The sequence below is a fragment of the Thamnophis elegans genome, chromosome 5, assembly GCF_009769535.1.
Source record: "Thamnophis elegans isolate rThaEle1 chromosome 5, rThaEle1.pri, whole genome shotgun sequence".
Taxonomy (NCBI): domain Eukaryota; kingdom Metazoa; phylum Chordata; class Lepidosauria; order Squamata; family Colubridae; genus Thamnophis; species Thamnophis elegans.
In genome coordinates this window covers 81,528,777-81,593,477 of record NC_045545.1, presented here as the reverse complement: position 1 = coordinate 81,593,477, position 64,701 = coordinate 81,528,777, and the positions used below count along the sequence as shown (strand labels likewise).

The 64,701-nt window shown below is 40.6% G+C and overlaps 1 protein-coding gene across 1 annotated transcript; it reads left to right on the top strand.

Moving 5' to 3' along the window:
- Nucleotides 1-3,964: 3,964 nt before the first annotated feature.
- ZNF217 (zinc finger protein 217) lies at nt 3,965-41,019 on the top strand. The gene is made up of 6 exons (XM_032218285.1): nt 3,965-4,067; nt 25,967-27,732; nt 31,565-31,690; nt 33,107-34,591; nt 35,026-35,152; nt 38,972-41,019. Exons 2-5 carry the CDS (start codon nt 26,298-26,300, stop codon nt 35,133-35,135), a joined length of 3,156 nt encoding a protein of 1,051 aa, XP_032074176.1. The 5' UTR covers nt 3,965-4,067; nt 25,967-26,297; the 3' UTR covers nt 35,136-35,152; nt 38,972-41,019.
- Nucleotides 41,020-64,701: the final 23,682 nt, after the last annotated feature.

The window sequence follows — 64,701 nt, the reverse complement described above, 5'->3', positions numbered from 1 at the left end:
GCTTGCTTAAAACCTTAGCTAAAAAAAAAGGTCATAAAACCAGACACAACTCACTTAAAACCTGCATCGCTTACAGAGGTGGGTTCCTACCAGTTCGCACCAGTTCGGTAGAACCGGTTCGTCAAATCTACCGAACCGGTTAGAAGAAGTTCCACCAGTGGACCCGGAAAGCGGGCCACACCTACAGAAGAGGTTCCAAAAGTTTTTGAAACCCACCACTGACACACATACACATAGAGAAAGAGAAAGAAAGGAAGAAAGAAAGAAATAAACAAAGAAAAAAGAAAGAAAAAGTGAGAGAGAGATGAAAGAAAAAAAGGAAAAAGGGACAGAGAAACAAAACGAAGGAGAGAGAGGGAGAGAGAGAAAGAAAACACATGGCCGGCAAGCCACTCCTACCAGGTCACATGGCCAGCAAGCCACTCCCACAAAGGAGGCCACACCCAGAGTAGGTTCGAAATTTTTTTGAAACCTACCACTCTCTCTCTCTCTCTCTCTCTCTCACACACACACACACACAGAAAGAGAAAGAAAGGAAGAAAGAAAGAAAAAAAGAAAAAGTGAGAGAGAGATGAAAGAAAAAAAAGGAAAAAGGGACAGAGAAACAAAAGAAAGGAAAGAGAAAGGAAGAAAGAAAAAAGAAAAAAGAAAGAAAAAGAGTGAGAGAGAGAGATGAAAGAAAAAAAGGAAAAAGGGACAGAGAAACAAAAGAAAGGAAAGAGAAAGGAAGAAAGAAATAAAAAAGAAAAAAAGAAAGAAAAAGAGTGAGAGAGATGAAAGAAAAAAAGGAAAAAGGGACAGAGAGACAAAAGGAAGGAAAGAGAGAGAGAGAAAGAAAGAAAGAAAACACCTGGCCGGCAAGCCACTCCCACCAGGTCACATGGCCAGCAAGCCACTCCCACAAAGGAGGCCACACCCACAGAGTAGGTTCGAACATTTTTTGAAACCCACCACTGATCGCTTAGCAATGAAAATTCTGGTCCCAGGTGTGGTTGTAAGTCAAGGACTAACTGTAAGCATGATGAAGTTAGGCTGTTGAATTCGAACTGAAAACCCTGGTTTAAAATGCCAGTGCTTCAATAACTATATATATTCATGATTGGGCCAGTCATAGTTTCTCTCAGCCCAATCCATTTCACAGGATTATTGTTGAAGGGAAATTAGGAGGATGAACTTGTGTTGGGTATATGTCCACTGTCTTATTTGTAAAACACTAAGGTATAAAAATAAGTAAATTGAAAAGACCAGTTTAATCTAGTAGTTACAGCGCCAGGAAAGTGAGTTCTAGTTCCACTTTAGGAATAAAAGCCAGCTGGGTGACTTTGGGCCAATCATTATCTCAGTTCAACCTACCTCACAGGGCTGTTGTGGGGAAAACAGGAGAAAGAATATTAAGCATGTTCACTTTCTCATTTATAAAAAATAAAATAAAGGCAGGATAAAAAAGCAAAAATTGCTAATAGGACCTCTGGGTTAAAGACCTAATGCTATTTGCATTTATGAACAAATTGCTCCCATTTGTACATTAAGTATCAGTGATTTCAGTGTTACATGGTCATCTCTTATTGAAATTATTTTGCTCATCACTCTTTTCTATTTTCATTTTTAATTAAATAAAGGTAAAAGAAAATAGTAAAGTAAAAGAAAAAGAAAGCCTATGTGGTTGATAGGGGTAAAAGACAACTTGATGGTACATAATCAAAACAAAAGTATGTTCATTAAACAAACCTATATTGTCATTCAAAAGCAGGGCCTACTAATTTTATCTTTGGTAAATGGGTACAAGATTAATAGCTCAGAGATCTGTAAAAGTCATGAGATTTTTGCATAAGCTATCTTAATGTTCAGCATATGAAATAAACTAGAACAGCCATTAATGTAACTCTGAGATAGGAAAAATCTAACCAATTACAGATTAATCTTATTCCACTCTTCAGTTAAGTCTACAGAAAGTTTTGCATTATTCTAATTGTTCACAGATCAGTATCTCTATACAGAGTTAGAGGTCCTAAGTGTCAGTTTTCGGCACTTGTGGATTTAAATTCTACCTCAAGTCTTTTCAGATACCTTAAACTAAACCTTTGCCAGTAGAACTGTATTTATTTTGCAGTTTCACAGGAGTGTTGCAAGGCTGATCTGCATAACGCAACTGATCTGAACCAATTTAGCGTTGGCTTATACGTGAGAATGCCCAAATCCCGTCTCTAGCAAATTCCCTATCCATTGTTAAGGATGCCCTTAGCTAAGTTTATCATTATCTCTCCCAGCCTCTTCAAAGGACAATCCCACGGACACCACGGGGAGCAAAGCTGGCGACAAACCAGATGTGCACGTGGGGAAAAGCCCCATCCGTATGCAATGTATGACTAGACACCTCCCACCCACCCAGTATCTCCCCAGCCGGAGTCTTTTCTCAAGCTGAAAGCCCGGGCTCCCCCCGCCCCCCCGAAACGCTGCCCTCCTTATCCCTTTCCACCTCTTCTTTCCTTTCTCCACGTGGTGCAGCAAACGAGGGAGAAACAGCCCTGGCAGCGTCTTGACCCAGGAACGGTTCCCCCTTCTAAACTTCCTCCTCCCGCAAGATGCGTCTCTTGAGTTGCAAACCCCATTGCAAACTTCGGCACTCTTGGTGCCAGCCCCCCTCCCGCCACTCAACACCGGCCATCCGAGATGCGCGGGGATGGACGTAGCCACCACGCGCGCCCAAGAAGGATGGGCCAAGATCTTTTAGCGCCACGGGGCTCGTTCCGTTTCCCGCCTTCTGACCGCGGCTGGGGAGCAGGGAGGCAGCCGGGGAGGAGTCCGGCTGGGCAGGGAAGGCGTGAGGGTAAAGGAGGACAGACTGGGCAGCTTCTCCTTGGTGGGGAGCCCGCGCCCAGGAGACTCCCTGAGAGCCTCCCCTCGCCCTAACGACAGGTTACCCTCTCCAATGGCGCAGGGCTTCCTGGGTGTCTGAAGCCCTAAAGCAAAAGGCGGTGGGTGGGTGGGCGGGCAAATGGAAGACCCTTCCCCAGTCTGAAAAGAGAGCTATGTGGGAAGATCATGGAGTGGGGGGACACCTTCTTTTCCCTCCCCCGTTGCAGGGTAACTCGAGATTCAGCGCTTCCCCTTATAAAACAAAGGACGGGGACGCAGCAGCCTGAGCAATTGGGGTGTGGGCTTCCTTCCAGGACGGGGTGCGCGGCGAGTGTTAATCCCCCTGAGCAGGAGTGGGTGAAGCTGCCGAAGAGGAACGGCTCCACGAAGGATGCAACCCCTGGTGGAAAATAAGTCCTGTGTTGTAGCGGGACTTCCTCTTGAGGAGGGGGGATTTGATTTTTTTTTTATTCGCCCGTGTTCTTTCCAAGGCGGCTTAAAAAAAGACTGTGAATGCCATGCCAAGATAAACATGACATGTTTATAATTCATATTTAAATATATAAATTATTATAATTAATATAACTACAAATAGTGTGTGTATAGTGTGTGTGTGTGTGTTAAAAAAATAGGTCCCCGCCCCAAGTCGTTTACAGAGTATGCGTTCCTGTGTATTCACATTACTTTTATAAACCACCTTGAACAACTGCTTCACAGACCGTTTATACCTACAGGATCCGTCCATTTATGTAAAACAAAATGCAAAAAAAAGTCTCCACCTTCACCCCCCCTCCCAAATAAGGGGGGGGGGTCAGGATTGTACAAACATAGCCAAATTTTGCTTTCTAATTTTGCCAAGGATGTTGCCCAGCTGGGTTGTAATCATGGTATGGTAGAGCAGCTCAGATTCTCTGCATTGTCTTCCTTTTTCCTTTCCTGCTAAGCCCCTCTTCCTTTGGCATCTGGAGAATGAAACCAAAAGGATCAGGTGTGTATCCCGTTTGTGTGTGTGCGTGTGTGCGTGTCTTTGCGTGTCTCAGGAACCAGCCTCAAAAACTCCCAATAGCCTCCTCCCTCTTTCCCTCCCTCCTTCCGAATCCCTCCTTCCTCTCTTCTTTCTCATTCAAACGCAGCAACTCCTGTTGTGTCAGTTTTATCTTCCACTACCACCAGCCACTACCACAGCCACTTGGCAGCGGAGAATCATAAAGGTAAAGGCATTTAATATTCTAAAATAATTACCCTTAAAAATAAACTCTCCGTATGACCCTGCATTTCTTCTTTTTTCTTTCCACCTTCCTGCAAAGCGAGGGAGGTAGAAAGATAGATGGGGAAGACAAACATTTAGCTCCTCTTGCTTCCTCTAAACTTCTTAGTGTTTGGTGATTTAAAAATAATAATAATAATACGATTTTGCCTCGCTTGCTTCTGCCTCTCAATTCTCTCTTCCCCCTTCTCTGCCAATCTCCCAATCGGTGTTGGTGAAACTTCCATTACATTTCTATATAGGTATTTTGTTTTCAATATTCAATATGCTTAATCTCGAATGGGGGAGGGGAGGGAAGAAGGGAAAGGGAGGACCTCTTTGTGACTCAGGGATGTTCCTGGAAGCAAGATTTGTAATGTGTTTGGCACAGATGGGGGGGGGGGGTTGCGGGGGGCAGATTTGCTAATGAGAAGTTTATTGATCCATTTTGTCAGTTTCGTTTTCAGGGCTTCCTGGGCGGAATTGAATCTGCTCTCGAGGTGTTTTTTTTTATTATTGACGATTATAGAGATCATTTGGGGGGGGGGGCAATCTTCCCTGCTTACACTTTCAAAAATAAAATAAAACTAGTTGACTCCAATAACAATAACTCCGCTGGGAGAAGAGGAAAATAACAAATTCACAAAGGCTGACAGAATGATTTCACTTCCATATGTTGATACCTCTCCCTACAGGGAGGGTTGCATTAATTTCTTAACTGATTGCGTCTTCACTTGGGGTGCGCTTGCTTTTTTGTTTATTTGACTTGCAGAAATTGGTCGCCAAAAGCAGCCTTTCGATATGCAATCCCATAAGCCCCTGCTCCCTTACCCCCCCCCCCCATGAATCCCCTTGTGAGTATAGTATCTGTATTGAAGTTTAAGAGTTTTTGAAGTAAGAGCTATAGGAAAATTGCCGGTCTAGTTTGTTTGCATCTAAATTTGCAGATAATTTGGGTTTTTCTTCTGTAGAAGCTCTGTTGCCCAAAGGAGTTGGGGGGGGGGGTGAGGAAATTAGTTTTCTATTTTTTTTTTAAAATGCCCTTTCTGAATTGACCTTGGAACCTTTAAAATTTACAGCATTTCCAATAGGGAAGGTGTTATTTGAGCAGGAGGAATACAGTACAGAGGGAAAAGCAAAAAGAAAAAAGGAACTTAAGCCTGTAGACAAAGTAATTCTTTTTACAGAAGAATGTGAAAAGGGAAGTTTCTATAATGTGAAGGAGCAGAAGGAAATAACACACTTTCGAAAATGTGAAGGGGGTGGGTGGGAGGACTCCTATCATTCTTCACAGTATTAGGCCTTGAAAAGCTGACTTGATACAATTAGGGAGGCTACGAAGTAAAAGGCCTCCCAGCCAACTACATATCAAGCATTAACTTGCTGACCACTGTTTACATTCTGTTGGCAGGTGAGAGCTTGATTTTTGTATCTGCAAAAGTACTGTGAGCATCCTGATTACAACTAGAGTTTGAAAATATATTTGCCCAAATTCTGTTACACGTACTTCAGGGGTCGTCTTGTCTCTTGAATGTTTCAAAACCCATTTCAAATAAGGGAAGATTGCTCATAATTAGATGTTCTCTTGGGCAAGAAGAAATGGCTGAGATAAGTAGGTTAAACTGCTTTCTTTGAAGGTGGGGGAGGGAAAGTGGGTGGAGTTTGATTTCCCTCTTCTATTTTTATGTGAATTGATGAGTCAGTATTTAAGATCTGCAGTTGGAATGCCAGCTTGTAATGGATCATCAGTAACTTCTTAAATGTGTCTTCATTCTCCAGATAATTCAATATGACTCCTATTAATTACTAATAATACTTATCTGCTTGTGAATGGGAAGTGAGAATTATCCTGGTTTTTCTTGAAATTGAATTGGGCTCCTGAAGCTTTATTTCAAGTTATGTTAATGCATTACAAAAACTGCTGTTAAGGATCTATTCCTATAGCCTTTTGATTGAGCTGACTATTTAGTGTCTTTGCCAAATCCGAGAGTTGTTTTCAGTTTCATTGTCTGTACATGCATGTATTTATACAAGGGGTTTGTGTGTGTGTGTGTTTTGGTGGAAGATGGAAGAAGGAAAATACGGTTGTTGGCTTGTATAGAATAATTAATGTCTCCATATTGCTATTTAAGAACAGTTTTTTTTTTGTATGAGGTTGATTCAATTATGTCTTCATCTCTTTGGAACTGGTTGAATGACTTGACATGAGATTAGGTGCAACAAAAGAGAAGGCCGAGGGAACAACAGCTGCCTTCCAGTTCTGAGGCACTATTGCGCTTAGCAGGAAGGCATTTTATCTTTTAGTGTTGTGTTGTCAGGTTTAAATGTTAAATATTTATATTCCCGTGAAAGGTTGTTAGACTCCACTTATATTTTTTTTTAAAAAGGCAAAACAAAACACTCCTGTATTTAGAGCCTTTTAAAAAATTTGGTGCCATAAATTTCATCCTTTTTTTAAAAAAGGTATACCTCATGTTCAAATATCAAATCTTGCTAAGTCTTAAGTTTACTGCTATTTTATCTGAAAAGAGCCACCACTAGTTTGTACTTGCTTGGCTGCTGTATGGTAGGAACTTTTTAAGGTGTGGCTTTAATGGCAGCTGACGATTCTTGCTTAGAAACAAATCTTATTTTTGGGTATATGCTTCTTTGAAAATTCTCTTTGAGCTAAATAGCGATATAGAATAGTCTCTTTGAAAAAAAGATTCTTAATTTGAGTTCCTTTTTTAAAAAAAAACCCACATGTCATTTTAAAGGAATTAAAGACATATCCCTACCCCACCCCCTAAATTCAGTCTCTAGTCTACATACTATAAGAATTCTTTCCTTCAAAGGTTTGATGTAAACAATTTTGTAATAACTCGTAAATGCTGGAGATTGTATTTTTTGTGGGTATATGCACGTTTTTAAACAATTAATTCTTTATGTTAATCCATGTTATAGTGTTATCTCTGGGGGGGGGAGGTCTATTTTAATTAAATATTATTTGCAAAGTTGTGATCTAAAAGGTGAAATTTCAAAGAAAGGCTAGTATTCATGTAGATTTTAAGGAGATGGCTACTAGCTTCTTTAATGGAAATTGCATTAGATTCCAGATGGAGAGCTATGGATGGGTTGAAATATCTCCTTTGTTTTGGTGAGGAATGGAAAGGCATGGGGGTGGGGATATATGGGCTTGAAAAAGGAGATTTACTTCATTACTTCTCTTACACTGGTTTGTTTCATGTTGGATTCTTTATCAAACTTTTGCAAACCATTTTGCATTACTTCAAGGTTGTTGTTAGATCCTGCATCCATCTGTAGAATGGCATTGTTTCAGGATTAATCTCTTTCTGACAAGTATAAGATCAAAGTGAGAGGCATACTTTATTTCTTTATCCTAATATTGTTACTTGAAAGTAAGTGCTTTGGCTTTTGGTGTGCCATACTCTCAAATAGTATGTTCAGGAACAGTGAAAATTCAAGTTATTAATTTCCCGCCCAAGGAGAGGAGGGGGGAAGAATAGAAAAGAGGATTGCAGGCCTTATTTGGCTTTCAATATTATGATAGCTATGTAAAACAGAGTCAATGTCAGTAAACTTTATAGGTTGAGGAAGTAGTAACATGACTTCATTTTAAAAAAATCTGGAAGAAGAAAAGAACCTGCTTTTGTAAACTTATAGAAGAATATAATGCATGCCACAAAATCTAAACCCATATTGCTAATTCTTACAGGAGAGAATGGCTTCTCCCTCCCTTTTCAATTTATAGTTGAAAATGACTAGTTTTACTATCTTTAGGCAAGTTTGAAAAAGAAGCTTGACCTTTGAATTTAGTTGCTTCCACAAAGATTCAGGAAGATTAAATAACTGAAGCTGTTGGATGACCAGTTATTTATCTCATGTCATCCTTTGGTGTTTGAGCTTTTATTTAAATGTAGAAAATAGCACAGTTTTTCCCACAGCAGGGCTGTCATTATGGGATTCAGACCTTCCTTTATTCTCTTTTTGCCTGATTAGAACATCAGGAGTCCAATACAGTTGGTCCTTCCTGTCTTCTGCTTCACATAATTACATTTGCTATGCCTTTGGCACCAAAGATAATTATTCATAATGAATACTTTTTAGCATTTTTAATGACACTTGAATCTTGTGCAAGCCTCCAGCAATTGAGAATCAGGAATAAAATAATATTTGGGGGGTGGGAAGGGTGATGATGTTTCAGAGATTTATGAATGCTGCTTTGAATTGGGAAAGTAAACATGTTGTTGCTTTATTTTTGTTATTATGTGCTTATAGAAGTTTTATATTTTAAAAATGGGATGTGCAGTCAGTACAACTGTGTGTAAAAGCTTCACTATTGTAAATTGAGGTTTTCTTGTTCAAAGTTAGTGAGCTAGCAACACTTCTATTTTTATCTTCTTTCTAATATAAGGCCACATGTGGTTGTACTCCAAGTTAGTATTACAGTTGATAAGCAGTTGGCAGAATTCTTGCTTTATGCTTTGTTTTCAGTAAAGTTAGAGGATCTCATTTTGTCCAAAAATTAAGAGTTCCAAGAACATAAACTTTTAGTTGTTCAGCTGGTGAAGGGTTCACATCAACCATATTAATAGTTTTAAGTTAGCATCATCAGATGAAGCCAGAAAAATATTCTTGTTTGGGTTGAGGTAAATTGTAAGTGGAATTAATTATTTTCCACTATGGACTTAAATACACATGCTCATAGTGTTGTTCCACTCCTTAAAAAGCAATTACAGCATATTAGATAAATCATCTCCTCCTTCACTTTAACCCAGATAATTTTATAGCCTACTGGACTATAAATTGTCAACATTCAAAGTAAGAAGCCAAAATTAAAAGTAATATAATTTGAAATCAAGGCCTATTAATGCAACATTCTTCTATAGCAATTAATACTACTGAATATGTTGTAAGTTTGGAATAATTGTCTTTTATTTATACATGGGATGAATAACCTATTTTTTTGTTCAGAAGCACAAAATGGTGTACATAATATTCCCCACAACAACAATGCTGTGAAGTGGACTCAGTTGAAAAAGAGTGACTAAGCCAAAATCAACCAATGATCTATGGTTGAAGTTGGAATATAACTTGGGTCTCCTATGCCACATTGAAACTTTATCTCAAGCACTATATAGTGCTATTATAGAATTATTTTTATAGTTTGATTTTAAATAAACTGTTCTAGTAGTTCGTGAATAATGAGGTGTAGGCATAAAAATTAGCACTAAAAAAATCAGCATGGATTGCCGTCTATTAAAAAAATGGAATTTTGTTCCAGAGATTATTGCTCATACAACCTAATTTAGGAGAGGAGTTGGATATCAGCCAACAACTGCTTTATTGCTTCTCCCTAACCCTAGATATGTAGGACTCATGAATTGTTATGTTATGCTGAACTATCGACTTTCAAATGCAAATGAGTCCTTTTATGACTTTGCTTTTTTTGTTGAATATGTATGTTGTGTAGGTGTCATGAAGGGAGCTAGAAAAGGTTTGGAACACAACCAAAGTGATTGCAATATATTTTCACATGATCCTCAAATGCAGCCTTAATCTCACTTAAGGATTATGGGAGATGAAGTCCATACCTCTAGAGAACACTATTTGGAAAGAACTGTTTAAATATATTTGGATTTACAGCAGCTATAAAAGTGAAGGAAAACAGGGGAAATTGCCTTTTAACCTTGTTTTCAAGGATAATTGAAAATATTGTGTTCTTGATTGCTTAATGAAGTATATTTTATATACTACTTAAACCCAGATGACTGTAATTACACTATTTAAAAGAAAATATTTGGTATTCAAATGGGGCATATAAGTATTCTGCAAGGTAGAGAGAGAAAAAACTTAAAAGTAGATTATTTCCTCAAAAATATGTACTATTGCTCTGTTGTATGCTTGGGTGAACTGGAGTCACTTTAAATGTCGTTTAATCTACATGAAATTTTAGCTATAGCTTTAGTATTTACTTAGATAATGGTTGAAAATTTCGTGGAACTCTTAACTCAAACTGCAGATATCAATGCAAGCTATATTTTCATTCAGAGTATGAATTCTGTTGGGAAGAATTTTTTATTTGTGAATCTACAATGTTAGGTTTCTTCACTTTAAAAGTTGGACTATGTAGCCATATCACTACGCATGGATTTTGGATTCTCTTATTGTAGAAATTCCTACCAGCTTTTGAGCGGAGGATCCTGGAGGAGCTTTGTTCCATATGAGTAGCTGTGGTTTTTGGCTTGACTAGTTTTTAAGTAAATCTCTTGAGATTTTTTTTAAATAAAAGATTTACTAAGTTTAAAAGTATCAGCTAATATATTCAGGCAACTTTAAAAACATATAAAACAGGTGATGCATTTCCTGAATTTGATATCCTAATTCCAACAACAAATTTCCTTTTTGACTTTTAGTAAAACTATTCTGTTGTCTGCCAGACCTAGTTTAAATCAGAGAGAGAGCTGTATGATATATTTGAATGAATTAATTGATAATTGAATTTGGGGGCTTATCATTCAAAGGAATGCACTGCTTAGGGAAATTCTAATGTAGGAAAAATCCAAAACCTTTTAGCTGATAAGCTTGTATTTCACAGGCTTAGATTTGGCCTAACATTCACACTTCGGATATGCTATTTCAAGTTTCATCTTGAAAATCATTAATTTAATCCATCTGAATATGTATATTGGCTATTATATTCAATACTACAGTATTGCTTATCCTAGTTTTTCCTAGCTGCATTTATTTTAATTTATATACCCAACTTAATGGACATGTCTGTCTATCATTTACCTCTCTTTTACCTAAGATAAGATCCTAGCACATAACTCATTATTGGCTAAATAGTTGCAGAATTAATACAGGCTGTCCTGTTGCATTACTATGCACACTTTGGAAAATGATTGAAATTGCCAGCTTCTGGATATCCTAAAATCTTTAGGATACTAAGATCTGCATAGTATAAGTTACAAAAAAGAAAATTGACTTGAGTATTTTAATACAAATCCTTTGTATGTATTTAAACTTTTTTTAGTTGCAATCCAAATGGATGATCATTAAATTAGATTATACATTAAGTTGATTTACCATTGAAGTTTCAGAAGAATTTGAACTCAAAATTACCAAGTTTTTTTTAAAAGTCAGAATATAGTTGGGCATATGACTCAGCATTCAAAATTTGAATCTGTCTTCATTCCATTTCTTCTTTTCCTCCTTCCATTTTGTATATCAGTATTGCCAAGTGATAAATTTGAAACAAATTTAAATGGGTATTCTAATCAGGCTACTAAAATCTCTTATCTTTGAGTTGAAATAGATAAACAGTGTGTCTTTCATGTCTTCACAGACATTGTGGAAAACTAATCTATATATCAAAGGCAAATATTTAAAAAATGGCAAAAAGGAAGTTGCTTCTGCCTCATGACAGGATCACCAGGTGTATTCTGGAACATTCTCTGCTACTTAAAGTGCATTTTAGTATTTTGATCAGAGCTAGTAAACCTTCCACCATGAAGAACTTCCAATGTTTATGTTCTCCTAACTTTGGGATACATTTTATTGTAATTTTAGATTTCTTTTGAATGTTTGTTGGGACCATAAATATATACTAACTATTCTGTGGCAGGCAGGGCTGGTATTCACTTACTTTCCCTACCAGTTCACAAATGTGAGGGTGCATGCGTCCATGCATGCGCTCTGGCTTCCATGCATGCACTTTGATTGGGCGCGCTGCTTGCACGCATGTGCACAGCTTGAAAACGTGCTTAAATTGGACGGCATAGAGCCGGGGCGGGTGGACAGGCCCACCCTCGATTTCCACTACCAGTTTGGACAAACTGGTCTAAACCGGCTGAATACCACCTCTGGTGGCAGGTATTTGCAAGTGACTGATGTATATGAACCACGTAGAAGGGAAAAGCAATAATATCCAGAGATATCAGTAGCTCAGATTTAGTAGGATTTGGGAATTTTCTTCCCAGTTACAGGTCCCTAAATATATCAGGCTAATTTTACAACAGTTGCAAAAATACTCACTATGTAGGCTGTCCTATAAGAATTTGATATTGGTGGATGAGATTATGCATGTGATTGTATTCATTTGTATGAGTCAAGTATTCCGCATGGGACTCATTTGTGACACCTCTACAAAATTAGTGTATTTGTTGTAAACTTTCAACTTGAGCACACATTGTCTGATGCATCTGTTGGCAGAGATAAGATTATATCCTTTGAGGGTAGGAAAGGGAGGATATTGTAAACCATGGGACCAAAATATATGTGTGTGTGTGTGTGTATCTATAGATCTATATATATTTATCTATCTATCTATCTATCTATCTATCTATCTATCTATCTATCTATCTATCTATCTATCTATCTATCTATCTATCATCTATCTATACATACATACATACATGTATATGTTGTTCAAGAATAACAATATAGTTACAATATTTAAATATATCTAATTTGAGAACAAAAGGTGACCAATTCATAGTGAAGTCTGAATGGAAAATTTTCTGAATATTCAAAGAAAGCTCCTGTTTAAAAATAGTTTTTGGAAAAAAAATGTATCATCAACTGTAATTTGAACTTGATTGAAACGAAGAGGACTGGTTCCTTATTAAGTATCAAATTAGTAAAAGTACGAGGACAGAATTAATCAAGAATGACAGTTGTTTCACATCCTTTTGAGAACTTGGTACAAATATTATAAACTTGTATACCCATTTTTCTCAGTAGTATGTGGCTCACATTGATTTTAAATATCGTGCTTATAGTGGTAAATTTATATTGTAGCTTAGTCATAAGACTAGTTTTTCTGCAAATTGTTCTGAAGCTAGAATGAGCTATGCAACTTTTGAGAAAGAAATAGTTAATAAGACTTAAAAATTACCTCATTGGAATTCTACCTGTCCAATATTTTTGACTGATTAAATGTTAACCTTTTAAAATATATATGGCATATTGACAGTACCATTATGAATTTATGGAAATAGAGCAATTTCAAAATAAGCACTACAGAAAGAATAGATTACAACTAAAAAGTGAACAGCAATTCACCCAACTAGAGCCCCTTTGGTATAGGCCTAGAAATCAGCTGTGTTTTGGGGTGGTTTTGGAACTATTACCCTCTCAGCCCAACCCACCTCTCAGGGTTGTTGTGGGGAAAATATGAGGAGGAAAGCTGTTATGTACACTGCCTTCAGTGACTTATAAAGTAATAAAGATGGAACAAAAATCAAATAAAGTGGGAGAAAATATATAGTCTTATTACAATTATTTTAACTATTTTGTATTAATATATACTTAATATTTTAATTATATATACATGGACATAAATTCTATCTGACATTAGATTATGGAAACAATATACTATATATTATAAAAGGAAATCATTTTATGATTTTACACAGTGGCTCACTGACTAAGACACTGAGCTTGTCGATCAGAAAGTTTGGCAGTTCGAATCCCTAGCGCCACGTGATGGAGTGCGCTCCCGTTACTTGTTCCAACTTCTGCCAACCTAGCAGTTCGAAAGCATGTAAAAAATGCAAGTAGAAAAATAGGGACCACTTTTGGTGGGAAGATAACACTGTCCCATGCTCCTTAGGTGTTTAGTCATGCCAGCCACATGACCACGGAGATGTCTTCAGACAGCGCTGGTTCTTTGCATTTGAAACGAAGATGAGCAGTGCCTTATAGAGTCAGGAACAACTAGCACATATGTTTGAGGGGAACTTTTACCTTTAATATTTTAATTATATAGGCATAGACATACATGCTATCTGACATTAGATTATGAAAACAATATACTTATATTTATATTATAAAAAGAAAGCATTGTTTTTAATAATAGCTACATAGGACAATTTGTTCTACATATGTTACTAAAAATAATTATTTGAAAAAATCAAAATGCAACTGAAACAGCTTGAAAGTTATGTCAGTGGTGTTCTTTAAAGATTTTTTTTTGCAAATATTTTTAGGTATTGTTACTTACATACAGAAATCTAATGGCGCTAAAATTCCAAGTAAAGGAATTAGGACGAGGTGTCTAATTTGATAGAATCTCAAATTTGAATAAAATGCTATGGACAGAAAATCTGGTGTGCTTTCTTAGTGGCATGGTACCAGTTTTTGTAATGAACTAAAAGAAAAGATTGGCCTGTTTTATGTATAAATGATAAGCTGAGTGTTTTAAACATGGTTTGCTAAACAGGTCATAGTGGCTTAGTCACATACCGTAAACCATAATGGGTGGGTTTGCAAACCACACTAGGACATAAACAAGGAACCACATTATAATAATACATTTAGGTTAGATTTTTGGAAGGAATACATAGTTGCTGTTAGAACTTTGTTTTAGTAACTAAACTCTGAAGTACATTAATCTATAGTATCTATACAATAGAAATTAAATATATCGACATCAATATCAATGTTGTATTTACTTCTGTTTTCTTTTTTAATGGAAGCTTAAAATATTTACATCACTGTGGTATCACTGGCTGTTTTTCTGAGGGAAGATAGAGTTAAATGAAAAATAGGTATTTTTATAAGATGAACAAATGATGTGCAAATGTTCCACCGTACATTCTGGGATCAAAATATAAGATAGTTCGTCAATTGTGGGCTGAAGATTAGCCATTAATGAGGTATAGAATGCTGTTCACACTTTTGGCTCTTCAAAAGGCCACTGTGAGTGCAAAACTGGTGTGTGACTCATGTGTAAACTCGCACTCCACTTCTAAGCCTCCTTTCTCTCTAGAAGACACAAGGATGTTATTTTTGAGGATTTTTTTCTCATTAGTTGCGTTGTTAGTTGTTGGTATGATGAAAAGCAAGGGAAAGCTGCTAATAAATACTAGGGCAAAAGGAAGAAAGAAAAGAAATTTCTTGTTTGTCTTTAAACAAAGAAGTTAGTTTCTATGAGTATGTTGGTGTCTCTTCATCTTTAGAGGAAGGTTGAATATCTAGTCGAAGCCCCTTAGAATGACTTTCTGAATTAGCATCCAGAATGCGTTCTGGAGATGCTTGAGCATTGCTTAAAAAGATACCATGAAGAGCAAAGCAGCCCTTTGCGTTATGTCAGTTGCCTGTCGCCCCATAGATATTGCTGAATATGCACATCAGTCCCAACTAGCATGGTCATCGCTGAGGAATGCTGGGAATTGTAGTTCAGCAATAACTAGAGAGCCACAGGTTCACCACCACCCATTTTCATATTGTTTGCAGTCTAAAGCAAATATTTCTGTGTCTCAAGTTTCAGTTGGGAAGTTTGAGATATTGCAGTGCCAGGTCAAATCTTAGAAAGGGCTGTAAAGTCAAAATTAAACAATGGAAATAGTTTGTTCTGTACAGAAGGATGGAACGTTCAGAAATTATTCCTGTTCCTTTTAAAATATTGTATATCCTGCAACTCTGAAATTAGATTATACTAAATGAAATTGTAAACTAGGTGGCCTTCTAGTGTTTTTATAGTTGAAATTGCCAGGCTCTTCATATTTTCAAAATGTGTAAAGTAGCTTTTTGTATCAAAACAGTTCTCATTTATAGAACTGTGAAGAATAAATCTAATTATTTTCAATCTTCAATATCCAACGGGATTCAGTTTGACAAAACTGAATTTTATAAGGCATTCTGTTTATACACACACACACACACACTTCCTCTTTTCAAAATTTTACCAAATAAATAGCAGATGAAAATATGTCATAGAAATACAAGAAAAAACAATTTTAAGGGCCTGATGTATTTGAGTATTTATTAGACATTTATAGGCCGCCCTTTTCCCTGAGGGGACTCAGGGCGGCTTACAATCAAAAGGAAAGGGAGTGTAGGACAATACAAAAAGAAATGTGCACAAAAGTAAATTAAACAGTAAAAACTCAACATTCACTCAGCATTCGGGAGGGGCAAAATAAACTTATCCCCAGGCCTGACGGGCTAGCCAGTTCTTGAGGGCTGTGCGGAAGGCCTGGACGGTGGTGAGGGTACGAATCTCCACGGGGAGATTGTTCCATAGTGTCGGAGCCGCAACAGAGAAGGCTCTCCTCCGAGTAGTCGCCAGTTGGCACTGACTGGCGGATGGAATACGGAGGAGGCCAACTCTATGCGATCTGATGGGACGCAGGGAGGTAATTGGCAGAAGGCGGTCTCTCAAATAGCCAGCTCCACTACCATGGAGCGCTTTATAGGTGGTGAGTAGGACCTTGAAGTGCACCCGGAGATCGACAGGTAGCCAGTGCAGCTCACGGAGGATCGGTGTTATGTGGGCGAACCGTGGTGCGCCCACGATCACTCGCGCGGCCGCATTCTGGACTAGCTGAAGTCTCCGGATGCTCTTCAAGGGCAGCCCCATGTAGAGCACATTACAGTATTCCAGCCTGGAGATCACAAGGGCTCGAGTGACTGTTGTGAGGGCCTCCCGATTCAGGTAGGGCCGCAACTGGCGCACCAGGCGAACCTGGGCAAATGCCCCCCTGGTCACAGCTGAGAGATGGTGGTCAAAAGTTAGCTGTGGGTCCAGGAGGACTCCCAAGTTGCGGGCCCTTTCTGAGGGGTGTAAGTTTTGTCCCCCCAGCCTGAGTGATGGTATGTTGGTCAAATTTTTGGGAGGGAAACACAACAGCCACTCGGTCTTGTCTGGGTTGAGTATCAGCTTGTTTGCTCTCATCCAGTCTTTAACGGCTTCTAGACCCCGGTTCATCACGTCCACAGCTTCATTGAGTTGGCACGGGGCGGACAGATACAACTGTGTATCGTCCGCATATTGGTGGTATTTTATCCCGTGCCTTCGGATGATCTCGCCCAGCGGTTTCATGTAAATGTTAAATAGTAGGGGGGATAGGACCGACCCCTGCGGCACCCCATACGTTAGGGGCCTCAGGGACGATCTCTCCCCCCCACCAACACCGACTGCGACCTGTCCGAGAGATAGGAGGAGAACCACTGCAAAACAGTGCCGCCCACCCCTATCTCCCGCAGCCGTCGCAGAAGGATACCATGGTCAATGGTATCGAAAGCCGCTGAGAGGTCCAGGAGAACTAGGATGGAAGCATGGCCTCCATCCCTAGCTCTCCAGAGATCATCGGTCAATGCGACCAAAGCGGTTTCTGTGCTGTAACCGGGTCTGAAGCCAGACTGGAAGGGGTCAAGATAGTTAGCTTCCTCCAAGGTACGCTGAAGCTGGAGAGCCACCACCTTCTCAACAACCTTCCCTACAAAGGGGAGGTTGGAGACTGGACGATAGTTATTAAGAACAGCTGGATCCAAAGACGGTTTCTTCAGGAGGAGTCTTACCACCGCTGTCTTGAGCGCGGTGGGAAAGTACCCCTCCCGAAGAGAAGCGGTAACAACCGCCTGGATCCAGCCTCGTGTCACCTCACTGCTGTTGACAACCAGCCAGGAGGGACACGGGTCCAGTATGCAGGTGGAGGCACTCACAGCTCGCATAGCCTTGTCCACATCCCCAGAGGCAACTTCCTGAAACTCAACCCAGAGATGGTTTGCCAAGTCTTCTCCTTGTGTCTCGGCTGGATCTACTGGGGTGGAGTCCAGGTCCGCTCGAAACCGGGCAACTTTGTCCGCCAAGAACTGGACATACTCCTCAGCCTTACCCTGTAGGGAGTCCCCCATCTCCCTCCTATTTAGGAGGGAGCAGGTTATCCTAAACAGGGCGGCTGGGCGGGACTCGGTGGACGCTACCAAGGAGGCAATGTATGTTCTTTTTGCTGTTCTTAAGGTCCGAATATACTCCTTGGTGCATGCTGTTAAAAGTGCCCGTTTCGACTCGGACCTATCGGACCTCCACAAGTGCTCTAGGCGTCTCCTCCGGCGCTTTACCTCCCGGAGCTCCTCAGTGAACCAAGGAGGCCTCTGGGGGCCGCTGACCCGGAGGGGCCGTAGCAGCGCAATCCGGTCTAGAGACTCCGAAGCTGCCGAGTGCCAGGCAGCGACGAGGGTCTCCGCCGAACTGTGGGCGAGGGTATCAGGAATAACCCCAAGCTCCGTCTGGAACCTAACAGGATCCATCAGTCGCTTGGGGCGGAACCAGCTGGTCGGTTCCTCCTCCCTACGGTGGGGGTTTGGCCTCCGGAAGTCTAGCCTCAGTAGGTAGTGGTCTGACCACGACAGGGGTATGATCTCATTACCCCTCAGACCAAGATCGTAACTCCACTGCTCCGAGAGGAATACGAGGTTGAGCGTGTGACCCGCTGAGTAAGTTGGGCCTCGGATTACTTGAGTCAAGCCCATGGCTGTCATGGAAGCCATGAACTCCTGTGCTCCATCAGAGTGTTCACCGAGCGAAGGCAAGTTGAAGTCCCCCAGAACTATAAGTCTAGGGAACTCAACTGCTAGCTCGGCTACTGACTCGAGGAGCGAGGGGAGGGCTGCTGCAACGCAGTTGGGAGGCAGGTACGTAAACAGCAGACCCACTTGACCCTTGAGGTCCAGCTTCACCAGCAGGGACTCACACCCGACAAGCTCCGGAGCAGGGATCCTACGAGGTGCTAAAGACTCCCGGACTACAATAGCCACACCGCCACCCCTTCCCTGGGCTCTCGGCTGGTGTAGCACCTGAAATCCGGCTGGGCACATCTCTACGAGGGGGACTCCTCCCTCCGTGCCCAGCCATGTCTCAGTAATACATGCCAGGTCTGCGCCCTCATCAGTTATCAAGTCCCGGATGAGGGGGGCCTTATGAACAACAGACCTGGCATTTAGCGACAGCAGCCTGAGACCAGGGTCCTGCGTACTCGCGCCATCTGACCTTGGAGTGGGACTCCTAGGGCCGGAAGGAGGGATCTCTATGACACAGCGAGCCCTCCTTCCCCGATGATGGCCTGCCCTAAAGTCCCCGCCATATCTGCCTCTCCCTGTTATGACCGCAATGCTCCGACCCTCTCCCGTGGTTGTAGTCCCCCCAACCACCCCGGTGACCCCCGCATACCCCGGCAGGTCCTCCGAATCAGTCATACCCAAACTCTCACTCAAGCAGTCCTCACAGAATAATTAAAACACAAAATTGATGTGAATAGTTTCTAGGATGAAACTATATTGTAGCATAAAATATCATTCTAGGTAGGAAAGTGAGAGTAATAAATCTCCACTTCAAAAGATTCAATGTTTTATTTGCAAATAACAGTAATTGAGATTAACTTGAAAGAAACATGACTTTAGGTAGATTAGGAAACTGAAAAGAAATGGTAAAATCTTGCTGTACTTTGGCCTGCTGTTGACCTGATCAGCTGAAATGCAAAAAACAGAAGTTACTATTGCCTTCCTTGTTAGACTGATATTTTTCAGTAGTATCTTATAAAATGCCTTTTATCGTAGTTGGTGATTGTTTTATTTGAAGTTATGCAGGATAAATATAAAAGTCCAAAGGCAAACCAAATTGGTAATATATGAAGCAGAGGGAACAGTTATTTAAAGAAAACTATAAAGGAGAATCTTTAGCATACATAAATTTGTAAAGAATGTAAAAATAGACTTATTGCTCACAAATCTGTTTTGGGTTGTTCACTAATAAAGTAAAACCAAAAGAATTAAACTTAGGTTCTCATCCCAGCTCCATATTTATGTGATGTCTCACTCGGCTGTTGAAATGCAGCCCCACAATTTAAAAGGATCAGTGTAATTTTGGGTTTCAGAAACACTAGCTTTCTCAGCCTGGCTTCTTCTTATTTGGATAAATTACTCCGAGATCTCCAATGCTTAGTAAGCATTTTACCTAAAAATACAATTTATATCTAAAACCTAAACTGATAGGTTTGTATAGTATATGAATTTTTTTTGACGATTTAAGCATTTAAGGTTGTGATCCTGAGCTTTCCAAAACTCAGCAGCAGAGAATCAACTTTATATTTTTAAAAAGAGAATATAGATGGCCATACACAAATTTAACCTTGAGTAGTTTATCCCTAAGGACGCGGGTGGCTCCGTGGCTAAGACACTGAGTTTGTAGATTGAAAGGTTGGCAGTTTGGTGGTTCAAATCCTTAGTGCCGCGTAACAGGGTGAGCTCCCATTATTTGTCCCAGCTTCTGCCAACCTAGCAGTTTGAAAGCATGTAAAAATGCAAGTAGAAATATAGGAACCACCTTTGGTGGGAAGGAAACAGTGTTCCATGTACCTTTAGCGTTTAGTCATGCTGGCCACATGACCACGGAGATGTCTTTGGACAGCACTGGCTGTTCAGCTTTGAAACTGAGATGAACACTGCCCCATAGAGTCAAGAATGACTAGCACATATGTGCGAGGGGAACCTTTACCTGTAATTATGTGTGTGTGTGTGTGTGTGTGTGTGTGTGTGTATGTATGTATGTATGTATGTATGTATGTATGTATGTAATTAGTGGCACAAATACTATCTATCTATCTATCTATCTATAATTATATAACTATTATAGGAAAATAACTATTAATCAGGTTTAAGCAATCCATTCCCCTGCATATTTTTCCCCAGTATCACTTCCACAATTGCCTGTCATTATCTCTGTTGGTGGAGGCTGATAGGGGGTTGAAGTCCAAAATTTCTGCAGAGAATCAGATTGCCTATCTCTGCGATTAAGGCTGATTAAATGTTATTTAACGTAGAATGAATGTATTTTCTTAGTTATCAGACAGGGTGGATTTGATTTAAATTAAGTCGATTTAAATCACGATTTAAATCACTAGTAAAAAGGCTTGATTTAAATCAACTTGATTTAAATTGTAATTTTAAAAGAGCAAGTGTTATCTCTGTCCCGCAGCAGCTCCTACTCTGGCCTGCTGTTGACTCACCAACAGTACTAATATTGCAGAATATATAGCCTCATGCTAACTAAGTTCCATTTCATGATGAATAAACTAAATTACTCATGTATCTTAAATAGAAAACTCTTTAGATAGATTTTTACTCCAAAAGCATTTTATTAAAATAAATGTAATAAAAAAAATCCGATTAAATAAAAAAAATCATTTAAAAAACCCCATCAATTTTTATCCACCCTGATCAGAACAGTTACACGGTTTTCTTAAAAAAAAGGGAGCACATAATGTGGTAGTTTTAAAGTCATGGCATTAAAAAAATCACATAGCTGCACAGTTTCACATAATCTAAAAGTCTAGCTCAGAAAAAAAGTGGGTTTTCTCCATTCTTTTTCCCTGCTACCTTCCACCCTGTTTCCACTGTCCATTACATATTGGAGTTAAATTGACTCCCCAGCATGTTTGTCACTTTAGGGTGATGTACATGGATATGTGCCATCGTTCTGAAAAGTATTGAACATATAATTCAGCTTCTTGAAAATCTCAGCTTTTCTTTTTAAAAAGAAAGCCTCCCAAAATTATTATGGCCGTTGTATTTTTAAAAAGACGTGTAATTTGCTTGCCCTTTCGGAAGAGAGATTGATGGCTGCTATGGCTGAGAGAGACTGCACTATCTTTATTTCTCTGAGCGCTAAAATATATTACGCATATTTTAAAAATCTGCTGAACTCATGCAGATCATAGAATATAAATGTTCTAAATACAAAGTTGACTCCTGAAAGTGCAAAAATATACTGAATTACAGCATAGTCTCAGTTGTCAATATAGTCTGTGATAAAGCTTGCTTTCATAAGTTGTGGGTGCTTCATCACTTGAGATTTTTAAGAAGAGACTGGACAGTCATGTGTCTGAAATGGTATAGGGCCATGGTGGCAGAGGTGGCGCACAGAGCGCTCTCTGTGGGCATGTGCGCCATCGCCAGCTGCTCTTCTGGTTTCCAGGGCATGTATGTACACCGGCTAGCTGGTCTGCGCACAAAGACCGGCATGCGCACCGGAAACCCGAAGACCAGGTGGCCCAGCACGCAGATGTGCATGCATTCCAGTTTGGGCATTTAGTGCCGAAAAGGTTCGCCATCACTGGTATAGGATCTCCTGCTTGAGCAGAGGGTTGAATTGGAAGACCTCCAAGGTCCCTTCCAGCTCTATTCTGATTTAATATACTGGTTTTATCTCTACATAAAAAGCTTAGCTCCTGCTTCTAAAGGATTTGTGAGAAGTGTGTGTGAAAGGCACTAACTAAGGCTACTTATTTTTTGGACTTTACAAATATGCCTTTTTAATATAATTGTCATCTGTCCTTGTTAAAATGTTTCAGTCTTAAGATTGAGATGATATTTATTATGAAAGCCATGATTTGATTTTAAGGGGCTTAATGTTACATTGATTTTGGGGGAAAAAAATAACCCCACATAATACATACTTCCTAAACTTCCTGAAGTCTACTTATACTGCATTTGGAAAATCTGGGCTATTTATTTGTAAAGGGCTGTAGTGAAATTGTATATTAGAATAAAACGCACATTGAGTACTTTGGCTGCTAATTCAGTAGTAATTAGAAGCTTTAAATTTCAATCCACTCAAATTTCGTGATGTGATTTATACTTTTGGTAGGATTATTTTGGATTGCAGAAGAATAACTTTAAACCGTCACAGTACCCATTAATCTGTCTGTCACAAAAATTTCTAATTGTGTAACACACACACACACTCACACAGAGCTAAGAAAATTGTAGACCTCAAAATATAATAGATTTCTAATATTTAACAGACAATGCTGTTGATAATGCGGATTGTTGAAGAATTAGTCTAGTGATCAAAGGATCAGGTCTCTTTACTGTATTTACATAACTGCTTTTACCATGATGTTATTGAATAAACCATAGTTGGTTAATAGTTTGTACTGCAGTACATAATAAACTGGTTTACAAATGATAAAAGGCTGGGTTCATACACTGTTCTAATTGAATATAAATTTAAATGAATCAAACTACTGTGCATCTCTAAGGATTAGGTATAGAGAAACCAAACTATCTTACATCAGCTTTAAGGTTGACTCAACAATTTTGTATCAGTTTGTATTTGTACTATGTACTACTTTTAAAGGTAAAATGATGGCATAGAGTGGGAATATTAAATGAATTCTACTTTGAGGCCCTTGGAAGAAAGGTCTCATGGTTTGAAAGTAATAAAGGGTCAAATAATGTTGGTTATCTCTGATGAGAAGGGTTTATGGCAATTCTTAGTCATTCAGGTCATGGTTGTCCCAAAGATGCTTTGTCAAGGGCAACTGGACTTTCTGGTTTTCTTTGAAGGCATTTCTCTTCTCATCCAAGAAGCTTCTTCAGCTGTGGCTGGATAATGGGAAGTGGAATATGAGAACAAACCCATCAGGACAAGATTCAAAGTCCATCTGCATTTAAAAGATAAAGGGCGATCTTTTGAGGACAGCAAAGTCCACATTTTGGACAGAAAGGACAGCTAGTTTGAAAGATGGGTCAAAGAGGCCATCTGTGTCAAAATTGAACAGCCCCCTCTCATCTGAGGGGGAGGGATAAGGCATCATCTATCTCCATTGTACAATACAGTCTTTTAACAGTTACATCCATTTGCACTACTCAGGTGATCCTAATAACACAGATTAGCCTCGAGGACTCTCTAAAAGAATGCAAATGACCAGCTGTCTACCAAGAGTATAAATCCTTCCATTCCCCACCATCTAGCCAGAGCTGAAGAAGCTTCTTGGATGAGAAGTGGAACTTGAAATGTCTTCAGAGAAAAACCAGAAAGTCCAGTTGCCTCTTGAAAAAGCACCTTTGGTAAGAAGGAAATGATATAGAATGTACCTGTGCTATAGAAAAGGAGGGGGAAAATGTATTTGAGAATTTTCCAGATCTTGGGATTTCAGTTCCTAGAATTTCCAGCCAATATTGGAGTTACTGAGACTTGGAGTCAAGTCTCAGTAACTCCAATATGCCATCTTCCCCTATTGGGAAGATGGCAAGATCTGAGAAGGCTATACCTGGGTCAAGATGTTGATAGCAGATACTTTTGTTCATCTGCCACATTAGCTGATACTGGTAATTTACTTCAGTAAACCAACCTATCTTCTTAAGATGGATTTTGGGAACTAAATAGTAGTTCCTTTTTGGAAAATTGCCCAAATATTGCAATTCACTTATTAAACCATCTTCTTTTATAATAAATAGTACCTTCTAATTTACAATGTTGCAAAAGTGGATTATGATCAGAAGCAAGTAATACATAGTATAATCTTGCTTTCCTTCAGGGATATAAGATGAGACATGTGTTATTCTGGCATTCTACAAAAGCCACTTTAAATTGTTTAGGACAGTGTTTCTTAAGAGTGTCACACTTTTTTTAAAAAAAATCTGACAATAGTTTTTTCATGAAAATTATGAATTTAATATTGTTCTTTTTACAGGATTCAATAAATATTCTATGAATGCATCCATTTTAATTTAATATGGTAAAAACAAAGCCCATACAAGCAAAACTTCTCTATTTTTAAATGTGGGAAGGGGTCCTCCATAATTTGTTAAAGTAGGAAGGTATCCTGAGACCAATAGATTTAAGTGACATGTGTATTGAATGGGTATCTATAGGTCAATATCTCATATCTACATCTATGTATTGATTGTGCCAAAATAATAGGTAACATCAAAGTAGAATATTTAATATGGTTTAGATTCAATAATACTTTTCACTTGGTTGGTATTTCGAAATATGTGTGCGCTAATGAATATTTTTATGTGAATATCTGCATCTGTTTTTGTAGTCCTATTTTGATTATGCCAAATGATATGTAAATTAAAATCAAAGGAAAGATGCATATAGTTCTTGTAATTGGATCAGATTTATTAGCCTTTAGAAAAACATTCTTTTTCCCCAAATAAATCTCTCTTTACTTAAGGCATCTGGACAGTAGGCACTAAAAAAGAATAAAAAGTAACTTTTGAAAATTTGAAGTCATGTGTTGATGACTTTTATTATACTAAATTATTTAGGATTATGCTAAATGCTGTTACTCTAATTTAGAGTATTTATACATTGCATATTGTTTAGCTCTTATCCATCTTTCCTGCAGTAAATGTGTGTTTCAGTAGTTGATCTATTTATTGAGAGACAATAAATATCAAGTATTTCCCCTGTGCTTGTTTATCTCCCACATAAGTTTCATATTCAAGTTACTCTTTTTAATGGGCATCCAAATTCATATTTAATTGTATAAAACAAATTGTTTTAAAGCTAAGGATTAGTTTAGAAGTATTCAAAGGGGCATAAACAAGCTTTCCAAATGGCTGGCATTTGAAGTGGCCACATGATTTCAAAATGGCAGCTGATAACTGTCATGAGGAAATACTTTTTTCTTTTCTTTTTAAGATAGATTTCTTTTAAACTTGTTAAAAAGGAACACATTTTATTTTATAAAGAAACATTTAAGCCCTTACAAATGGTTCAGTGTGCTCTGGGACAGAAAGGCTCGCATAAAATAACTTCTTAAATGGTTTTGTAATAAGAAAATATTATTTAAAAAAAGGGATTTCCTACATTTTTTTTGTAGGATAATAATGTGGACTTCTAGGATTCTGCAAATAATTGTCCTGTTTCTTTCACTGAGGCAGTTTCTTCTTTATGACTGAGAGCTGGAGATAATGTTCTACAGTAACTCCCTAAGGCAGTTTCCTTGCAGAGATTAGTAACTTCCTTTGATAATTGCATCATTTTAAAGATAAATATTTAGTAAAATCTGAATGTGTAGCTGGATTGCACATCTTTAAACTTAGATTACATTGGAGTGCTTGTTAAAAGTGTGTTGGGAAACTGTTAATCATACATTGTATATTAGTGTCAAAAGAACCCTGGAATTGCCTTCTGACTAAATTGCACTGTATAAAAGCATTGTGGAAGAAAGAATACTTTGTATCATAAAAATATATTAGTCCTTTTGTTTCAAATGATTTTATTGATTCTTTTCTATTCCTAAACTAACATCAATTTGTTTTCAAATTCTCTTCACATAGATGGTGACATTTTTGGTGATTCTGAACTACAGCAATTTTCTTCAAGCTTAAAAAGCTCTTAAGTATTAAACTCGGAGATGTGAACAGACCGGTTTTGCTGAAAGCAAGTTACATAAACTGCAGAACAACATAAGCAATTCCACCTCTTTCATACAGGAACTAGCAACAATTTTTATGAAATTATTTCTTCCTGGCAGAGGTTAGCTACTTCTACAGATGAGCAGAATACCCAACAACCCTCTCGTGAAGGAGTCATCAAGGCTCAAACATCTGCCATCAAACAACTGGGAAGTTTCCGAAGTGGCTCTATTTCTTGCATGAAAACAACTTGATGCTTCTTCTTGAAACTGCCAAAGGAAACATGCCAACTCAGCCTCTTTTGGTGTACATGGATGGCCCAGAAAGTATAGCCAGTACTGTTGGTTCACGAATGGACAATAATGATGCCACCATGCCAGTGAAAGGAGCCAACACAATCTCCTATAAGAACTTGCAAGATAAGTTCTTGATGCAAGGCGAAGGATGTGTTTCTTTAGACTGCATGTTTTGTGAGCAGACTTTCAAGCATCCAGAAGATCTCGGTAAGCATGTATTGACCCAGCATAGGCCCACACTCTGTGAACCGGCGGTTTTGTGCGTGGAAGCGGAGTATGTTAGCCATCTTGATAAAGGACAAGGGAGAATTGATTTGCCATCCCTGGACGTAAATGAAAAGGATAGCCAAGACTTCAGCTGTGTGGTTTGCGGGCAAACATTTGATGAGGCCTTTGATGTTGAGGCCCACATGAGGAAGCACAAGGATTCTTTCACTTACTGGTGCAGTGTGTGTGGAAGGAGATTTAAGGAGCCCTGGTTCCTGAAAAATCACATGAGGACTCACAACAGCAAACCTGGGTCTCGCAGCAAGGCGCTGCAAGGATCCGAGAGCCCCATAACGATAAATGAGGTCGTTCAGGACCAAGTGGCAGAAAGCATAACATCCCCTTATAAAATCTGCATGGTGTGTGGCTTTCTATTTCAGAATAAGGAAAGTTTAATCGAACACAGCAAAGTACATACCAAAGATTCTCTAGCCAACGGCAATGGTTCTCCTTCAGAAGGGGACGGTGAAGAAAGGACGACACCCAGAGAAGAATTTTTGCAGTTTTTAAACCTAAAGCCACTTTCAACTTCTAATAACAGCAAACAGAAAAAGCCCGTGAAATGGATTGCCGAGTTGGATCCGTTCAGTACCTATCAGGCATGGCAGCTGGCTACTAAAGGTAAAGTGGCTATTGGCCACGGGCAAACAAAAGAGGCAGGTCAAGAGGGAAGCACGGACAACGATGACTCGTCTTCGGACAAAGAAGAACTTGGGGAGATTTGGAACGGGAGCAAAGCAAACCAGACTGAAAGCACAGGAAAGACCAAGGGAAGCAGAGGTGGAAGTTACGCAGGGATTGGAAACATGCCACAGGACAAATTTAATAAATATCGTTGCCGCGAAGTGCCTTCATTGCATATGGATTCTAAACTGTCCCAGAACAAAGACAAGCCTACCCATTGTTCAGACTGTGGCAAAGCCTTTCGGACGTACCACCAGCTTGTCCTTCACTCGCGAGTCCATAATAAGAAAGAGCGGAAGAATGATCTAGAAAGCGGTTGTGGGGAAGGGAAGCAGCCAAGAACCTGCCTTTCCGACCCTGGGACCCTGGATGAGAACGGAGCTGAACGACTAGAGGGAGGGTCTGAAGACGGCTCCGAGGATGGGATAATAGAGACTCCAGGTAAGACAATTTAAGAACTGTTCACAATAAAAATGTATTTTTTTCATTTAGCGCAGGGGTGAAATGCTACCGATTCGGACTGGTTCGCCCGAACCGATAGTAAAAGAAGCTACCGGTTCGTCCGAACCAGTAGTAAAAAATGCTTCGCCGATCAGCTGTGGTGTGCAATTTATATTAGCTAGAAAGCAAGCTTTCCTGCTTTCTAGCTAATCTAAATCGTGTGGCACAGCGCAAACCCTCTCCCCCCCAGCTATTCTACTTACCTTCCCAGGGGCACTCAGTAGCAGGCTCCACCCACCTGCCCGGATGTCATCGTGTCCATTTTTTAATGCTCTGCGCATGCACAGAAGTTCCTGTGCATGTGTGGAGGTGGCGCGTGCGACTAGAGCGAGAGAGAGCGCTCACATTTGTGAACCTGTAGTGAAGGTAAGTGGATTTCACCCCTGCATAAGAGAGTATCTGTGTCAAAGATAATCTGGAGGGAGGCATGTTTTGTTAACTGCTTTCCAAGGAATATTATCACACCATCATCTTACACTAGTTTTAAGTCATGGCATAATTTGCATCTACACCAAATGGAAAGATGCTTGCCTAATCTTGAAACGCATAGCACATTTCATATAGGTATGACACTGGTGTGTAGAATTGTATAAAAATATAGTGTAATGGAGGATTAGACAGATGGATATTTTCATTCCTTTAATGCTAGACTTTTTAGGGTTTTTTTCCCCATCCCAGGTGAGACTACTCACCTAAAGATACCAATAAATCCCGTTGTTAAGCAATACAGATAATCCTCAACTTATAACCACAATTGAGCCAGAATTTTCTGTTGCTAATTGAGACATTTTTAAAGTAAATTTTTGCTCAGTTTTATGACCTTTCTTGCCACATTTTTTAAGTTGGTAACACAGTTGTTAAGTGAATCTGGCTTCCCCATTGACTTTGTTGTCAGAAGGCTGCAAAAACATGACTCCAGGACTCTGCAACCGTTTTAAATCCATGCCAGTTATCCAAATTCTGATCAAATGACTATGGAATGCCGCAGTGTAGTTATAAGTGTGCAAAATGGTCATACATTACTTTTTTGTGTGCCGTTTTAATTTCAAATGGTCACTAAATACCCTGCTTTGTACTTTGGGCAGTTTGGCAGAAATTTTGAGATAGCCACATAGGTCCTTTTTTATAAAATAACCATTATTTTTCTTGCCTCACCTCTATAATCACTTCTGTTAATCAAACCTTCAATGCAGTTTACAGCTTGAAATGAGCATAATACGGTGCCTGCTGCCCTCTAGTGATAAACCTCGAGCAATGCATGCTAATTAATTCGTCAATATTTGATGATTTGGTGATTCTGTATTGAGATATGGGCAGCTCACAATGTAGAGAACAAAGCACAAATACTAAAAGATAAATAAAAATGTGGTAAGGGTAATTGAAGAAACAAATACTTGTCTCCATTGTTCAGTTTGGGAAATCATTCTAGTTTAGAAGGATTCTTCCCTAAAATTAAGTAGAATTGATTCTCTTTTAAATAATGCAGGCTTTACATAAGGCAGTGAGATGTGAGGTTGCCAATTATAAAAATTAAACAAGATGTTTTGCCACGATGTTTTGTAATGGCTGCGGAATGGTTTTAAAAATGACTTTATCGTTGTGCTTGCTTCATCTTGAACAATGGCTCTTCAAAACTTCATTTTCCCACTTGTAATTAAAACAGCTATCCATCTATCCCATCCTGCTTAGAATTCTTCCTAGTGCATATGTTATATTTTTGTTATCCTGATAACTGCATTTCAGATTAAATCCTGCAGAGTGTAAACTCACAAACTGTGTTCCCTGGGAGGGCAGCTATGCAACCTGAAAAAGTAATCCAATCCATACTTAACAGTTGTGTTGAAGGGCTGAACTTCCCTAAGTTGTTTCTGAAGTCTGCCTGCCAAATGCCACTGCATATTTTCTAAGGTGTTGCGTACCTGTGCGTCCATGTGAGACAAAGAATTTGCAAAAAAAAAAAAAATCTGTCTCTTGTGCCCAGATGTCAATTGTTTTTATGCCCCAACTGTTTTAGATGCAATGGTTCTGTGTAGGAGTGAAAATCTCTCAGCCCACCAATGTCTTTTTTGCTTCCTAGAGGGCATTTATAATATATAATGCTAGTTGTACTATCTGGATATCCGGGTCTTTAAAAATATTTCAGATGGAAATAAATTTTTAAAACGAAAAAATACCATTCCATAGTAAAATTAAAATTTGATTTGCAATCTTAGCTTTCTAGTTTTAAAAGCAATTGATGTATTGGGAGAAATTAATAAATCTTTAATAAGTATCAAAGAAAAAAAACTAATTGAAGGCATGGGAATAGTCTTTTTGCTTGCTGTTGCAGTCTTTAAACTCAAAACTACTTCACAAGACCCAGAGTTGGATGTAATAGATAGTCCTTGACTTATGATTGCAAATGACCCCAAAATTTCTGTTGCTAAGCGAAACATTTCTTAAGTGAATTTTGACTCATTTTACAACCTTTCTTGCCACATTTCTTAAGTGAATCAATTCAGTTATTAAATTAGTGACATGGTTGTTAAGTGAATCTGTCTCCTCCATTGACTTGGCTTCTCAGAAGATCACAAAAGGGATCACATGACCTTAGGACACTGCAACCGTCATAAATATGAGTCAATTGCCAAGCATCTGAATTTTGATCCCATGACCATGGGGATGCAGCAATGGTCATAAATGTGAAAAATGGTCATAAGTCACTTTTCAGTGCCATTTTAAGTGTGAACAGTCACTAAATGAATTGTTGTAAGTTGAGGATTACCTGCACTGTGGACTTTTGTATAATGAAGAGACCTGCAAAAGAGACCTAAGAATATTTTTGAACCTTGCAAGAAAGGCCGGGGGAAACATCCAAAAAGTGGGATAGAAAGATTCTTAAGTTAGCCAGAGAAAAGTTCTGGAAGCTGCTCTTTCTAGCAAGAGATTGTTAGAACTGACTGGGAGTCTCCAAACTTTTGGACTTGGCGTATTCATAATTCTTAAAAAAAAATATATGTAAACAACTGTGTATAATTGGCATATGTGTTTCAACAAAGACCTTTAATAATGTGCCTTGTAGAAGCTGTGCATCTTACGGTCTTTCTGCAATCCTTTGAAACAGTTTGACCAGAGATGACTAAACTTTTGCACACCTTTGTATCCCACTGTCATGGTTAAAATCTATTCCATGGTGGAATCTTTTTGTGTGATAGCATTGAATTGAGACGTTCTAAAGGGTTGGAGGAAGATGGTGGATTAGATAGACAAGATATACTGTGAGTGAAGTGAATAAAATACTGACACTGTGTTGAGAGAGAGAAAAACTATTTCTTCCTCCCTCCCTCCCTTCCTCTGTTCCTTCCTTCTTCCCTCCCTTCTTCTTTCCCTCCCTTCCAGAAATATCAATTCAGTAGGCCTCAATTAGAGTAAAATTTAATTTTACTCCAGAGGGTCAGGAGCACTGTATTCTTGGGAGATATCGTTGCAAAACAAACCAAATCCTGTTATCATGTCTTATTTTTCCCATTCAATTTTTTTATTTAACAATTTTGCGGCATAAGGATATACAGATATAAATAGAGATCCATGTTCATTTTCCCCTTTTACGAAGTACATTAACAGTAACCTGTTCACTTACTTTTGTTTAAAACAAAAGAATATTTTCAAAAAAGATATCTACGAATGAACAAATAATTACAGAGGTTGCCCAATTATTGCACAATATGTCTTTTTTGTAACAATGTACAGAAATGTGTTCCTTACTTTTCTTTATTTTTTTCCCCATCTAAAGATAAAAATGAAGACGGGTTGGAAAGATCAAAAGTAAAAAATCTTGGAGCTACTAGAGAATGCAGCTACTGTGGAAAGTTTTTTCGTTCAAACTATTACCTCAATATTCATCTCAGAACTCATACAGGTAAAGGAAACTTGGATTACGCCTTTGGTGAAGAATCAAAAGGGGAACATTTTAAATAAGTAAAAAACAAATGTGATTCAAATTTGACACTCATTGGAAAAATAGTTTGCTGCATGCTGAGAAAATAGGGTAAGTTTCCCTTGACAGTAGAGACCACCAAATCTAAGGAGACGGTAAAAAAGCTAAACTTTCCTAGAGTTATTGAGGAGATCAGACAACTGTTCGTGTAGATTTCTGGATAATGTGACAAAAATGGCTAGCCGTTGTTGGCTGTTAGAATCCCTAGTGCCGCGTAATGGAGTGAGCTCTCATTACTTGTTCCAGCTTTTGCCAACCTAGCATCTCGAAAGCATGTAAAAATGCAAGTAGAAAAATAGGAACCACCTTTTGGTGGGAATGTAATGGCGCTCCATGCACCTTCGGCGTTTAGTCATGCCGGCCACATGACCACGGAGACGTCTTCGCACAGCGCTGGTTCTTCGGCTTTGAAAAGGAGATGAGCACTGCCCCTTAGAGTCATGAATGACTAGCATGCATGTGCAAGGGAAACCTTTACCATATACATACATACATACATACATACATACATACATACATACAAACAAACAAACAAACAAACAAACAAACAAACAAACAAGAGAGTTCGCTTTCTAAGAGAGATTTTAAAACAGCAATATTAAGGTTCCTGCTATTTGCCAAACTCACTTTATAGCTCACAGTTGATCTGCAGTTGTTAGGATTTTAATCTGGTGTTGGGAGGAAAGACTTCCATTACTTCTGATACCAAGAACGTTGACATATTTCTCAACCCCCCCCCCCACACACACACACCAGTCAATTTTTTTGTTTGTTTCAACCAAACCTGTCTTACTGGTTGGATGATATGGGGGAGGGTGGGAGTGGAGAAAAGAGTGAGTACTGTTCAGGCCAACTTTATCTTCTGGAGTAAAATGAGGCTATGAATTCAACAAATAAATGAATCACTTTGCAAATTGCTGTGATTAGCAGTTGGGAGGCCTAAAGGTCTTGAAACATGCCTTGTATCTCCAGGAGACTGAGCAAGGTAAATATTAAGGATTTGCAGTTCAGTGTTGGAAAAAGCCTCAGGCAGGCTAACAAATGAGTCCTACATGAGCATAAAGACAGAAGAAGAATTAAAGGCTTTAGGCACCACACGCAATATTACTTTGTCCTTACCCTTTCCCTGTCTGCGCTAAGCAAACCATCCCTTTTAATTTCTAAAAATGAAATCAAAGCCAAATACCAATTAGTGCAATTAATGAAACCATTATTCTGGCAAAATATTAATTGTTCTAAGATGTTTAGTTGCAGTAAAGAAAACGGACAGAATTCATTCCTGTTTTCTGGTGAATCAAAAGAAAGGAAGCTTTCTGACTTGGCTCATTATTTTTGCAGGCGAAAAACCATACAAATGTGAATTCTGTGAGTATGCAGCAGCACAGAAAACCTCCCTGCGCTACCATTTAGAGAGACATCACAAGGACAAACACACAGAAGCTTCAGCAGATCTGAAGAGTGACAGTAAAGGGTTATTTCCTTCCCAGGAGACAGGCTTCTTGTCAGTAAGCGCCGGTCATGCTCCAGAAACCAAAAATCTGAAAAGGCTCCTTGAAGACGCCAAAGATGCCAAAGGAGTAGTCCCACCTGTAAAACAACAGAGAGAAGAGTTTTACCCTTTTCACAGTGCGCCCAATAATCTAACTCAGGACACGAGCAAAGCCTTAGACTGTGATGGCTTGAAAGAGGGTGGCGGTGCATCTGTTTCAGGTTTTTTAAAACGTGGTGCAAAAAACACAGTGGAACATCAGGCAAACAGCCTTGTTAATAGAAGTGCAAAAAAGAACTCTGAGTTAACAAAAAATGTGTTTTATGCTGGCAGGACGAAGGCGGATTTAAATGACATTACCGAAAACTCAAAATGCATATTAACAGTTCAAGAAAAGCCCTTAAATTTATCTACCGCCTCTTCTCAGGATGCTCCAGTAATTCTTCATTCTCGGTGTTCCTTAGCAACCAGCACCTGTCCCTTTTGTACTTTCAGGACTTTGTATCCAGAAGTTCTCATCATGCACCAACGGTTGATGCATAAGTCTGCTAATAACCTCAATGCAATGACTAAAAATAGCATTAGAAACAGGGCTGTTCATAAAGCCAGGCGTACAGGCTGCCCACCTTGCCTTTTGGGCAAGGACGTGTTGCCCCTGCCTCTTAATTCCAGGAAAACCAAATCTTCCTCACTCGCTCAGTCAAAATCTTTGCCTGTGGAGAAGGCGAGGCAGTGCCCCACCCCACAGAGCAAAGGGCCCATTCTCTCAGGACAAAACGCCAGCAGCTGGTCCCCGAGCAACTTGAAATCATGCAAACCTCAAATGATCGGCATCCCGATTAATAACTGTAGGCAGGAAATGCACCAGAGCCCTGGTCGCTCTTCAGTGCAAGATAAAGGGAAATCAAGACTTTTGGCTTCTCTGTCAGGGACAGGCAATAGCGACATCAACAGCTCTTCGGAGAACCCTTTGAACAAAGCTAGCCGAGAAGTAGAGTTTTTGAGTAACAGATCCGCTGGGAATAGATATATGGGATTTGACGGACTGCCTGCAAAAAGACTTCGGCCTAATCTCTTCGCTCTGGAACAGATGGACTCTGCTCGACATCGGACAGAGAGTGAAACTGCTAGATTATCTCTTTCAGGCAAATATTCAGGTCTGCTCCCTCACACCAAGCATGCCTCTCTCCTTTTCAAACAAGGGCTCATGAGCTCCGACAGAGACGCTGTGAATCCAATGACTGTTGTAAAACCATATGAAACATACAACCCAGGACCGTTTGCCAGTTCCTGTGGATCAAGTGCCAGCCACGTCCCCAGCTCTTCAAAAGAAGGTATGTGCTTTGTTAGCTTTTCAGCAAATGAATGATGGAGAAATTAAGACATTCTTTAAAATAAAGAGTACTTGCCAAACGGAATTGTAATCCCATGTAGCCATGGGATATAGCAGGGGTCAGCAACCCATGCAGCTCTGGAGCCGCATGTGGTCCTCTGCTGCGGCTCTGTTTCCCATCGGCTCCACAATTGATAGGCCTTTCAATTAGGACAGGTAGGGGAAAATGGATGGCATGCTAGGAGGAGATTCTGTGGTGGGGGAACCGGACTTCCGGTTCGGCTCCAGAATTGAACAAGGGAACTTCCGGTTGGGAACTTTGTGGCTCTTTGAGTGTTTAAGGTTGCTGACCCCTGGGATATAGGTATCTTGCACTGAATAGGTCCTGTCTTAATTTGTATTCCTTTGTTCATGTGTTGTAATGTTTCTTACTAGGAAAAAGACCGGTGTCATATCAACACCTATCTAACACCTTGCTGCAAAAGCGAAGTTATGAGACCTTCATTGGCAATACCCACAGCCGCCTGAATGATAAGAAAACATGATTTGGCTGCAACAGATGGTAAGGCACATTTCATACAGAAATGGACATATTTTACATTTTTAGTGCTATCTGAAAGACCCGTGAGCCACTATCAGGTATTCAGCTGGTTTGGACTGGTTCGCCAAACCAGTAGTTGAAATCGCAGGTGGCCCCACCCGCGCCAGATTTATGACGGTCTTTTTAGGCATGTTTAAGCCATGCGCATGCGTGCAAGCCACACATGAGAGCAAAGTGCGTGCATGGACAGCCATGCGCATGTGTCGATGGGGCATGTGCATGCGTAGCGAGCTCTCACATTTGTGGACCGGTAGGGAAAGTAAGTGAATACCACCTCTGGTCACTGTGTCTTGCTGAATTGCAGCTCCATCAGTTTCTACTATACCTGTGCTGACTGGGTTCTCCGGGAGTTATAGGGTGTTAAACTGTTTCATTGAGGGCTGCATCAGGGTTGTGTTGGACCTGGGAAACCGGGGGGGGGGGGGGGGCATGGCCAGCTCGACATCACTGATGTAAGGGGCACCTGTGGTGGCCTGAGTGCTTTGCCAGCAAAAACAGGCTTCTAATCTCCGTTTTTGGCTGGTACAACCTCCTGCAACCCTCTGCCAGCGAAAACTGAGCAGGTGAGGGATTAAAGGTTTAGGTAAATTGTCCATTTTAAAGTGTGTGTAATTTTGGGGAGATCATGAAGTTACCCTAGATCCCAAGTAGTATCCTAGAACTGTATTCCAAAGTATGGGCGAGCCAAAACAAAATTATATTTGATTTTACTTAAAAGTTAATGAAATAATCAATCAAATGTAGTTAATAAGATCATACATTTAACACATTTCCTGTACTGATATTTTAAAAATTAGATTTTGGCAGTAACCTTTGAAATATCCCAAATAGCCATTTTTAAGATTGGAGGACCCAATTTCTATGCCTCCAGTTTGCAAAATGTTAAGAGGAATAACTGGAATATGTGTTAAGCGGGGCTCAAATGATTAAAATAGCATTAAAATAACCTGTCCAGAAAATTATTGTGCTTTCACTTTCTGTTAGGTAGGAAAATATTGGCCGAACCAAAATTCCAAGTACCCATCACTGCCCAATGCTTGCTATAGTTCCTAAGAGGCTTGTTTATTAGTATATCTTCCTGGGAGAGAGAGACGGAATCTAAATTAGGCTTCTGTTCAGATCTACTTTGCTTCACTTAAAGAGCAGTCTTAAGAGCATTCAACTAAAATCTTTTCTCCCACAGTTGTTGTTCTGCTGCCAAATAGCCAAAAAGGATAACAGGAGTTGCTCAAGAAGACAAAGTGTAATTCTGGGCTAATGCGATTGCTATCTTTAAGAATAAGGAAACATGTAGGAAAGAATGTCAAGGTTCCAAGTAACACCCCTCTAACGAAAGAAGACTCAGAGGCCTGAGTTTCCTCGAAGTTCCATTTTATTAGAGATGTCATATCGGCACATCTGGGAAAACCCGAATCTGAAAAGTTTCCAGGTTTTCCCCACCCAAGTGAAAGTTCAAGTCCCTACCCAGCACCCACATGTCCATCACATGATCCAATCAATGCACTATCCAAAACTGGAGATGCCTCCGAGCCACCTCATCACAGCTGCAGGGCAAGGTGGCCTTGACTCTCTGAGAAAGAATGTTGTTTTGACTATATATTACCCACACTCTATATCCATGATGGCGAACCTATGGCATGCATGCCACAGGTGTCACGCGGAGGGAGCCCTCTGCGGGCACGTGAGCCGTTGCCCCAGCTCAGATCAACCGCACGGTGTGCCCCCTGCACCCCCTTTTGTCCCAGGAGGCTGTAGGGAGTCTTGCTAGGCCCAAAATGGGGTGCGGGGGTTGTGTGCATGGGGGGGGATACATGCATGTGCAGGGGGGCGGAGCGCATGGGTGCACACACATTGCATTAGGGGTGTGGGCACACAAGCACGCTTTCGGCACGCAATGACAAAAAGGTTAGCCATCACGGCTCTATATAATCCCCACCTCCCATTTTCCCACAGTAGAAAATGTGGCAGGTCTAAAAGGCCCAAAGGAAAAAGATGGCTACCAGGTCTGACAGAGAACAGAGTTTGACGCATAATATACTGTTCTGGACTTTAGAGAGCTGGACTCTTGAGACGGATTAGTTTCAGGCTGTTGGCTTAGATTTTACAGGGATGAGGCCTGTCATTTGTCCCTGCCTTCACTGGTTTGTTTCCCCCCCCCCCCCCAAATTACAGGCCATACTTTGATAAATCCTGGCAAAGATTGTTTTAATGTATCAAACAGTGTTTGATTGCAGTACAATCTTCTACAGGCAAGATACAGCTATAGTAAAAGAAAAAACAACGATGCTGATTTATTTAAAACATTTATATGGCTTGCCCATCTGATATCAAACTCTTGTCAGCTCCCAACCAACAGTTGAAACAACACTAGGAATAAAACAACATTATACCTACATATATCTATTAAAACCATAAACATTACAAGCCTGGCACCAAAGCCAAGTCCATCGTTAAATCTTTTCATCCATCTCACCCTATCCCAGCACTTGGAGAAAAGTGGGTTCTTATCAGCCTTACCTGAAAGACTTTGGCAGACTTCTGTCGGACTCTTCACAGACTGGTTGTAATCGTTATGGGCTGTGAATGAACATAAGTCACAGTGGTTTAAATAAAAAGAGGGGCTTTGGAACTAAGCGTAGGATTTTTTTACTGTCTCAGGAAGCCTAGGTCAAAACGCTTCCCTTTGAAATCAGGCAGACTTCTCCCTTAACACTGAAGACCCTCTTTATCTCCCCTGAAACTCTGCCGGAGACCTAATTGCCAATTAGTTTTGCAAGGCCAAACAGAGCATAGAGTCAAACGGAGCTTCAGAGTTTAAACCGACCAGAACAAACAAAATTGCTACCTGCAAAGTCTCACGTCTGTTTGCTCCTCTTTTATGTCTTATGGGAGGGGCCAATCACCTCCAAGCCTTACTCCCGAATTGCCCCTATTGTCTTAATGGTTCTTGCCTTCGGGCAGCTCTGCGCATGCGCGTACTGGGAACAGGCTCCCCCTGTTCCTCTGCTGATGTCAGACTCCGGAGGCAGCATATACCTACCAGATGGCCCTGCCCCTCCCCCTCTGCCTCCGACGCAGAGTCCTCACCCGAGCCTTCCCCAAACTCCAGAACTGGCCATGTTCCTCCCCAACCTCCTCACTGTCCAACTCTGCTGCCAGCTCCACAGGCTGCCAGCGGACTTCAACAGGAAGATCCTATTGGATAGTAGTGTTTAAGGCGGAAGTGTGCCATATTAACTGTTCTGATAGGTAAATGTTCTTTGTGGGACTTCTCTACATGTACACCCTATAGCGGTGGTGATGTGATAATATGATCTGAAAATTGGAGTGGGGTTTGGTGTTTTGTTTTTTGTTTTTTTTTTGCTTCCCAGAAATGTTATGTATTTAAGTTTCCAGAGTATGTATGATTTGTGTCTTTTGTTTCACCATAAAGTAATGATATTTCTTCCTAAGATGGTTTTGAGGTTAAGGTTTGTAACTAGAACTTATTAGATTTGATTTCAGGGCCTCAGCAGGTAACTGTTGGAAAATACTGTAACTTTACAACCGACACATCATAGTTTCCACAGGCCAGTTTCCATTGCAACCTTCAATAACGTAAAATGAAATCCGACCCCAAAGACTTTTTACCTAAACCTCAATACCATATTTCCTGCTTTTTGTAGTAAATCTTTAGGAAGATCAATCCCTTTACAATGTCTAGAAACGATGCTAAAAAGTACTTGTTTTTGCATCTGTTGTGAGTCGTTTGAAAATAATTTTTTTCTCCTTGTATTCCAGGTAGGAAGACGCAGACTTTGAATTCCCTTACAGTTCGTCTCTTGAGAATTGATAGAATGACGGAAGCTAACAAACGAAGCTGTGATTTTACTGTGCACAGAGGAAAAACACTACAGTTGTGTAATGGAAGATTTGATCCTGTTTGGATGAAGCGCAATGTAAAACGTTGTTGTCCAAGACAATGTTGTCTAAGTGTGCGTGTATCTTTTCCCAATCTTGAATAATATTTTTTTTCTTAGAATTACTGTAGACCAAATATCCGACTTAAATATATATTTTGCATAAGTGAGTGCTGCTGATGTTGTGTGCAGTCCTTGCATCTCAGGTAAAGCTGTACATTCTGTTTCCCTCCTTGAAATACAGAGAGATTTTTTTTTTCTCTAAATATTTTCAGGTTTTGTTTTTTTCCTTAAAAAGATAATTTTCAAAATGAAACTTAGGTTCATTTTAAGCACAATCATTGCCTTGTCAGATTGTATCAGGAACATTCTGCACCAAAAAAGACCATGCTGTCTTTGGATACATGTTTTTTTTTTCTTCTGAAATTGAACCTTGTTTTATTTTTCACTTCCATAAAGGAATGGGATTAATTGATTGCACTCTTGGGCAGTGTAAGATATGGGTCTCCAACTTTGCAACTTTAAGACTTATGGACTTCAACTCCCAGAATTCTCGAGAATTGAAGTTCACAAGATTGGAGACCTCTGGTATAGGGATTAAAGTTACTCAGACCTTTGACATGAAGACAATTCTTACAATGAACACAGAATGTTTCTAACTGTATGCCTTCAGGGTATTTCAGTTTACCCCTTTTTCTTATATTAAATGCCATTTTCACCTCTACACGTGCATCATTTTGCAAAAATGTATAGATGTAAATAGATTGTGTACATATGCCTAAGAGGGAAGGTAAGATTCCTCTCAAATACCATGTATGTATGTATGTATGTATATGTGTATACATACATACATACATACACATATATACACTTGACAAACTGAAGGTTCAATCTGCCTCCCTCACATGGCTTCATAGATGAAGATTATCACAGGTTGCTCTGCTTTTCTCCTCTCCTTGTCCCCATCTCAAAGATTGTTTGCTTTGGGTCAGGATAAAATTTTAGATACACTGTGATGCACACAGAAGTTGCCTTGAATTGGAGGCTTGTGGTTCCTTAAAGAGATTCTGCAGCCACACTTCTCCCATATAAGCTACGTGTGCAATTTGGGACTCATTTGAAAAATTTAGGCATATGCCCAGCACGGTTTGCCAAAATCAAAATTGTGTATAAAGGGGACTTGTGAGGTAATTTTTGTCTGTCCACACTTCGTAAGTAGTTCAGCCCAAAGTTGAGTGATAAATTTAACGGGGAAAGATGGTTTGCTATTTTTGTTTTGTTTTCAAAACCCTAGAAGGTTTTTTTTGGTTTGTTTCCAACTGCACACAACTGAAAATTGAATAGGAGAATGATTTGCTGGCTGAAAAAAATGAATTGTACATGTTGAAGCTGGATGTTCCAAGCATTTTGTAAAAGCTTTTATAACAATAGCTTAAATGTTATTTTCTGTTTGACATACCCATGTTTCCAGAACAAAAATGGTTTCAAAAATACTTTTTGCACTGTTGAGAATGTGTTTCCTATCAGATGTAAATATGCAAAAGCTAGGTAGACATTCTTGGAAATTTTCTTCACACCCAGCAAGCAACTTTGGAAGCGTTTTAATTTTCTGACTTTCTGTGCGTGAAAAAAAAAATGCATCTCTATAAAACTGGCAATGGAATGAAGTGCTGTGTATCAGGAAATTGTACAAAATTTACCCTTTTCCTGTTCATAAGCTGAGCCATATGTACATAAAATCTAGATTTCTTTTCCTAGTTTTGCACTTTTATAGCCTATTTTTGAAGATGAATACATTTGGAAGATGGCTGATCTATTTTTGCCTGAACCTTCAATGAGTCTTGTCTCTCTTTTTTTTTCTGTTTTTAAGTAATGGAGCTTAATGAAATAATAATTAAAAAAAACAGATCAGGACTGTATTTAATTACAGGTTTTAAAAGCATATCTTTCTTTTTGTTGGTGCAGCCATTTGGAAGCTTCGGAATTGGAGATAAAATTAAGAACAGAGACCTTAGTTCCCAGTCAGGGTTCCCAGTCCCATTTCCCTTTTAAGCACAGGAATTACTGCAGCACAAGCTTTTTTCCTGTCCTACTGTAAGTCTCTGTGAAAGGCCCTGGCTGACTCTTGTTCTAGTCCAGTGATGGCGAACCTATGGCACACGTGCTGGAAGTGGCACACAGAGCCATCTCTCTGGGCATGTGAACTACTGCCTATTGCTCTTCCAGGTTCCAGCATACTGACCAGCTGGTCTTCATGTGTGCGGGAGCACCGGAAACTGGAAAAGCGGCCACAGGAAGATGATCTTCTGATTTCTGAAATGCACATGCGCATGAGCCAGCTGGTCTTCGCATGTGCATGCGCACCAGCAACTGGAAGACCAGGTGGCCGTTGCACATTCACGTTCCAGAAACCAGAAGATCATCTTCCCGGCACATGCATACGTTTCAAGTGGCTGCTCTTCCAGTTTCCGGCACCGGCCAGCTGCTCTTTGTGCACATATGTGGGCCAGAAATCGGAAGACCAAATGGACGGTCCGCCGGAAATCGGAAGATCATCTTCCCAGCATGCACATGCGCACCGGGTTGCTGATCTTCTGGTTTGTGGCGCATGCGCTTGTTTGCTCGTTTTGGCTCTGGGTGCCGAAAAGTTTCGCCAACACTGTTCTAGTCTATATCAGAGTTAGATCGGGTTGCAGGAGGGAGTAATAGTCCTTTCCTTCACACTTCTGATGTTATATTTGCAGCAACTTCTTCAGGGTCTCACAATGGTCTGGTTCTTCTTTGAGCTGATCTATACATCTGGAGGATGTCCAGATAGAGGAAAGCTGTTGATGGGATATTGCAAAAGAGTCCTTAATCATAGTCCACTAAACCTTTCTGGACAAAGATGTACCAACCAGGTCAAAAGGAAAAGATGCTGCTTATTTGTAGTTATTTGTAAATTACAACATTGGTCTCCAAAATAGGTTTGCCCATCAGTATTAACTATGGGATACTACTGTGTGTTTCTTTTCTTCTTTTTGGTAATAGTGATGAGAATGCTGGTACAATTGTTATATTTATTTCTTTCTACCATGATTTATAATTGTTAAATTCTTACATTATTGAACTGTAGACACCATAAAAATCATTTAATTTATGCTGTGTTTTCAATTTAGTGCAATTTGTTTTATAAATACAAATGTGAAGGGTTGGGTTTTTGTTTTGAAAATACTTTTGTGGTCCTTTACTTTTTTGGTCTTCGGAATATATTTGAAAAGCACCATATAGGGAAAATGTTGATTCATAGTTACGAGTTGAGAGAGATGGTGTCCTGTCATATTTTTTGGAGTATAAGACGCACCAAGATTTTGAAGAGGCAAATTAAAAAAAAAAGGTTTTGCACTCTGCAGACCTCCCAAAAATGGCCTGTTTTTAACAAAAACGGGCCCATTTTTTGTCAAAAAATAGGGCATGCATAGCCTTTTGGAGGCGTATAGAGAGCTGCTGGGAGGGGGGAAAAACAAGCAAAAAAGCAGCCCATTTTTCACTCATTTTTCCCCTCCCCAGCCCCCAGGAGCATTCTGAAAGCCGCCTAAAGGCTATGCACGGCCATTTTGGTGACGGGGCAGGGTATTGGGAGGCCAAAAATGCTGTATTCAGTGTATAAGACGCACCTAGATTTTCACACTTTTTGAGGGAAAAAGGTATGTCTTATACTCCAAAAGATACGGTATTTCACATGGTTACAAAGAATATTTACTTTGTGGTTGTGTGTGTTTGTGTGTATGTATTGGGAGTGGGAAAAAAATCAACAGTGACTCGTGGTGGAAGGCAAGGGGAGTCACATTGATGAAGGCAGCTTTGGAGCATTGCAAGATGTCAGTTATGTCCAGAAGAGGCAGACTTTACACGAAGGGTGAGCAATTAATATTTCCAAGGGACCACATGAGAAATTGGGATTGTTGTGGAGGGCTGAAGCAATACACTGAATAGCACCCACATGTTGAGGGAAAAGAGAGCGCACAGTCTCACTTCAGCCCAACCACCACTTTTCTGTCATAGATGCCAAAACGTTGCCTTGCTAGCTGACGAAATAGCAATGGCACTTAGACTTATATACAGCCCTCTCTAAGCGATTTACAGAGTTGGCCTATTGCCCCCAACAATCTGGGTCATCATTTTACCCATCTCAGAAGATAGAGTCAATCTTGAGCCAGTGAGAATTGAACTGCTGGCAATCAGCAGAATTAACCTGCAATACTGCATTCTAACCACTATGCCACCACAGATCTAAAGGAGTGCGCTCTTCTCCCGCCCCCATGGTGCACTTACATTTTATTTTCTAACTTCCAATTGACCTCACATGAGCGAGACAATGCAGAGGTGGCCTCAGGGCCATAAAATGCCCAGGTTTGGTTTATTCTGTGATGTTACATTCATTTAACAAAAGAAACAAGATTCTATGGACACCACTGGAAATGGAAGTCTTCCCTCTGGTCTACTAGGAACTATGTGTGTTTTCTCAAGAAGCAATCATATAAAAAGAACTTGTAGATTTTGCCTTAGTTCAGCCAGGTCACTAACAGAAACACAGCATGTTGCATTTTGGCTTGCATGTTAGTTCCCCCATGTTCAGCTACTCTGTGGTTTAATAACAGTGTTTTTCAAAGTCCACTTTTAAGTTGAGTGGACTTCAACTCCCCAAATTCTCAACCGTGCTACCTGAGTTTGAAAATTATGCAAGTTTGAAAAACAGACATTAAATAACTTATGTGCAAATTATATGTGGTTTTGCAAATTAGATTTGGTGCTGGCTTGGAGGGAGTAGGTTCTGACAGGTTCTGGAGAACCGATAGCGGAAATTTTGAGTAGTTTAGAGAACCCGTAGTGGAGATTTTGTGTAGTTCAGAAAACCGACAAATGCCACCTCTGGCTGGCCCCAGAGTGAGGTGGGAATGGAGATTTTGCAGTATCCTTCCCCTGCCACGCCCACCAAGCCACACCCACAGAACCGGTAGTAAAAAAAAATGAATTTCACCACTGATTATAGGAGAACTTTTTTCTATTGCTAGCTAAAGATCTTTTCAATGATGTTCAAGATTTTTGAAGCATAAACTTCCATTACATTTTGCAGTGATCCAGTTTTGCTAGATTCAGATTTAAATGAAAGCATTGGATGGCTACCTTGAAATACTATTTGATACAGTAGACTCAGTTTGGTGTAGCTGGCCTAGAAACGGATATTGTGAATTCTAGCCTTGCCTTAGGCATGAAAGCCAGCTGGTGACTTCGGGCCAGTCGCTGTCTCAGCCCAACCTACCTCACAGTAGTGGTTGGTACCAGTGCCTGTCGGGAACACCAGGTACCGTTCCGGTACGGTGCTCCAGAGGGCCCATCCGCCTGCCCGAGCTCCTTATCTGTATTTGAGCTCTTCTGCGCATGGCACCTGCGTGACAATCTGCCAAGCAGCTGGAGCGTTGCAGAGGCTTGCGGAGGTGTCGCAAGAGGTAAGGATGCATGTGCGCATGCGCTGCACGCATTCATGTGGATGCCGGGCCCCGTTGCACCGTACTGGTTGCAACGGGTTCCAGAACCCACCACTGCCTCAGGGTGGTTGTGGGGAACATAGGACAAAGGAATATTTGATATGTTTACTACCTAGATATTTTTTATAAAAATAATAAAGCCAGAATAAAGAAATAAATAAAAATAATTGAAGAGGTTCTATTCCTTCAGGTGGATTTCATGGCATAAACTTTCAGTTTCTTTCTGTGATTTATATCCAATTCTCTGAATAGTTACCGTATTTTTCAGAGTATGAGACACACCTTTCCCCCCAAAACAGGTTGAAAATCTGGATGCTTATACACTGAATACAGCAATTTTTGCCTCCTGAAACCGCCCCCTTCACCAAAATGGCCATGCATAGCCTTTAGGAGGCTTTTAGAGAGCTTCTGGGGCTGGGGATGGCAGAAATGAGCAAAAAATGGCCTGGTGTTTGCTCAATTTTGGTCCCCCCCCCCTGCCCCCAGGAGTATTCTATAAGCCTTCATAAGGATATCCATGCCCCTTTTTTGATGAAAAATGGGCCACCAAGGCCTGGGGTTTTGTAAAAATTTTTTCCCATTAAATAATACGAAGAACTGGAAAAAGTTATTTCTTTTTGAGTAAAGATTTTGTTCCTTGGAGGTTGTTCTATTTCGCTTTTCAGAATGATTTCATGTTAGACATTTCTGTCTGTCTCATATATTCCACAAGGGGGCACCCCAAGGCTAGTTGACATTAATTTCCCAATAGCTGTAAATCCTTTTTGTACAAATGCTTGCTAGTGAACACTGAAAATAAGCAATTTGATTTTGTTCTTACAAATGCCAGCTCAAGAATGTTTGCAACTGAATTCCATTTTAAATCATTCTTCCAAGTGGTTGGAATTTGGGGCCCAACAATGTCTGGACATTTAAAAGTTGTCCATCCCGTGTCCCATTCAAATCTGTGCATCACTACTTCATAATCTTTATCTTCTATCAGAAGCATTTCATGTTGCTGCACCAACCCATCAACTGAATAGAGCTGTTACATCAGTGTTGATTCTGTGTAATAAAGGTGTGTGTGTGTGTGTTTGAAATGAAATGAATATTCTAATTTAGATAATTAGGCCAGCAGAAAAGGGTGTCAGGCTTCTGACCAGTAAATGTCTTACTTAACAACAGAAGTAAGATAAAAGTAAAGGTTTCCCTTGACCATATGTGCTAGTCGTTCCTGACTCTAGGGGGTAGTGCTCATCTCCATTTCAAAGCTGAAGAGCCAGAACTGTCTGAAGACGACTCCGTGGTCATGTGGCCAGTATGACTAAATGCCGAAGGCGCATGGAACTCTGTTACCTTCCCACCAAAGGTGGCTCCTATTTTTCTACTTGCGTTTTATGTCCTTTCGAACTGCTAGGCTGGCAAAAGCTGGGACAAGTAATGGGTGCTCACTTGTTACGTGGTGCTAGGGATTCGAACCACCGAACTGCCGACCCTTCTAATAGACAAGCATTCTGATCCAACCAGTGCCCTAACACAAAGAGTCTCAAGCTATCCGGCAATAAAAATCCAATCTTTTATTAGGAGCACCAGGTCAGCATTACCTAGGTGAAATCAACTCTGACTTCACCCCCTTCATGCCTTGCCTCTGACTCTGTTTCCCCCTCCCATCAAAGTGTGTCACTCTGGTTACATTCCCCAATCACTCCCTTCCAGGCATTGCTGGTATCCACTGAGATGGCCTTGACTTGGGTCAGCCAGAATGCATCTTGTTTTGACTGAGGAGTAAATTCCTTGGTGCAGCTGTGAGGCGTAATTTCCCAACCTATGGCAACTGGGAGCAGGTCAGGGAAGCTCCACAAGTTGACAGAACGGCTTTGCTACTTCTGTGAACTGGAGGACAACAGCATGGAAGTGTCTCTTAAGGCATCTTGACGTACTGAAAATAATACCATTCAACAAATACTTAATTCTCTTTCTATAAATCATACTCGCAATTGCACTTGATCCCAAACTGAATATAGGTCAGCAGTGTGACGTGATTAAAAAAAGCACAGAGATAAATGGAGGCTGCATCAATAGGAATATTTTCTGAATTATTTTCTAAATGGTAGGAAGTAAAAGTTCTCTTCCTTTTTGTGTTGGTCAGTCTCCACCTAAGTACTGGGCCCAGTCTTAAATTCTGCTCTTTAAAAGATTAAGACCAAATTTCACCAGATTCCAAGAAGGAAAATTTAGATGGTCAGGGAACTGGAGATTACGTCATAAGACTTACAAGGGGAAACTAAAGTGGGAGCTCATCGTTCTTGTTATGTATGGAACCTGGAAGGAAGTCCCAGAAGATAGCATGACCTATTCTCTATTGTTCCTGGGTTGAAATCACAAAAAAAACAATGGTTTTAACTCACGGGGAAACATTAGTTAAATGTTAAAACACAACTACCTAATGGTAAAACTAGTTTGGGAAGGTGTTGGATGTTTCTTCATGGGATGCCTATGGAGATTCTCTAGTCATCCAGGTCATGGTTGTCCCAAAGGTGTTTTGTTTCAAGAGTCAACCATATTTTCTAGTTTTTCTTTGAAGACATTTTGCTTCTCATCCAAGAAGCTTCTTCTGACTCTGTTTCCCCCTCCCATCAAAGTGTGTCACTCTGGTTACATTCCCCAATCACTCCCTTCCAGGCATTGCTGGTATCCACGGAGATGGCCTTGACTTGGGTCAGCCAGAATGCATCTTGTTTTGACTGAGGAGTAAATTCCTTGGTGCAGCTGTGAGGCGTAAGCTCTTGATGGTGAGGAATGGAAGGATTTATATTCCTTCAGTTTAAGATCATCCTCAGATAACCCCAAGGACACAGATAAACCTCCAAGTGGCCTCAAGGACTCTAAAAGAATGCAAATGACCAGCTGTCTGCAAGAAATATAAATCCTCTGATTCCCCATCATCCAGTCAGAGCTGAATAAGCTTTTTGCATAAGAAGTGAAATGTCTTTAAAGAAAAACAAGTAAGTCCAGTTGCCTCCTGAAAAAGCACCTTGGGACGGCCTTTATGGGATGTCTTGCAACACAATTGTTATCTGGTTGCTAAGTTGTGTCCGATTCTTTGCAACCCTATGGATCACAACATCCAACCACCCCTGTCCTCCACTGTCTCCCAGAGTCTGACCAAACTCATGTTCATTGCATCAGTGGCACTAACTATCAGCTCTTCCTTCTCCTTTTGCCTTCAATCTATTCCAACATCAGAGTCTTTCCCAATGCAATACAATAGGAGTTAGAATGCTCTATTTGGATTCCTGGCTGAATAGAGAATGGGCTTACATGCCTTATCAAACTACAGCTTCTTCAAAATAGCTAAATGGAATTAAATAGCTTTAAATTGCATTGGTTCAGTTTTCCTGTATCCCATGCCATGTAGCTGTAATGGAATTGCAATTTCCAACCCATCCACTTCAGCTAATTGCCATGTTAGGCTGATTAGATATTCCTAAATTCAGCAGCATTTAGGAATTCCTATTTTAGAATAATTTGTAAGTCTTGTGACCACAGGGGGACAGTATGAACTAATAGATGGGACCTAGAATATTCCTACATGAGCCACAAATCTGGAAAGGAAAGTTAAAGTTGTTTACACAAGATACTTTGTAGTTGGTCTCTACAAGCACAAATAATAGCTTCTGCCTCTTAAGATTATACATAATATTGATAGCAATAGCACTTAGACATATACCACTTCATAGTGCTCTACAGCCCCTCTAAGCAGTTTACAAAGTCAGCATATTGCCCCACAACAATCTATGTCTTCATTTTGCTGATCATGGAAGGATGGAAGGCTGGGATGGAAGGCTGAGTCAACCTTGAACAAGTGAGGGTCGAACTCCTGGCTGTGAATTAGCCTGCAACATTGCATTCTAAGTTTATGATGATAAATGAATAAATCTTACAGGTGAAACTCAAAAAATTAGAATATCATGCAAAAGTTCATTTATTTCAGTAATGCAACTTAAAAGGTGAAACTAATACATGAGATAGACTCAGTACATGCAAAGCAAGATAGTCCAAGCTGTGATTTGTCATAATTGTGATGATTATGGCTTACAGTTCATGAAAACCCCAAATCCACAATATCAGAAAATTAGAATATTACATGCAATCAATAAAACAAGGATTGTACATAGAACAATATCGGACCTCTGAAAAGTATGAGCATGCTTGGCCTGAAAAGTATGACCACTCAGTACTTGGTTTGGGCCCCTTTTGCAGCAATTACTACCTCAATGCGGCATGGCATGGAAGCTATCAGCCTGTGGCACTGCTGAGGTGTTATGGAAGACCAGGATGCTTCAATAGCGGCCTTCAACTCTTCTGCATTGTTTGGTCGCATGTCTCTCATCTTTCTCTTGGCAATGCCCCATAGATTTTCAATGGGGTCCAGGTCAGGCGAGTTTGCTGGCCAATCAAACACAGTAATCCCATGGTCATTGAACCAAGTTTTGGTGCTTTTGGCAGTGTGGGCAGCTGGAAAATGAAGTCAGCATCCCCATAAAGCTCGTCTGCGGAAGGAAGCATGAAGTGATCCAAAATCTCCTGGTTGACAGCTGCATTGACCCTGGTCTTAATGAAGCACAATGGACCAACACCAGCAGATGACATGGCTCCCCAAATCAACACAGACTCTGGAAACTTCACACTGGACTTCAAGCATCTTGCAGTCTGTGCCTCTCCATTCTTCCTCCATACTCTGGGTCCTTGGTTTCCAAATGAGATGCAAAAGTTGTTCTCATCAGAAAAGAGGACTTTGGACCACTGAGCAACAGACCAGGTCTGGTTTTTTTTAGTCCAGGCAAGACGCTTCTGACGTTGTTTGTTGTTCAAGAGTGGCTTGACAAGAGGAATACGACATTTGAAGCCCATGTCCAGGATCCGTCTGTGTGTGGTGGCTCTTGATGCACTGACTCCAGCCTCAGTCCACTCCTTGTGAAAGTCCCCAAACTTTTGAATGGCCTTTTCCTGACAATCCTCTCCAGGCTGTGGTCATCCCTGCTGCTTGTGCACCTTTTTCTTCCACATTTTTACCCTCCACATAACTTTCTATTAATTTGCTTTGATACAGCACTTTGGGAACATCCAAATTCTTTTGCAATTACCTTTTGAGGCTTTCCCTCCTTATGGAGGGTGTCAATGATGGTTTTCTGCACAACTGTCAGGTCAGCAGTCTTTCCCATGATTGTGATTCCTACTGAACCAGACTGAGAGACCATTTAAAGGCTCAGGAACCCTTTGCAGGTGTTATGGCTTAATTAGCTGCTTAGAGTGGGATACTTTGAGCATAGAATATTGCACCTTTTCACAATATTCTAATTTTCTGAGATTGTGGATTTGGGGTTTTCATGAGTTGTAAACCACAATCATCACAATTATGACAAATCATGGCTTGAACTATCTTGCTTTGCATATAATGAGTCTCATATATTAGTTTCACCTTTTAAATTGCATTACTGAAATAAATGGACTTTGGCACCGTTCCAGTACGGTGCTCCGAAGGGCCTACCTGCCCACCCACGCTCCTTACCTGGCTTTAACGTCTTTGGCTCTTCCGCACACATGCACGGCGCATACAGCACCTGCGCGATGCTCTGCTGAGCAGCTGGAGCATCGCAGAGGCTCGTGGAGGCGTTGCTAGACAGGACAATGCATGCGCACACTGCGCGTGTCCATGTGGATGATGCCGGGCCCATTCCAACTATACTGGTTGGAACGGGATCCGGAACCCACCACTGGCACAGTTGCTCTTAGGGCAAGCACCAGAGCAAAGTTTGGCAAACTTTGTGGCCTGCCAGATGTTGCTGGACCAACACCCAGGAACATATAGTAAGGGCTCGTCATTGCTGGGATATTGTAGTGATTTTTTTTGAAAGAAGAAACCTGGTTCAAGAATTCCTAGATGGGAAGTTCCCATGTTCACAAGCTCTAATTTTATATATTATGAACTTGCTTAACTCACTTAAATGGGGTTTCTGCCAAAGAGGAATACAGAGAGCTTCCCACTTTATTGCAGCTGTCCAAAAACTGTTGCAGCTGTTAAAAAATGTAGGCTTGGTTTCATATATGAAATATTTGCTCACCTTCCTTGCAGAATGAAGAACAAAGGGGTGGGTGGGTGAGAGAAAGCTAGTAAAAGCAAGGGGGAAAATAGGCTTGTATTAAAATCTCCTCTGCACTTAGGGCAGTAAATTACCAATGGATTCAAAATGGCCCATAAATTGAATATTTTAGTGTAAGTGAAGTGAGTTCCAGTGCTCTAAAGTGACTTTATAGCGTATTTCCTCTTTTGTTCCTCTTAATTATCCAGCTCTTCCGAAAAGCATTTCATCTGCCCGATAACATAATGGTGCTAGGAGGTAAAAGTTGCTCATTTGTGTTTTTTTTTAAAAAAGGAGAATGAGAGTGATCTCAGCAGTAATGGTGTCTTCTGATGATGAGATGCTTATGGGCAACTGCTTTCAAATGTGTTTAATTATAGAATGGCAAACTCAAAAGGCACTATGTCTATGGGGATTCTCAGTCATCCAGGTCATGGTTGTCCCAAAGGTGCTTTGGTCCAAGAGGCAAAAGTAAGTTGCCTCTTGAAAAAAAAACACCTTTGGGTCCAAAGGCACTAAGAAACTGGTTTGTGAAACTTTTTGTTTTCCCCCCCTCCTGTGAAAAGCACTGGGAACTAGTCCATTTTAAACACAGCAGCAATCCTTCCCTAAGGATGGATGCATCCCAACTTCTGGAGGCAAGTTGTCCCACCAATTAATTGTTCTCTGAGGAAATTTCTCCTTAGTTCTAGGTTGCTTCTCTCTTTGATTAGTTTCCATCCATTGCTTCTTGTCATGCGTTCAGGTACTTTGTAGAGTAAATCGAACCTCCTCTTCTTTGTGGCAGTTCCTGAGATATTCATTATTATATCATTTATATACATTAACTACCATATTTTTCAGAATATAAGACGCACCTTTTTCCCTCAGAAAAGAAGGTGAAAATCTGAGTGCATCTTATACACTGAATACAGCATTTTTGGCCTCCAGAACCCCTCCCCCTTTGAAAAATGGCCGTGCATAGCTTTTAGGAGTTTTTCAGAGTGCTCCTGGGAGCTGGGGAGGGCAGAAATGAGCAAAACGGGCCACTTCTTGCTCATTTTTGCCCCCCCCCCAGCCCCCAGGAGCAGTCTAGAAGCCTCCTAAAGGCTATGCAGGCCCCTTTATTGACAAAAAACAGGCCCCTTTTCACGAAAATGGGTTGTTTTTGGGAGGTCTGCAGAGTGCAAAAAAAAATTTTTTTTTATTTGCCTCTTCAGAATCTTGGTACATCTTATACTCCGGTGCATCTTATACTCCGAAAAATATGTTATGTTATATATTCTATAAATGACTCAAGACAATTCTTCTTTGCTGAATGCTCCATGCGCTTTGATTGCACACGCAGCTTGCACGCGTGCATGCGGCTTAAAAACATGTCTATATAAAATGGCATAGAGCCGGGCGGGTCGGCAGGCCCACCTGCGATTTCCACTATGGGTTCGGGTGAATCAGTCCAAACCTGCTGAATACCACCTCTGTTCCTGCAGAATTAAAAAAAAACTTACTGTGAATCAGTCAAATAGTATATTATACAAAGTATACAAAACACGGGACTGGATCCGACTTCTGTATAACAAAATTACAACATGGTTTCATAATATATAATCCCAGCCTATTGGCTGGAAACAATGTTTGCTCTCTTTCCCTCTCTCTTTTTTTTAAATTCCACTCAGAATGGTCTGCAGCATGTAATTTTCATCCAGCTTCTTGGAGAGGGCAAACACATTTGGAAAAGGAATGTTTTTTTAAAAAAAACAATTAAAAGCAGCAACTGGCAGCAAACTGGCAGCATGAAGTTAGGTGGTTAGTTTTATTTTTTTTACCTTAGTAATTTAAGGATCTTCCAAAGGGAAGTGCAGAGCCAGTTCTCTGTTGATCATAATCAGGGTCTTGCAACTGTGAGCAATTTCTGTATATGTCTTGTGCCAGAGGCTTTTTTATTCACAGGAAGTGTGAAAGAAGCAATGTATTTCTGGCTTCTGCTTCAAAAAGTGATCTGTGTACTCTGGAAAGATATACTTGGCTCTCCCTTGCTCCTACCTTCTAATTTGCATGGTTAGGTACAGGAGCCAAAATGCAGAACTGCTAAGCCAAGAGCTTTAGAATTGTTAAAGGACTTGTGATTTTAATACCCAGAAACATATTCATTTGTTTTTATGAAGAAGAAATGGAGGAAGAAATGCTCCATCAATGGAGGCTTTTAAGAAGAGGTTAGACAGCCATTTGCTGACATGATGTAAGGTCTTCTGCTGCAGCAGGGGATTGGACTGGACCAAGTGCAACCTTAAGCACACAAAGAGTCATTTGGACCCATTTGCCACAGAAAAGAAAACACTGGGAGCCACAAAACCTGAGTGGGCATGGCCAACTTGAAGTCATTTACTCCCACCCAGACACATGACAACCCTAGCCACGCCTACCCAGCTGTCATAACCCTTTTGACATATCTCCCTCCCTCTCCCCCCCCCTCACATACCCAGCACCAACAAAGGCCGGAAGAAGCTCCAGCAAGAGTGAGGTGTCAGATAATCAGCCCTGGCTGCTTCTCCATCCCCTGCTGTTGCCCTTACCTTCTCAGGTCAGGCAAGGTGTGACTGGGAGGAGAGGGAGAGGGGCTGGGCCAGCCAGTGGTGAACCCAACAGGGAGCCACAGCAGAAGACCCAAAGAGCCGCATGTGGCTCCGGAGCTGCAGGTTGCAGACACCCGGACTAGACAACCTCCCAGGTCCCTTCCAATACTGTTATTCTGTTTCGGTGCTTAGGAACAATTTTCTCCATTTCTAGTTGGCAAGTGAGTCCCAGTTACTGAGAGTTCTCTGTATTTAGCTTATTGGCCAGGAAAAAAAAAATTCAATGTGGCATTCCCTGCAAGCTCAGAACAGGTGAACATGCCCTTATCCGGAGGGTCGTGATGTCCAAATCAATTTGAATTTATTCCAAAACAGCCCTGAACAGTCTCTGGTGTATTATAACTAAATTCAGAATGATGGAGAGATGTCCTCAAGAAGTCTCTAAGTGCAACCCTGCTTTTTCTTTAGTGCTGAAATGCCCTTTTTGTGAATAATGCATGAAGAGAAATTAAATGTGCCTAAACTTTTTTCAATTTCTCCAGGCTTCCAGAGGAGTCCTACTTGGTTTTCTAAGTTGGTTTTGCATTTATTCGTATCATTCTCCAGCTTTCATGATTTCCTCTGGACAATCAACAGATCCTGATTCCTAGAGTTAATTCAAGTGAACTTAGCAATGCTTTGGGATACATTTTTTTGTGGAACCATCCTGCTCCAGAGTTGAACTGTGTGTTCAATTTCTTTTCTCTCAAGCTTTCCATGATTCATTGGCTGTTCTTAGCCATCTCTCCGTATCCAAATGTTTTATTTTGCCCAGGAGGGACCTTGTGAAATACACATTGTCAAAGTCCTCTAAAAATGATCACTTCAAAACTCAAGTGTCATATAAATACCAGGACCTTTCAACTGTCAGGATACTGATTTACCAATGCCTAATAGAATATTGTAGATATCTTTCTAGCCAGATTTGTTTTATTCATGTTAATGTTGAAGACAGCATCTTAATTTTTTTTAAAAAAGGGGGGTAGGTGTTGATTTTGGATGAGAGTTGGTTTTCCAGGGGTGGAACATATGCTTTGTATGTAGAACATACATAGAATAACTGAGTTGGAAGGGATCTTGGAGGTCTTTTAGTCCAACCCGCTGCTTGAGCAGGAGAATCTATACCAGTGGTCCTCAACGTGGGGCCCACGCCCCACAGGGGGGCAATTTGATTTTTAATGGGGCAATTTGAACCTTGTTTAAATCAAGTTAATGGCTTTTTAGGCTTCCTCTGCATGAGTTGAGTTCACTTTTTGAGTAAAGTAAGAATTATATGTCATGGGGGAGTGGGCATCAGGATTTTAGAGATGCTTGGGGGGGGCATGGCCAAAAAAAAAGGTTGGGAACCACTGCCCTATACCATTCCAGTCAAGTGGCTATCTAATCTCTTTTTAAAAACCTCCAGAGATGGAGAACCCACAATTTCTGAAGGCAAATTGATTGTTGTAAGGAAATGTCTCCTTAGATCTAGTTTGCTTCTCTCTTTGATTAGTTTCCATCCATTATTTCTTGTCTATTTTCCCTAGACTAGACATGCTCAATTCCTGTAGCCATTCTTCGTATGTTTTAGCCTCCAGGCCCCTAATTATCCTTGTTGCTCTTCTCTGCATTCTTTCCATAACATAAATTAGGAATATTAATTAGCCCACCTCAATCTGCAAATGCATTGGATTTTAATTCCCATTAGTTCAGGCATCTTTGAACATTATCTAGTATTGAGATGGTACAAAATGTTGCATTAGTGGGTTTTTTTTTACGGGTTATAAAAATGGTTGGATTGTAGCAGATGGGAGACAGCACCAATGACTTAAAAGTGCTCCACATTTTATGCTCAACCCAGTCCTGCATAAACAAAATCTGTATTGGGCAAAAAATCCTTTACAAGAACTTTAATGGAATCTGAATAAATAATAGAAACTTGGAAGATATGCATTACAAGTGAAGAACTGAGTAAAAACAAGCTTACTTTTGAAAGATGGATGTACAGGTAGTCCTTAAGTGTTGTGGCCTGCCAGTGGCCAGCAGCCAGTGGAGCTGGCATTAGATTCGAACAGTGAGGAGGTTGGGGAGGAACATGAGCCAGTCCTGGAGTCTGGGGAAGGCTCTGATGAGGGCTCTGTGTCAGAGGCAGAGAGGGAGCCAGAGCCGTATGCCAGTTATCAGCTGCCTTCAGAGTTAGATATCAGTGAGGCAGACAAACAGCCTGTTCCCAGTATGCACATGCGCAGAGTTGCCAGATTAAGGAAACAACTGAGGAACAGGGGTCGACTTGGGAGTAAGGCCACAGGTGGACGATGAATGGCCCCTCCCAGAGGAAATAAAAGAGGAGCAAAAGGGGAGTGGAGTTTGCAGGAGACAATTAGTTTGCTTAATTGTTTGTGACTCTCTGAGACTCCTTGCCCTGTTTTGCAGATATTGGCCTTGAAGCTCTCCAAGCCAGATAAGGTCTGTGACTGTAAATCCTCCCTTGAAAGACTTTGCTGGATGTGAATGAGCAGAATTCACAATAAATTAACAAAAGGGGTTTTTGTCGGGACCAGGAGTTTGCTTCATGCTCTTGGGAAGCCTAGGTCAGAACATTAACTTACCATCATTTGCTTAGTTACCATTTGGTGCTGAAAAAAGTCACTTACAACTAGTTCTCACACTTAATGACTATTGCAACATTCCTGCAGTCATATGATCAAAATTTGGACATTTTGACAACCGGTGTGTATTTGTTTATGGTTGTGATATTCTGGGGCCACGTGACAGCCATTTGCAAGCTTTCCTGCAACAAAGTCAATGAGAAAAGTCTGATGCATTAGCCTTTAAGTTATTTAAAGACTTAAATTGCGCTAATGATCATGATGATCCATTTAATGATCATGGCAAAAGAGTTGGAAAAGGTCAGGTGAATAACACATAATAACCTCCCCACTTGGTGACAGCAGCTCCAATCCCAATTGTGGTTATTTGAGGACTATCCATTTACCCATATAACCCCACTACCTCTGGGGCTACAATTTTTGCCAGTTGGTTTCCAGATGACTTCATGCAATTTCAGGCTCTTGGTTACCAGCTTTAAACCATATTAGGGCTCAGCATCTGAATATCGGTGACACTGCCTTCTTGAGGTAGATTCAGTGGAGATCCATGCAGAAGGCTTGATCCCAGGGAATTTAACCATCAAGGACTTGGAGTGTGAACATTCTCTGTAGTAGATCATTTTGCTGGCAGGGTATACAGTAACCCTGAAGATTAGGGGTATCAAACTTGCAGCTCGCAGGTCAGATGCATCACGTGGCCACGCCCACCACATTTTTACCGAAGGGAGGGGGGGTCTCAATACGTCTCATGATGACAATGTGACACCACGAGTTGCTGTAGATAAAGTTGGCTGATTCCATGTTACAGCTTGGAAATCAATTAAGATCAGCTTTTCTAAAGAGCCTTTGTAGATGGGTAAACTGTGAATAGATTTGAGTAGAAATAGCACCATCTAACTGGATTATGAAGAGTGTCATTATTTTGTTAGTTTTGATAATATGGATTATGTGAGAAATGTAAGCTTCTCTGAGTCATTGTTGATGGCAGAGCAGTCTTAGTAAAACAGAGAGAGAGAGACAGAGAGAGACAGAGACAGAAAGACAGAGAGAGACAGAGAGAGATAGAGAGACAGAGAGACAGAGAGAGACACAGAAAGAGACAGAGACACACACAGAGAGAGAGGCAGAGAGAGACACAGAGAGGGACAAAGACACACAGAGACAGAGAGACAGAGACAGAGAGAGAGAGAAACAGAGAGAAACAGACAAACAGACAGACAGACAGACAGAGACAGAGACAGACAGAAACACACAGAGAGGGACAGAGACATACAGAGAGAAGCAAAGAGAGAGACACAGAGAGACAGAGACACACAGAGAGAAACAGACACACAGAGAGAAACAGAGAGAGAGAGACAGAGAAACAGAGAGAGACAGAAAGAGAGAGAAACACACACACACACAGAGAGAGAGAGAGAGAGAGAGAGAGAGAGAGAGAGAGAGAGAGAGAGAAACTTGATGTAGAGTAGAGAAAAGATGGCTTTTTAAAGTACATACCTTGGAGATGCATTGATCAGCTAGTAAAATCATCTAAATAAATGCTGGGGATTGGGGTGTGCTCTTTTTCTCTTTGTTTAATATTTGAATTTTATTCTTTTTCCTTGGTTGCCTTCAAGCATGCAACATGTTCCTTCCTCCACTAGAAGGACATTTATAAAGACTCCACCTCTTCCAAGATCAAGGATTTGTAGGGGAGGGAAAATAGATCACTTTCCCAGATGTGGAGGTCCAAGGGCTGAAATATACTGCAAGCCTTGAGGGAAACATTGAGGCTTAATTAGTGTAGCTGGTACTTCAGAATATTTAAAACAAACACCTCCAGTCAAGGTGGGGCAGGGGGAGCCTCGAACCAGTTGCGACCACCTTATAAAACCCAGGCCTGATACAACCGACTGGCCCGCATGAGAACTGGACTGCAAGTGGTCTGCAGAAATGGGCAGAAGAAAAGACCAGGATGTGAACTTGTGTCGTTGTGCGTTCAAGCAGATGCTTAGCCTCAGTAGAAACTGCCCTTCATCATAACAAAGGTTGCTTGTACGTGCAATAAAGTATCCTATCTACTCAAGCCAAGCCCTTGATTTCCCATGAGAGCACTGAATTCCAGAGGAAGAATTATTGCAGGGGTCTGGGGGCCACCTCTGACAATGCAGGAATCGATACATGAGTGGTTGAAGTGCACACCAACATCTCCCACCTCAATCATCCATGTTTACAGCCGAAACGTCTCCAACAGGAAAGCCTGTGTACATGACAATGGCTTCGGGGTTGGAGATGGATGAGGCGGATGGAGCAAGCTTGCATTCACCCTGACAGATCATCACCGCATCCCCTCTCCATGTTAATTCCGTGCATGATCAGTTCTTCTGAAGAAGGCTAGAGTTGTGTCCTACATTGTAAGATCTGCTCTCTTAAAGAGCTGCAAAACTCTCTTGCTGGTGATATTGTCTATGTGCAAGGGTGAGAGTTGAATGGCTTTGACAGCAAAGGACAGGCCAAGAGCCCAGAAGTAGTACTCAGCCAGTTCTGACAGGTTCTGGAGAACCAGTAGCGGAAAATTTTGAGTAGTTCGGAGAACCGGCAAATAGGCTGTACCTGTCCCCACTGCCTCCTAGTCTCCCAGCTGATCTTCTTTTGTTGTCCTGAACAGGGAAAGGAGCTGGAAAATAGGTTAGTGGGGTGGGGAAGAATGGGGATTTTGCAGTATCCTTCCCCTGCCGCGCCCACAAAGCCACACCCACAAAGCCACACCAGGCCCACAAAGCCACGCCCACAGAACCGGTAGTAAAAGAATTTGAATCCCACCACTGCAAGAGCCGCATCACAATAGGAAAAAGGTAGGTGATTAGAGGGATACAGTCGTGCAGGGGTGTGAAACTCTGGCCCGTGGGGCCGGCCTGGAAAATGAAAGGTGCCGGCCCATGTTGCTTTGGCCAGTCTCCCCAATGCGAAGAGGAAACATACCAGCAGTTTGGGGAGTGGTGTCAAGCTGGACACTCCCACCCACTCAGCCACACCCACCCAGCCGGCCATGCCCACTCATCCCTCTAAGGTCAACCACAAACCCAATGCACAGCCCTCAATGAAATTGAGTTCGACACCCCTACAGTAGGAGAATTCACAGCTGCTGATACTGTATATAACCTTTGGCAGCAGCAGAGGTCAAAAGCAAATTTTGATCTACTGGTAAGGCGTTCAGTACTTACTTCAAATACAGATATCATGCCTTCCCATCTGGAAAACTGCTGTGAACAGAAGAATGCTTGCCCAACCTTGACTAGTATAGCTTTTGTGAAGAAAAATTGGGAACCACACCATTTTCACAGTTAAAACAAATCCAGCATTCTTAGCATTCTTTAACTTCACAGTTTGCTTTTCGCCCCTGGCTCCATTTGCTGGATCTCAACTTTTCTAGTAAGAAGCAAAATTGACTTTTCAGACCTCCTGTTAACGTACAGGCCAATCCCAGAAAGGTATGAGTAAATGAATTAAGCCTCTGGTCTCTCATCTGCACAGAAAAAAAAACTGGGTTTAGCTCCCAGGGCCTGGAAGTGATGTATGAAAACCATTTGTCATTTGTGTGTAATTAATATAATACATGCCATACTCCAGTGTCTAGCTGTAATTACAAATCAGGGAGACAGAACAGTATGGAGATTAAACAAAGTGAAGACAAGATGCTGAAGAAACATATCAATCGTCTAGTGCAAAGGATTGAAAGAAAGAAAGAATAGATAGAATAGAACAGAACAACAGAGTTGGAAGGGACTTTGGAGGTCTTCCAGTCCAACCCCCTGCTTAGGCAGGAAACCCTACACCACTTCAGACAAATAGCTATCCAATCTCTTCTTAAAAACTTTCAGCGTTGGAGCAATTACAACTTCTGGAGCAAGTTTTTCCACTGATTAATTGTTCTGTCAGGAAATTTCTCCTTGGTTCTAAGTTGCTTCTCTCCTTGATTAGTTTTCATCCATTGTTTCTTGTTCTACCCTCAGGTGCCCTGGAAGTTTGACTCCTTCTTCTTTGTGGCAGCTCCTGAGATATTGGAAGACTGCTATCATGTCACCCCTACCCCTTCTGTTCATCATACTAGACATACCCAATTCCATAATGCCTTAGGTCTGCACAGGCATAAAGAATGGATGCTGGAATGGCCTCACCATGGCTTCCCATTCTTTATTTCTTGGCTTATTCTCAGGTTTTATCACCAGCCAACTGATCTTGGTCTCTGGGTAGAACCATTTTCTCTCAACTTAACAGACTTTGAAAGATATCCCAATGGGCACAGGGAGATAAGCATGCCTGCAGATTCTCATCCTGAGGGAGATGATGTGGGTGAACAGAGCCCCATAAAGCACAGTTTGCTTCATAAAATCAGAACGCCCCACTTCTCATTAGTGTTCCAGAAGGTCATGAGAATGTTTCTTTTCCATAGGGTAAAGTTTATCCCATGCTACAATGGTACAAACTCCAGGTGTTTACAGGATAATTCGATGACTGCATTGGTGTTACTGTAGTCTGGATTACTTGATTTTGGTTTTATAACTGACTATCTGATAACCCGGCATTCTCCAGGTATTTATTTATAGGGGGAAAATGTCAGGGCCAATTGTAATTTCTAATGTTGGATTTACCCCTTACCAGAGGGAGCCCCTGGAGTACTGTGAAGCTGTTACCATGGCAACTCCACTGCACTGTACAGTAGAAGCCATTTTACAGCAGTACAGTAGAAGCCATTTAAAGGCACAACAGGCTGTATCTTAACAGAACACACATCCCAACTCCACTGCACTGTACAGTAGAAGCCATTTTACATCAGTACAGTAGAAGCCATTTAGAGGCACAACAGGCTGTATCTTAACAGAACACACATCCCAAGGGGTGTTAGGGGTGTCTTACCCCCACAGTATTTGTTTCCAGAGAATAAGTCATCTGTGTACCAAGTTTGGTTGAAATTGCTTGAGGTGTTCTAGAGTTATGCTGGAATATACACACATACAAACACACACAAAGAGCCATTTTATATAAAGAGAGATTTTGTAGACTAATGTAGTGCTAGTTGTTTAGACCCCAAACAGTGAGGTACATAGTTGTAATAAAACAATAAACAGGACCGATACATGTCATTGTTTACAGCAAATGTCAAATATCCTGAATATTCAGCCACAGGTATCACCACCACAGTAGCATGTCATCACCTGTTTGTAGTGTGTAAGTTAAACCATGTTTTGATGAGGAAGGTAGCTTCTCGGGACTTTGCATTTTGTTGTACTTTATTCACTATGGTCATTGGATAGAGAGATCCCAAGGAAGATTATCATAAGTGAAAAAACAGTACTCTTAAAGATATTTTCACTTCTTTGTCCATTGCAGTTAGCCTTGAGGTAAAGGATTCATTTACTCTAGGGCTATTAGTGATGCTTTTTCACAAAACCAGCTCAGCTGATTAGCAACCTAATGAAGATGGAAGGAAAGATCAAAAAGAAGATTATCACTAGACCTATTTGATCCCTAATGGTGCAGCACAGGCTGACCTTTTTTGTCATATTTCCTTATATTTTACAACAGGCTTTTCTGATGACCTCCTAGTAGATCAGGCTCTGGGTTCTAGGCTGGAGATGGTGGGAGATGAAATACGTATCTAGTGCAGGGCTGTCAAACTTGCGATCCACGAGCTGGATGTGTCACGCACTGGCTACACCCATGCCTGGTTTAGCGAAGAGGGGAAAAGTTGCAAAAGGTCACATGACACCACCAAGACAACACAAGTTTGACACCCCTCCTGATCTAGTGGAATCAGACTGAATAACAAAATAACAGAATTGGAAGGGACTTTGGAGATCTTCTAATTCAACCAGGAATTCAACCAGGAAATCCTATACCATTTCAGACAAATGGTTGTCCAATCTCTTCTTAAAAATCTCAATGATGGAGGGTTTGAAGACAAGTCCTTCAACAGAATTGATTGTTCTCACTGTCAGGAAATTTCTCCTTAACAGAATAACAGAATTGGAAGGGAACTTGTAAGTCATCTAGTCGGAAACCCACCCACCCTCCACCTAAGCAGGAAACCCTACACCATTTCTGACGGATAGCAGTCCAATCTCTTCTTGAAAACTTCCAGTGATGAAGCTCCCACAACTTCTGAAGTTAAACCGTTCCATAGGTTGATTGTTCTCACTGTCAGAAAATTTCTCCTTATTCCTAGGTTGAATCTCTCCTTGGTCAGTTTCCATCCATCATTCCTTGTCTGGCCTTCAGGTCCTTTGGAAAATAAGTTGACCCCCCCTCCTCTCTATGACAGCCCCTCAAATATTGGAAAACTGCTATCATGTATTTTTAGTTGGAGAAAGCTTTGATGTATTTCACTGTGTACTGAAGATTGGGATAGTTGGGTTACCTATCAGGACATCTTTTAGAAATGTCAAACAGCAATAGGATGTTAGAGTTTTGTTTGTGTAAGCTAGCTAACTAGCTAGCCAGAGTGATAGATAGATAGATAGATAGATAGATAGATAGATAGATAGATAGATAGATAGATAGATAGATAGATAGATAGATACATACATACATACATACATACATACATACATACATACATACATACATACATAAAAAGGTAAAGGTGAAGGTTCCCCTCGCATATATGTGCTAGTTGTTCCCGACTCAAGGGGGTGGTGTTCATCTCTGTTTCAAAACCGAAGAGCCAGCACTGTCTGAAGACGTCTCAGTGGTCATGTGGCCAGCATGACTAAATGCCAAAGGCGCACGGAACGCTGTTACCTTCCCACCAAAGGTGTTCTCTATTTTTTCTACTTGCATTTTTACATGCTTTTGAATTGCTAGGTTGGCAGAAGCTGGGACAAGTAACGGGCGCTCACTCCATTACGCGGTGCTAGGGATTCGAACTGCCGAACTGCTGACTTTTCTGATAGACAAGTTCAGCATCTTAGCCACTGAGCCACTGCATCCATAGATTTTGCTATACAAATGTTATAAAATTGGATCTAACTTGACTTATGACCACGGTGACTTAGAATGGAAATCTCAATACCAATTATGGTTAGGGCCACCTGTCAACAGAGGCATTTATCCTAAAAGAAAAGACAAGGATGGATCTTAGGAAAGCTGTATCTTTTCCATTTCTCCCATTTATCTGCAGTGAACAAAAAAGGAAGGAAAAAAAGAACAAAGCCCTGCATTATCCTGTTCTGACTATTGGTTTTTGCTTCTGAATTCTGTAATGTGAAGCATTGCCCAATTCACTGAGAACATTAAGAGGAACAAGGAAATGATTAGGGAAACGAAGTATTAAACAGAGCCATTCATCTGAAATAGAGTCAGAGAGGGGAGAAGACTTGGTATCTCAATCACACCTGGTTTATGGCCAGTAAGCCTTGAATTTGTGTGACAGCAATCCAGGGCCTGACACAGATTGCATCATAAATAACCGGAGTTCACAATGGTCAAAGAGAATTTAAATGAAAGAGAGGAAAGAAATGAGGAAACAAAGAAGTAAGGCCGGGCCGATGCTTTGAAATTTAAATTACCATAAAATAAAATAGGAAAAGGCTAGCAAAGCAAATTCTTTATTACATATCAACAACGCAGACTGGATAAAACTTCTTAAAACATAGAAAAGAATTACTTAAACACAGCTCAGTTATGGAAATTATTACTCATAATGTCTTAACAGGTTCTAATAATATCTAACGTGTCATTTATGTTGTTGAGAATTGTTGCCCATTGGGTAATACAACAAAGAATAAAAAGTACTTTTCTGGATTTTTCTCCAAATAAATCACAACTTCTATTGTGTTTCCCTGAAAATAAAACAGGGTCTTATTTTCTTTTGAACCCCAAAATAAGCGCTTGGCCTTATTTTCTTGGAGGTCTTATTATTTTTGAGGTGCAGGAGACGGCGAGCGTGGTCACCTCATTGCTGCTGCTGTGTTGCAATATTTTCAGGGAGGGCTTATTTTTGGGGGAGGGCTTATTTTAGCGCATGCGCTCAAAAGCCCAATTGGAGAGGTCTTAATTTCAGGGAAACAGAGTAGTGTAAGATTGAGGGCTTGCTTGAATAGAAGGGGGTTAACTAGGATGATATTCAGTACTTAACTGACTTATTTATCACAAAGCTGTCAGATCCCATTTTTATTAGGGCATAACTGGCTACATAGCCAATGAATACTTTCTGAACTGCTATGAAATATGTGAAAGTTTGTGAAATCAGGGATGAGTTGCTTTCTCCAACAGCTATGTCCTGAATGAGTAATGTAATCTAGGGTTCCCAAACAATGGTTTATAGCTAGAGGTCTGTGTGTCATTGGGTGTCCTAAGCTTTGGATTTTCTCCATCAAATACTGCCAGTTGTTATATCATCAACCTTAATGAGGTGGAAGAAACAATGATTTTCACAAAAAGTAATTGCACAACATTTTGTTTAAATTAATTCAGTACGGTTTTGGTCCTAATCAATTTTTTAATATGTTCCTGTTGTTTTCTTGTCTTGGCCATTTGGTCATAAGACTAATCAATCAATAAATTATCTAAAATCTTGCCTTGGTCCCTCATCCTTCTTGGAGTTCAACCCTATCCTGGTACTCAAGGATAGAATATGACCCTTGGTCTGGAAAACAGTCCTCAGTAATATCAAATTTGGATGAAGAACTTCCTCTGAAGACCTTTTCAACATTGGAAGAGCTGAGGTGGCACAGTGGTTAGAGTGCAGTTCTGCAGGCCACTTCTGCTGATCACCAGCTGCCAGCAGTTTGGCAGATCGAAT

What these genes read in the sequence shown, in the direction of transcription:
- ZNF217 (XM_032218285.1), top strand. Translation starts at nt 26,298, where the DNA reads ATGCTTCTTCTTGAAACTGCCAAAGGAAACATGCCAACTCAGCCTCTT. An exon ending in TCATCTCAGAACTCATACAG is followed by an intron (nt 31,691 to 33,106) that starts GTAAAGGAAACT and finishes TTATTTTTGCAG; the next exon opens with GCGAAAAACCATACAAATGT. An exon ending in CCCCAGCTCTTCAAAAGAAG is followed by an intron (nt 34,592 to 35,025) that starts GTATGTGCTTTG and finishes GTTTCTTACTAG; the next exon opens with GAAAAAGACCGGTGTCATAT.